At 39.7% G+C, this 52,324-nt stretch overlaps 1 protein-coding gene and 1 pseudogene across 4 annotated transcripts; one reads left to right on the top strand and one right to left on the bottom strand.

The window, feature by feature from the left end:
- The first annotated feature begins 3,941 nt into the window (after positions 1-3,941).
- LOC308664983 (S1 RNA-binding domain-containing protein 1-like) lies at positions 3,942-6,304 on the top strand (annotated as a pseudogene). The gene has a single exon. The product of its transcript is annotated as a S1 RNA-binding domain-containing protein 1-like (transcript).
- A 1,388-nt stretch (positions 6,305-7,692) lies between these two features.
- Positions 7,693-43,612, bottom strand: ODF2L (outer dense fiber of sperm tails 2 like). 3 transcript variants are annotated; one of them, XR_014025792.1, is made up of 19 exons: positions 43,500-43,612; positions 39,845-40,009; positions 38,086-38,249; positions 35,155-35,281; positions 34,530-34,661; positions 32,627-32,689; positions 29,784-29,855; positions 27,110-27,226; positions 23,562-23,747; positions 20,907-21,016; positions 18,676-18,814; positions 17,541-17,648; positions 16,130-16,234; positions 15,852-16,010; positions 12,401-12,486; positions 12,144-12,306; positions 10,182-10,307; positions 9,021-9,140; positions 7,810-7,875 (listed from the first exon to the last, which is right to left on the bottom strand). XR_014025792.1 is itself a non-coding variant. In XM_081322550.1 (18 exons), the coding sequence occupies exons 2-18, from the start codon at positions 40,004-40,006 to the stop codon at positions 7,747-7,749; spliced, it is 2,148 nt and encodes a 715-aa protein (XP_081178676.1). In that variant the 5' UTR covers positions 40,007-40,009; positions 43,500-43,612; the 3' UTR covers positions 7,693-7,746. The 3 variants fall into 3 exon arrangements, 2 of the variants coding, with proteins under 2 accessions (XP_081178676.1, XP_081178677.1); XM_081322550.1 differs by lacking the exon at positions 9,021-9,140 and having other exon boundaries at positions 7,693-7,875; XM_081322551.1 differs by lacking the exons at positions 9,021-9,140; positions 43,500-43,612 and having other exon boundaries at positions 7,693-7,875; positions 38,086-38,242.
- Positions 43,613-52,324: the final 8,712 nt, after the last annotated feature.

Genomic DNA, 52,324 nt, shown 5'->3' on the forward strand with positions numbered 1-52,324 from the left:
CAAGTTTAAACTTATTCAGATTTACTTATTATACATTTGTTGTTTGATTTACATCTCAGTATTAAAGTTCATCTTCCCTCTCCAAAATTTGTAGTAAAACACTTAAAATAAGAAAAACTGGAACATATACTAATGCTAAATGAAAAGTCATAGTTAGAAAATACAAAACTAGGCTTCTGTTCTTCAGCTGTTAGAAATTCACAAAGTGCATAATAGCAATAGCACTTATATACTGCTTCACGGTGCTTTACAGCCCTCTCTAAGCGGTTTACAGAGTCAGCATATGTCCCCCCCAACAATCTGGGCCCTCATTTTACCAGCCTCAGAAGGATGGCAGGCTGAGTCAACCTTGAGCCAGTGAAGATTGAATCCCTGGCAGTCGGCAGAATCTGTCGGGGGCAGATTACTACTCCCCTATCAGAGGAGGATGGACCGTGGCTCATTTGCATGGTGAACATCAAAGAAAGAAATCCGAGGCATATTCTACTGTAAAACTTTTAATGAGAAAACAAGAGACCTAAACTGACTACATTCTCTCATCAGGCAGAAGAGAAAGTAAACAGAAACTAAAGTGAGAAACTTTTTCTAGACATGCGCACAAAACAGTCTGAAACTATAACATAGCTGGACATGTGAGATTCACTATGGTTACATGATAATAACACAGGTGCAGAGAGCAGGGGGAAATGTACAGATAGAAATGAGCGAAGCTGGCAAAACTAAAAAACACGCAGTGACATCCCCTTCGTCAGCGACGCAGACCTCTGATAAGGCACATCTTGTTACGCAGATACTCGTGTTGGGCTGTAGGAAGTGGCTTGTTCAGCATATCAGCAACCTGATCATGTGTAGACACGTACTGCAATTTAACAAAACCTTGTTTAACTACTTGTCTTATATTTTGGTAATGGATGTCGATGTGTCTAGACCTGGAACCTGTAAAACGGTTCACAGATATGTAAACCACAGATTCGTTGTCTTCCATCACAGTGATCGGTCGAATCGGAGGTGTCCAGATATCTGTAACTAAAGCATCAAACCACATTAGAGAATTACATGCATCTGAAACACAAGCATATTCAGCTTCAGTAGAAGAACAGGAAACAAAATTCTGTTTACGCACATGCCAGTAATTTAATTTAATTTAATTTAATTATGGGACTTATATGCCACCCTATCTCCCGAAGGACTCAGGGCGGCTAACAACAAGAAAACAACAATAAAACAATAAATACAAATATTAAAAGAGATTAAATTTACAAAGCCCCACTAAAAACCAATAAAAATTAACACAAAATTAAAACCCCCGTCTTCAGTCCAGGTCGGCCAGTTGGAAAAGGTATGTCTTTAGGTCGCAATGAAAGGATCGGAGATCTGGGGCCATCCGAAGTTCTCGGGGGAGCTGATTCCAAAGGGCAGGTGCCCCAACAGAGAAGGCCCTCCCCCTGGGGGTCGCCAGCCGACATTGTCTGGCCGATGGCACCCTGAGGAGACCCTCTCTGTGTGAGCGCACAGGGCGATGGGAAGTTGTTCCTGGCAGCAGACGGTCCTGTAAATATCCCGGGCCTAAGCCATGTAGGGCTTTATAGGTAAGAACCAGCACCTTGAACCTCACCCGAAGGGCAACCGGCAACCAATGCAGCCCACGCAGGAGGGGTGTAATATGGGAGTATCAGGATGCTCCCATCACAACCCGCGCGGCCGCATTCTGCACCAGCTGAAGCCTCCGGGTGGTCTTCAAGGGCAGCCCCATATAGAGACCATTGCAGTAATCTATACGGGACAGGACAGTAAACAGGACATCCATTTAAAAACAGCATATAACCTGAAGTACATTTACGTGATTTCTTGTCACTCGCAGTGACAGAATCAGCCTGCAATACTGCATTCTAACTACTGCACCACCATGGCTCATAATAATAATAATAAGCCAGATCTTAGTTTATCTATATTTGTGCTTCCTTCTGGATGTGTGGCATTCTACTTCCAAGGTCTTCAAGCCAGCAAGCCCATAGTTGGGTGTTCAGGAAACTGAACTTTTATGTCTAGAAGCTGCCAAAATTTAGAAAAGCTGGCCTACATACATTAGAAAGTGTTTAATTGCTGAGCATCGAAACAATGCAAAATAAATATTCCACCACTGAATAAATAGCCCTTCTCCACAAATGATCTTTCAGGATTCAACTTTACTGAAACGGGTTTTTTTTATATATAATTTTTTTATTGATTTTCCAATATTACACTTATATCTTTGAAAAGCAACGTGTTGTCTGGGTTACAATAGTTCCATTTCATACAGGTACATGTTATAACAAATCTCCAATTTGTTGTAACCAATATTTCCTCTCTTTTTTCCTTTAATACATATTGTCTCTTATCTAAGTTAACATACTTTTTATTTTGTCTATCAGTTATTTAATGGTTTCCTTGCATTTATCAATACAATAAACGGTTTTATTCTACAGCGTAGAAAGCACTTGCGATTCCAAAGTATTCTCTATATTTCTTACATGCCCCAAACACTGTAAAATAACATTTTGCCTTCTCAGAATAACAGAACTACCAACCTACCATTTTGCTTCTGCCGAAGCATTTTTTCCTCTTAAACCCTGCCTGTAAAATTAAGGCTGCTAAAAATACATGGTTTATTTTTTGTAGTTTGTAATTCACAATGGCTTTCTTGGGAGGTGGAGCTGGTAAATTGGTATGTGGATAAGCACCTGGCATGTTTGCAAGGAAGGGCCTTCACCAGGAATAATTGTGTGGCTGCAGTGATAATTAAAAAGAGGAATTGGCATGACAAATGCTTTGGTGGGAAAGACTTCAAGTTGGGCAGGTGGTTGCTGGGTGTCTAAAAACTACTCTGCAAATTAGATGGTGCAGATGAGCCATGAAGGACTATGTGTAGCTTTTTCTTCTTTAAGTATACTGTACCGTATGCGTTTCCATAAGATTGTTTTAAAAGCTCTATTGGTGTTGGAAAGAAATTAAGACAGACATTAGGCAGATCATGATATGCTCAGCCATTATGGTTGGCTGCAGATCAGAATCAAGTTGTACAAATTTAGCCATTGTGGCTTATAAGCCATGGTTTGTAATTCAGTGTTCTATGCAAACGCAGTTACTAAGCTAGAAGGCAGCATCTAACCAACCATAGTTGATCTAGGAGCAGCTAAGCAGGGTTGATGGGAAGTTAGATGGGGGAACCAGAATGAGCAGGCAAACCATTTTGCAGTGCGGCTCAGAAAATGACACGTATTGTCCCTGTGGCCACTAGGAGTTGATCCCAAATCAAGAGACTTTATCTATCTTGTTATTTAAATGTCTTATGGAGACTAAACGCCTATGGCAGTTTATTTACTGCTGCACAGAATAAAGTTATGTGTAATCAGAATGGTAGTAATTTGTAGGAAAACATTTTATTTGGCAAGAAAAGATGACAATCCTGGGATTTGGCAAGAGACATGTCTGGACCAGTTCAGGAGACCTGGGATTGTAGAATAATCCAGACTGGAGAATAAATCAGGAAGTAATACAAGGAGACAAGCCAGGATGATTTACAGCAATAAATATTGGAAAACCAAGCAAGCCTTAAAAGAAAAAGATTGGCGTGTTATTCAAGCATTGCTCCTATGCAGTTGATGGCTTTTAATATTCCTTTCTGCCCAGCTGATCCAGCAGCCTCAACCTAAACCTGGAAGATGTTTTGCTAAGGAAATGCCCACGGGGGCATCAGGTCAGCTGCATCACATCTGAGGCTTCCTGGAGAAGCTGCAGTTTGCCCTTTGTCACTTCACGCAACAGCAATTCTTGCAGGAGGGAAGAAACCGTTTTTTAGATTGTGGCCGAACATGGAAACCTCTAGGCTGCTAGATGTCAGCATTCTCTAAACGGACAAGAACTGCAACAAAACCAGGCATTTCAAAAGATGAATTTATTTCCTTCCTTCCTTCCTTCCTTCCTTCCTTCCTTCCTTTCTTCCTTCCTTCCTTCCATCCATCATCTTCAGAATCAGAAGATGAATAATATGAAGAGGAATGGGACCCCAAAAAGGAAGCCTCACATAAGGCCAAAGTGCCAAAACCAAAAGTGGTTGAAGAAAAAAAATCATTGACCCAGAAGAAAGCCACTTGTAGCTAAGAAAGGTACTAAGAAGCTAGTGATAAAAGAGGAGCCGGACTTAACTTTGCCTATTGTCATACCTGGAGGAACATAAAAAATGACAGAGAAAGATGTCAGTGTGAGCTGTTCAACCAAAAAGATCCCAGTGAAGAAGGTTGGCAGCATTAAAGGTGAACTTGGCTCGGTAAATGCAGATAAACCATCCACAAGTTCTACAGTATTTAAAAAAAAAGGAAAAAAAGATGGAAGAGTCTGAAGATTTTACATTTGATGAACCACCCTTAAAATTTTTTAAAACAGGATGTCCTCAGGAGAAATGTGTAAAGTATGCCGCAGGTGGCAAACTGAACGGGGACCATAAAATGAACCGGGACATTGTACAGGTTTTGTCACAAAGGACTGATATTGAAGAATGGGTGTGCGCCAATGTAGTCAAGCTTTTCAGTGATGATAATACAATCCCTTTTATTGTTTGGTATCGGAAGGAACTTATCAATAATCTGGAAGCTGATGTGCTGCGTGAGGTGCAACAAATAATGGAAGAACTACAGGCTTCAGCAAAAAAAGGTTCATGTCTCAATACCAAAAACTTGAAAAAGAAGGAAAACTGTCAGAAAGTGTTTTAACTACATTATTAAACTGTTAAGACTTTGGAGGAACTGGATCATGTGTATGCACCATATAAAACTGGAAGCAAAGGAACTAAAGCACAAAGAGCTAAACAGTTGGGCTTGGAACAGGCAGCCAACTTGCTCCTTGAGAATCCAAAGGAACTCAACTTATTATTTTATGTCAAGTCCAACGTCGAAGGAGTTTCCACCAACGAGGAAGTAAAATCGGGAGTGAGCATATCCTGGCTGACATGGTTGCTAAAGAAACACTGGATTTTATCAGAAATTTATGTCAAAGAAAATACATTTGCATTCAGTCATCTCTAGCAAAAGTGACTTCTAAAGACATTAATGAAAAAAAAATGTCAACAAATTTCATCTGTACCAAAAGTTTTCTTGCTACATAAAAAGCATTCAACGTCACCAGATTCTGCCTATTAACCGAGGAGAGAATCTGAAAATCTTGAAAGTAAAGGTCAACATTCCTGATGGAGTGAAGAATGAATTTTCTAGGTGGTGTGTAAATGAAAGATGGAGACCAAAGCTACGCTAGTGCTGAATTAATGGAACTACTACGCTATTCAATAGAAGATTCATATAAACGTCTTGTTTATCCCCTTCTCTGCAGAGAGTTCAGATCAAAACTAACTTCAGATGCTGAAAAAGAATCAGTAATGTTGTTTGGAAGGAATTGTCAGTTGCTTCTAACAAGCCCTGTGAGAGGGTGAACATTGATGGGACTTGACCCTGGGCACACACATGGCTGCAAACTAGCAATTATTTCACCAATCAGTCAGATACTCCATACAGATATTTGCATTCTGGTAGAGGAATCTGTGAAGCTGAGAAGGTACGGAAACTTCTGTTGGATCACAACTGTGTCACTATTGTGATTGGCAATGGAACAGCTTGTAGGGAAACTGAAGCTTACTTTGCTGACTTAATTATGAAGAAATACTTTGCACCTTTGGATGTTACTTTCTGCATTACCAGTGAAGCAGGAGCTTCCATATATAATGTTAATCCAGAAGCTTGTAAAGAGATGCCTGATTTAGATCCTAACCTACAAAGTGCCGTTTCCATTGCAAGACATGATATTCCATGTGAATCACACCCCAACTTGATAAGCACCATTTGAGTGATATTTTCAAGCCAGATATTAGCTATTCAGTAGTCATTCCTTCAGCCTGTAAACAAGTAGTTTGGTAATATATCACAAGATGTTTCCTGAAATAGTTTGCTGCAATAAAAATGTATTACTCTACAGCAGACATGTCAAACTGTATTGGGACGGTTTTGCCATTGCCGGCAATGGGGTGGGCACGGCTTCCAGATGACACACCCGGCCTGCAGGCCGGCAGTTTTGACACCCCTACTCTACGGCAGGACTTTTCAACCTTTTCACCCATTGTACCACTTTTAGGATATGGCAACATCCGAGTACCACCAGTTGTCTAGGAAGGTGTCAAAAACTTGACCAAAAAAAAAAAAAAGGAAAAAAGTGATGAAGTACAGGTAGTCCTCGACTTACAACAGTTCGCTTAGTGACTGTTTGAAGTTACAACGGCACTGAAAAAGTGCCCTCCAAGCCACAGCCGAGCAAGACACCTGCCTGCCTGCGCTCTTCCTCCTGTCCGAGGTTTTCATTGTTTTGAGCATCTCTGTTGAGGATTGCCAGTGGGGGTGGGGTGGGTGTTTGGTTTTTATTCCTCCCATCTGCTGGGTGGTTGCAGGTTTTGGTCACTTCACATGACCCTGGGACACTGTGACCATCATAAATATGAATCAGTTGCCAAGCATTTGAATGTAAATCACAAGACCCTGGGGATGCTGCAACATTCCAGCTGATCGGCTCTTCTTCTGGGCTCAGCAGAAGTACCAGGATCAGTGCTGAGCTCCAGCTGGAGCCTGGTGCTGATCCTGGCGCTTCCGCTGAGCCCTGACAGCCCTGCAGCTCCAGCCAGGCTTGTGCGGTGCTGCCACCGGTTCAGCTCCTTCCCTTCCCCCACTACCACTTTTCTAGGATGGTCGCATACCACCTTCCAGGTGCCAATGTACCACAGGTGGTATCCGTACCACTGGTTGAAAAGCCCTGCGCTAGAATATTCTCAGACACTGAAGGTGTACTAAGAATTGTTTCTTAGAATCCCCTTTCCTTTTCTTTTGAAATATGTATAGATATTTTGTGATAATTTTGAATAATCTTAGTTTCAATGCTGCCTCTTCATTCTACCTTTCATAATTGTGTGAAAAAACACATATTCTCAAAGGGTGACCCAAAATAATTTTTTATAATTCTGGTTTTGCTTTGTTCCCTTTTGACATCTTCAATGTGCAGCAGATAAACTGATTCTTTTAATTCTGAATATACCTAAAGGATCCATCTTTGTTAAATAGCATCTCTTGCCAAAACTAAATTTGTCTAAATTTTGGCTTTCCTGTCACCAGCTGTTTAGTTCCAGGCTATCTGTATATATTCTTGTTCCCTGAAGTATTCCTTTCCCCATCTTTTATATGTATCCTCTTTGGTTTTCAGATGTCAATCAAATTCCTACTATAGCCACATGCTGCATCTGTGCTGCCATTTTTTTTCCTCATTGGACTTTTCAGCAATTATGACTCTGAGTTTATTAACGTTAGCTTTTTAAAAAACAACAAGAAGAGGATACTTGTTAGGTTATATTCAACTTTAGTTTCCTTAAAATCAAGAACTCCAGTATTATGAGATTACTTCTTTCCAATGTTCTTGCTATTTCAACTTAAGATTTCTATATCAGAGTTGGAATAGCTGGTCCTCTTAGCCCTCAAGAATTTTCTGGAAGAATTTTCTGGAACAACCGTGCTTGGTAGAGATTTTCTCAACAGATATTGGGTACTTTGCTAAAAATTGACAAAAAGGTATGAATTTCGGGGAACACAGTGGAAGAGATCCTTCCAATGCTATAAAAACAGACACAGATCTGTTCCAAAATATGTTTTAGTCTGTGAAAAAAACAACAACAACCAAGCAAATTCAGCCAAACATTGTTGCATATGAGGCTTTCAAAAACTTCACATAGTTTTGGATACTTTGGTTTCGGTTTTCTGATCTTTGAAGACTGTGTTCCAGTTCCTTTAAAGACAATTCATGATGTTTCTCTCGCTGAAAAAAGAAAAAGACAAACATTACTAAGACATTTACGTATTTTCAGCACCAAGTACTTGAAAAAGGAAGTTTTCAAGTAATGCGGGGTTTTTAACGTATTTTTTTTAATATATTCAAGTAGGGAACTATTTTCCCATCAGGTTAAGTAAATGTTCCTGCAATTTGTGAATGCTGGGTTAAAAGTGATTACACAAATGACTTTCTTGGGGTAGGGTTTTTTAAACATACAATAAAGAATAACAGAGTTGGAAAGAATCTTAGAGGTCTTCTAGTCCAACCCTCTGCTCAAGCAGGAGACTCTGTACCATTTCAGACAAATGGTCGTCCAATCTCTTCTTAAAAACTTCCAGTGTTGGAGCACTCACAACTTTTGGAGGCAAACCATTCTACTGATGAGTTGTTCTAAAAATTATGGTTCTAGAATGATAACCTATAACACGTATACACATAAAGAGTCCTGAGCTTTGTTTATAGGTATATACCAGGGGTAGGCAACCTCGGCTCTTTTATGACTCATGGACTTCAACTCCCAGAATTCCTGAGCCAGCCAGGCTGGCTCAGGAATTCTGGGAGTTGAAGTCCATGAGTCATAAAAGAGCCGAGGTTGCCTACCCCTGGTATATACCATTCACAATTATTTCCAGAAATACTTTACTTGAAGTGCAACAATCTGATATGTGCTTTCTTTTCAATAATGTATTTTCAGTGTATATGCATTGCACATGCATGTACTTGTGTATATATGCTTCGGTTTGTGTAAAAAAAGTGAACAAAGGATGTGTTCCATATTAAATCTACGACACTCTGCTGGTGCATGAATTAATATTAGTTTCATGTTTATTTTTAACTGTCAGTCTAAAACAAAAATGGAAAATGCTTAAAATGTAACTTAACGGCTCACAAAGAAGCACCCAGCCTTGGGGCTGGTTAGCAACCTGAAGGTCCTCCTTCCGCCTTTTAATTAATTTCCTAATATTAAACTTAAATATCTTTGCCTCTTGTATACAGTTTTTACATTTTAATATTTTACCTGCACATATTTTATTTCTACACATTTCTTCAGTGATTCTCTGTGAGGGAAATGGGTAGTTTCTAAATTTGATAAATAAATGAATAAAATAAAAACATACGTCTGTACTCACTAAAAAGTGTATTTTAGGATTGCAGTTAGGTTTGTTCGAATTTCTCTTCATCTGTCTTAATGAGCTTTGTTATTTGTTAAGGGATCTGATCCCAAATGCCCTTGGGTTTAATTCAATATCCTGACAAGATCAATGCAAGGGAGAAATATATCGTAAAATTACATGACGAAGTAAATACATAGTTTGTTAAGTCCTTGTTCATCTTATTTCCTCCAAATTATGGCAGGTATTCGAACCAGTCCGTGTGTGAGGAAAGGATATTTAATCCTTTCCTTTCAGGCACATCCTTTTCAAACTTCCCTCCTTTAATAATGATCACAGCCAGAAAAAATTAATAGAGAGAATTCTCAATGGATTCTTGGAAGTAAAAGGTAAAGGTAAAGGTTCCCCCGCACATGCGTGCTAGTCGTTTCCGACTCTAGGGGCCGGTGCTCATCTCCGTTTCAAAGCCGAAGAGCCAGCGCTTGTCCGAGGACGTCTCCGTGGTCATGTGGCTGGCATGACTAGCACGGAACGCTGTTACCTTCCCACTGTAGTGGTCCCTATTTTTCTACTTGCATTTTTACGTGCTTTCAAACTGCTAGGTGGGCAGAAGCTGGGACGAGTAACAGGCGCTCACTCTGCTACGCGGCACTCGGGATTTGATCCACCAAACTGCCGACCTTCTGATCGACAAGCTCAGTGTCCTAACCCACTGAGCCACCGCGTCCCTTCTTGGAAGTGGGGGCATATAATTTGGTACATAAAAACATGCACAGAAAAGGTTTTCTGTATCGTTGAGAATGAAAAGTCTGAGCTTTGAAAGGAAAAGGATAGACAGCAAACAGTAGAAAGTGAAGATTGTTTTATAAGTTCATACTTTTGTAGATAACGATTGACAGCACCTGCCACGATAACCATAGAATAAATTGGAAAATTGATGTGAACTAGAGAAACACATCTAATTAGCTTATTTATAAATAAAATATACTTCATTTGTTAGATACAATATGTTTGATCTTTTTAAGTTCCTATGGAAATCTAATGAGTTTAAAAAGTTCAAGGCAAATTAAAGTAGCACTGAAATAATAAATAGAATTATACTGAAATCAGTCTTAAGTTAGATGTGCTATTACAGTACACACATCTAGAATTTTGATATGGAAAAAAAAGTCTACTTACGCTGTCCAGTCTTTTGGATAGCTCTTTCTTTTCTTTTCTTTTCTCTCTTAATTCATTTTCTAGATCCAATATTTTCAACTGAAAAGATCGCTCCTTAGAATTAACTTTTTCTATTTCCTCTGTAAACTGTAAGAATTAAATATCTTAAGGTTCACTTGAATTGCATAGCTTTTCAACTTCAACAGTAAACTGTTGTTTCCATGAATAGTCATCAACAGGTCTGTTACAGAAACCCATATTTTTAATACAAAAGGTGTATAGAAAAAACAGGTTGAAATTATACATTATGATTTTTTTATGTTAACCTTCAAGTATATTCAAGTAACACCAGCTGCCTGCAATTAGTGCAGGTTCGCGTCCCACCAGGCTCAAGGTTGACTCAGCCTTCCATCCTTCCGAGGTAGGTAAAATGAGGACCCAGATTGTTGGGGGCAATTAAGCTGACTTTGTAATAATGCCGCTTGGGGGGGGCTCAAAAGCCCCAATAAGCAGGCATATACATAGAATGAAGGCTACTGCTAAGCTTGTAAGCCGCCCTGTCTTCGGAGAAGGGCGGGATATAAATGGGATTAAAATAAATAAATAAAAATATTATGAATATTTTTGAAAAAACTACCACCATTTTAAAATGATCACTCAACCAGAAATGATAGTATTTTTCTAATTTTGACTGCTGAGTTCTTGGCTCAGTCTAAAATATTAAGTTTCACTTTTGTTAACGTTATTATCTATCTTTGAAACCAAGTATTGGCTGAACCCCTTTCTTCCACTTAGAGAAACTAATTGAAGTTTTTTTTCCTAGTGAGGAAGGTTGTGATCCAGAAGTTTTTGAACCAAGGATTTTGGTTCAATCCTTGCTTTTGAGTATATTATCTGAGAAACAAAAGTTCCTGTTGTGGATATTCCAGCAAAATCCCTTTTATACAATTTGACTTTTTTACCCAATTAATTTCATCTTATGTCTCTCTGACTGCATTTTTGTATATTCTATTTGTTTATCAGGGTGATTTTTTTTTCAAAAAGAGGGTTTAAAATTGATATATATTGTTGTTAGCTGCGAAGTCGTGTCCAACCCATCGCAACCCCATGGACAACGTTTCTCCAGGCCTTCCTGTCCTCTACCATCTTCTGGAGTCCATTTAGGCTCACGACTACTGCTTCAATGACTCCATCCAGCCACCTCATTCTCTGTTGTCCCCTTCTTCTATTGCCCTCAATCTTTCCAAGCATTAGGCTCTTCTCCAGTGAGTCCTTCCTTCTCATTAGGTGGCCAAAGTATTTGAGTTTCAACTTCAGGATCTGGCCTTCTAAAGAGCAGTCAGGGTTGATTTTCTCTAGGACTGACTGGTTTGATCGCCTTGCAGTCCAAGGGACTCGCAGGAGTCTTCTCCAGCACCATAGTTCAAAGGCCTCAATTCTTTGGCACTCAGCCTTTCTTATGGTCCAACTTTCACTGCCATACATTGCAACTGGGAAGACCATAGCCTTGACTATACACACTTTTGTTGACAGGGTGATGTCTCTGCTTTTTAGTGTGCTGTCTAGATTTGCCATGGCTTTTCTCCCCAGGAGTGTCTTTTAATTTCTTGGCTACAATCCCCATCTGCAGTGATCTTGGAGCCCAGGAAAATAAAATCTGTCACTACCTCCATTTGCCAGAAACTGAGAGGGCCGGATGCCATGATCTTGGTTTTCTTAATGTTAAGTTTCAACCCAACCTTTGCACTCTTCTTCTTCACCCACAAGAGGCTCTTTAGTTCTTCTTCACTTTCTGCCATTAGAGTGGTATCATCTGCATATGTGTGTGTGTGTATGTGTGTGTGTGTGTGTGTGTGTGTACATATAATTCACCTCAAAAGGGTTTGAATTGGAAAGAATTATATATGTGATCTTTGCAGTTATGCATAGAGACATATTATTCTTAATTTCATTAAAACATTCAGCCATCAATATTAATTTTACCTGTTTCCTTCCATCTTCCAAAGCAGCTTCCAACTGTCTCGCTAAAGCATCATATTCAACAAGTTTCTGTTTGAAGTGCAGTTCAGTTTTCTGAAGGCTATCTTCTTGATTCACCAACTGTTTTTCCAGTTCTTTGTTTTGCAGTTCAATTTCTTCCAGCTTTCTTTTAAGTCAAATATGTAGACAGGAGTAAGAATACCACACAGAGAAATAAGTAGGAATAAATAGCTTTGAAGAAAAGCAAGTATCACGCTTACCTTTTAACTCCCTCATATTTTAGCTGAATGTTGTAATTTTCCTCTTCCAAAGAAAGCTGTTTCAAAAAGTCATCACTATGATTTATCTGTTTAAAAAAGGGGATGCAAATAGTTAGCATATCCAACAGCTATATAGAAATGAAGTGCTGTGAAACTAGCTCTGTTCTATCCTTCACTGCAATATTGGCAGATAAATCCACTGTTAAATACTAAGTGCTCCAATTGTATTTTGCAAGAATAATAATACAGCAATCCAAAATTGTGGAAGATCTGGCTCAGAGAGAATTCAAGAAGCACTTCGCCTTCTCCCAAGGGAGGTTCCGCAGAGGATGAGAAGCAATTTTTCCATGCTTCATCTGAAAAGCATCCTTCCACATGCAAGAGGAGGCAGCAAAGAGTTGTTCCCCATGTTTTCCAGTAGAATTGCTTTCCCATCTGCCCTTCAGACAAGAAGGAATGGACATCAGGATCAATTCATTAGATCCTACTCTGGTTCTTGTCACCTTCTGAATTAAGCTGAACAATGGCAGGAAATGGACCTGTTTTCTATCATTTCAGCAAGTGTCCACCTCAGCCCATCGTTCTTGGGGCTTGGGACTGTTAAGCAGACATCTTTACATTGTCCTTGTTTTAAAACACATATTATTGTGCTTTTATGATGCCATTTTATTTCACTGCTCTGCTGTGCGATACTCACTCTTCCAATGCTTTATTTACTATGCTGAATAGTTTTGCGACTGAGAGCATTTGCTGGAAAGGGACTTATAAATAAACCAAATAAACAAAAAAAACCCCAACCCTCTTTAATTTTAAAAGTTTTGTGTATTGCTATGCAGCGTGCAACTATTTACTTGGCAATATGATGTTTGTTTGAGTAGTGACTTCTTACTGAAACAGTTTCAATAAGAGAGAGAAAGATAATTTCAGGAAAACTGAGATTCTGTAATCACTGTACGTTGGGACTTTTTTCAGACTAATAGCTGTTGAAAAATTAATGGCTGCTTGAATTAGGTATCTGGACGGAGGCATCGCTTGCACTGAAGACTCTCAGCATAACTCACTTTGCAGGGTTGTTGGGGAGAAATAGGAGGGGGAAGAAGTATTAGATATGTCTGCCACCTTGAGTTAGTTGTAAAAAATTATAAAGGTGGGATAATAAAAATAATAATAAACCACTGCATTATTCTCCCACTTTATTACAGTTGCAAGAAAAAGTACGTGAACCCTTTGGGATTACATGGAGTTTTGCACGAATTGGCCATAAAATGCGCTGTAAACGTCATGTAAGTCACAACAATAGAAAAACACAGTCTGCTTAAAATAATACTACACAAACATTAGCTGTTGTCATGTTTTAATTGAACATAACATGTAAACGTTCACAGTGCAGGGTGGAAAAAGTATGTGAACCCCTAGCCTAATGACTTCTCCAAGAGCTAATTGGAGCCAGGAGTGAGCCAACCTTGACTCCAATCAGTGTGATATTGGATGTGTTGCTAACAGCTGTCCTGCCCTTTAAAAACACACACCTGTTTTGGGTTTACTGGTCTCAAGAAGCACTGTCTGATGCAAACCATGCCTCACAGAAAAGAGCTCTCAGAAGACCTACGATCAAGAATTGTTCACTTGCATGAAGCTGGAAAGGGTTACAAAAGTATCTCCAAAAGCCTTGATGTTCTTGTGTCCACGGTAAGACAGACTGTCTACAAATGGAGAAAGTTTAGCACTGTTGCTACTCTCCCTAGGCGTGGTCGTCCTGTAAAAATGACTGCAAGAGCATAGCGCATAATGCTTAATGAGGTAGAGAAGAATCCTAGAGTGTCAGCTAAAGACCTACAGAAATCTCTGGCACATGCTAACATTTTTGTTGACACATCTACAATAAGGAAAACATTAAACAAGAATGGAGTACATGGGAGGACACCACGGAGGAAGCCATTGCTGTCCAAAAAAAAATATCGCAGCACGTTTGAAGTTTGCAAAAGAGCACCTGGATGTTCCACAGCACTACTGGCAAAATATACTGTGGACAGATGAAACCAAAATTGAGTTGTCTGGGAAAAACACACAACACTATGTGTGGAGAAAAAAGGCACAGCACACCAACATCAAAACCTCATCCCCACTGTAAAACATGGCGGAGGGAGCATCATGGTTTGGGGCTGCTTTGCTGCCTCAGGGCCTAGATGGATTGTTGTCATTGATGGGAAAATGAATTCTAGAGTTTATCAGGACATTTTGCAGGAAAACGTACGACCATCTGTCCGCCAACTGAAGCTCCGCAGAGGATGGGTGATGCAACAGGACAATGACCCAAAGCATACAAGTAATTCAACAAAACAATGGCTTCAACAGAACAGAATACGCCTTCTGGAGTGGCCCAGTCAGAGTCCTGACCTCAACCCGATTGAAATGCTGTGGCATGACCTTAAGAGAGCGATTCACACCAGACATCCCAAGAATATTGCTACACTGAAACAGTTTTGTGCAGAGGAGTGGTCCAAAATTACTCCAGATCGTTGTGCAGGTCTGATCTGAAACTACAGGAAACGTTTGGTTGAGGTTATTGCTGCCAAAGGAGGGTCAACCAGTTATTAAGTCCAAAGGTTCACATACTTTTTCCACCCTGCACTGTGAATGTTTCCATCTTATGTTCAATTAAAACATGACAACAGCTAATGTTTGTGTAGTATTATTTTAAGCAGACTGTGTTTTTCTATTGTTGTGACTTACATGATGTTTAGAGCGCATTTTATGGCCAATTCATGCAAAACTCCACGTAATCCCAAAGGGTTCACATACTTTTTCTTGCAACTGTATATTGAGCTTTATTATTTCCCATCCCTCGTGCCTATACAGTTCTCAAAATAGATAGCAATTGTTTTGTGCACCTCCATGCCTCCCTCGCTTCCCTGTGACCCCTTCCTGACCCATGCCACATCCCCATAAACCCTCCAAGACACAGCCCTTCCCAATCCACGTTCCCAGCCCTCCCCAATTGCACATTAAAGCCTCATCATTTAGGAAGAGAAATTCCAATTCCAACTGCCATTATAAATGGAGGACTACCTGTGCAGTATATACTACTTTTGAAATGCCTAGCGGGATGCAAGGTTTTTGTTTTAATTGTTACTACTGAAAAGACACTCATTGGGGTCCCGAATACCTTTCCTACCTAGGAGAAACTAACTCCAGAATAATTCCTGTATGCCCAAGTGCCCACTTTGAAATGAATCTGATAATAGTTAAAAAACAACAGAAAAGAACAATCTGTAGCATTAATTCCTTGAAAAACTGGAGTTAGCTTAAAGGGGAAAAAAAACCCTCATTTTTTTTAAAGTTGATGATAGCTAACATTCATGATGATAGCCAAGTTGCCAATTTTTTTTTAAAATAGTTTTTTCTGGCGCTGGTTTAAATATCAAGCAGGAAAGTTTTATTCTCGAAGCACCTGAGCCTGCAGCTCCCTAATGGCTTTGGATTTTTCTACGCAGCTCTTTTGGCAGGAGAGGAGAATTTCCTGATCCTTCTGCAGTTTCTCTTCAGCTGCTTTCTGTAAGCCACGGGCATATTCTACCTCCTTCTGGCGAGCCTCCATTTGGCTCTTCATCTGTGTCATGGCATCGGGGGTGGAGGAAAAAAACACACAAGAGTTCAGTCACTTTGTTCACCTTCCTGCAGTCCAACCACAAACCACAGAACGGAACACAAAGAATATATATACCGTACCACATCTCGTTCTAAATCTTTGCCTTCAGTGGTAGTTCTGCTATCATGCATGACCATTTCGTGTCTTCTTCTCAGTTGCTCAGCTTCCATTTCTAGTTTTGCCACCTAGGACAATATTTTATTTATTGTATGTTATAGATAGATAGATAGATAGATAGATAGATAGATAGATAGATAGATAGATAGATAGATAGATAGATAGATAGATAGATAGATAGATAGATAGATAGATATAGATATAGACAGACAAACAGACAGACACAGACACACACAGCAATATTATTTGGACTGGATTTAGGACAGTGTCTGCCAGTCAACTAGCATACTCGACACCCAGAGCGGATCATTCTTTAGCATTCCCTTCTTTTGTTGTTAAAGCCTATTTGGTGTAGTGCAGGGTTCCCCAGCCCCCGGTCTGTGGACCAGTATGGGGCCAGCAACCAGTCCTCACAAACAAGCAAAGCCCCATCTGCAAGATGCAGGCAGCACACAAAACCACGCACCCTCCTGTCTGTGGAAAAAGCTTTCTCCACAGAACCGGTCCTGGTGCCCGAAAAGTTGGGGACCTCTGGTGTAGTGGATAAAGAATCAGACTAGAATACATGAGCCTCACCTTAGCCACCAAATCAGCTGAGTGATATTGGCTTGTCACTTTTCTCAACTACAGGAAGAAGGAATTGACAAGCTACTTCCAAAAAGTGATGTCTGTTGACTGCCAGGGGAGGAACAGTGAACTAAACTTCTCCAAAGTACTGTAGATGACAATGCAGCAAAGAACAATAAGCACGGTTCAACTGAACCTTTCTGGACACTGAGATTGTCCACTTGACAGGAGATGGCTGTTCTTAAGCACCAAGAGACGAGGGCAGCCATCAAAAGCTCTTTAAGGACACCAGGTTCGTCTAATCTCACTTTTAAAACCCTTTGGATTTACAATTATTTTAAACTTAAAAGAGCTCTTCCACACAACAAATTTAAAAAAACTACCTGGTGAGTAAATCTTCATCCCGGAACAGAAGAAAAGTTAACTAACAGCTTAAAGAGTTTAAAAATAAATGGCAAAAATCTACGTAAGAATTTAAGTGAAATAAAGTGTGTTTTCTATGTTATGCATATCTCCAATGGATGTAAGGGTCCAAGCCAGAAGCCCCTAAAGTGGTCAGTACTGATTCCCAAAGGTTACTGTTATTATTATTTTTCGTAGCGCTATTTGTGAAAGTCATATTTATTAAATAAAATGCATGTTTCGAGTTTGTTGAAAAATCTGAAACTTTATGAAGAAGTTTATGTGCTGAAGAATCCTGCTTTAAAACTGAAGCAGGATTGCTAGAATAATAAGGAAAGCATACCTTCAATTCATATTGTGTATAAGGAGAAAGTATTGTCCAAATTAGGCTCATGGCAAACTTACCTCAGTTTTATACTCTTCAACCAGTTCTTTTTGCTGATGCACTCGTTCATGTAAATTTTCAAGTTCAGCTTCTGCAGAATTAAAATTTTCTTCCAGATCAGCTAGGGATTTTAATTTAATTTAATTTAATAACATTTATATACCGCCCTTCTCCCTGAGGACTCAGGGCGGTTCACAGGGCAGAATAAAATAGCGAATACAAACATTAAAATAAGATTAAACAAATTGCCCTAGTTAAAAACAATATAAATACAACACTAAAAACCCCCAGAAAAGTTAAAAAACGAAAAATAAAATAACCCCAACACTCCCCCTCAGGCTAGGCCGGCTTGTACAAACAGAAATGTCTTGAGATCGCGACGAAAGGAGCGAAGATCGGGCGCCATCCGGAGCTCAACCGGTAGCTGATTCCACAGCTCCGGAGCGCCCACAGAGAAGGATCTCCCCCTGGGGGCCACCAATCGGCATTCTCTGATCGGTGGCACCCTGAGGAGGCCCTCTCTGTGGGAACGCACAGGGCGCAGGGAGCTTGATGCCGGCAGCAGATGTTCCCTGAGGTACTCCGGCCCCATGCCATGGAGTGCTTTAAATACCGTTACCAGTACCTTGAATCTCACCCGGAAGACAACTGGCAACCAATGCAGCTCACGGAGCAGAGGCGTAACGTGGGAGTATCGGGAGGCTCCCAACACCACTCTCGCGGCTGCATTCTGTACCAGTTGGGTACAGTATAATTTGTATAACCACTGGTCCAGAAACATGTAATGGCTGACAAAAACATTTGTAATGTTTAAATGTAGGATACATAACATTCAATATTATAAGCTTGAACCTTAGATTTATTTCTGAAAGTCCCCTATTAGACTGAGAATCCTTCTTAATATACATTTTGAGAACTAGAATGAACTTTGAAAGCTCTCCATCCAAAAGGAATATTATTCTGAATAAAGGCTTCACCTTCACAGAAGGATTAAGCAGAAAAAATCCTGCCTATTTCCATTACTGTAATTGCAGCAGATCAAAACAGCCCTCTAAAGTTAAAGACAAATTATTTAGGGGGGAAAAAAACTCCTGGAATTTCATCGAGGAAGTTGTTCTGAGTAAAGCTGAACTATAAATAAAACTTTAGATAACTTGCCTTTAGTTTTGAATTTTCTGTAGAAATCTTTTTATTTTCAGAAGCAGCAAAATTAATCTTTTGGATAATCTTGTTTGTTGACTTTCTTCCATCATCTTCTATTCTGTTTAGATCCATTACAAGGTCTGTGGTCTGCCTTTTAAGGATTGAAATACAACTTCTTTAGCAATTAATATGTGTAAAATACTATTTAATTATAAATGCACTGCGATAATTATAGCTTCTTTGGTTTAAGTATAATCTCTATTACCAACTTTTTAGATGTTTAAATATATATCTTTATATACAGAATACTGTGTTTCAGTAAGTAAAATCTACTTATTCTAATTATGACATTGAAAAGAAAGATATAATTAAATTAATTAATTGGTTCAGAATTTAAGGTCTATTCAAGAGTAGCAATTTCATCTTATTTCCATCTGTTTTGTGGTATGTTGTGCTGCATTTCATGGAGTTCCTTCTCCAATGTGCACACAAAAGCAGTCAAGTTAATAAAAACTGTTGTGCTGCCCAGTTTGTATGGCCCCCAAACACTGCAGTATAAAATTGCACTACAAAAAGAGGTGTATGATTTTATCTATGCTATTCCTGGTAACTAATCAGGTTAACTATGATATATTTGACTGTTTATCACACTCAGTAAGTTCCATACATGCCACTGTCCACTTACTGCAACAGTTGGAAATGTTTATAGCCGCCAGAAACTCAAGTGCTCTTTGTTATAGACATTATAGCAGAGACATGTTTGGACTGTGGTGGAAAAAAAGGTGTCTGGCAGTACCTTTTCTACTAAGAAGTTTAATAAGGTTTGAGCTGCGGCTGACTTCATCAGCGTTTGCAGTTTGATGGAAAAATAATTAATCCCTTGCAGATGAATTAACTCATTGCACTTAGTAGCTTTCCTCTCTGCAATTGCAAGGAAGTGGAAATGCTTTTCTCTACTACCAGCATGGAAATGCATGGAAATTATTTTCCGTGAAGCATTCTAACGATGGAAGGATTTGACAAACACCCTATTGCATTGGCTGTAGAAGAAATATAGAGCCTTGGTGGAGCAGTGGGCTAATGCCTCCTTAAGTAACACCAGCTGCCTGCAATTAGTGCAGGTTCGCATCCCACCAGGCTCAAGGTTGACTCAGCCTTCCATCCTTCCGAGGTAGGTAAAATGAGGACCCAGATTGTTGGGGGCAATTAAGCTGACTTTGTAATAATGCCGCTTGGGCCCCCCCGAAAGCCCTAATAAGCAGGTATATACATAGAACGAAGGCTACTGCTAAGCTTGTAAGCCGCCCTGAGTCTTCGGAGAAGGGCGGGATATAAATGGAATTAAAATAAATAAAATGCTGCAAAGAATCAGCTGAAAATAAGAAAACTATTCTGTCTCTCTTCACCAGCTTCTTTCAATATTGGCCACGGTCAAAGAGAAACCTCTTCTTTCAGCCACTGTGGAAACCAAGCAATCTGACAAAAGTCTGAGAGGTTCAACCTATCCTTCCTCTAAAGCAGAGGTCTCCAACCGTTTGGGCACTAGGGACCGGTTACACGGAGAAAGGGGTTTTTTGCGGACCGGAGGGGGCGTGGTTTTGTGTGCTGCCTGCATCCCGCAGATGGGGCTTTGCTTGTTTGTACGGCCCGGTTGCTGGCATGCCGCAGCCCAGTACTGGTCCATGGACCAGGGGTTAGGGACCCCTGCTCTAAAGGTCTGTTCATTTGCCTACCGTCACCAATGGTGACCAAATTAATATTTGTATCCCAAATGTATTTCTTGCAAACGAACCACAGTAGGAACAAATCTACACAACAGAAGCAGGATAGGAGGTAACTAAATGATAATGCTTTTGTATCTTCTCAGTTTCTTTTTTAAAAAAAACTAGTAGATAGGCAGTGTAATTGTTGCCCCACTAAAAAGACTAATACAGACATTCTCCAAACTGGTTGACTGCTTAGGAAAAATGACCGCAACTCAATGACCCAGAGTAAGTCTGTTTTATTGCTAAAGACCATAAAAAACACAAGAAAACGACTGAAATCCAAAAACCTCTCCATTGTAAAGTTGGGGCTTGTTATTTATTTAGTTCTTTTTATTTTATTGATTCCTATCAAATGTCCAAGTAAAATATCCTAAGCAGAATGGAAATTATAAACATGACACAAATGACATGAAAAATGAAAACAGGCTGTTATGTCTTTTAAAAATGAGAATTATTTAGCCACAGGCATTTACTTACTTTTTTAGACTTTCAACCTGGACCTCTAACTTGGTTTTTTCCTCTATTATAATCTTGTGATGACTTTTCCAGATATTAGAAGCTGAAAATGCCTCAGACAATTGGATTTCCTGGAGATAGTACAAAATTTAAACTTTGTATTACAAGGACCCCATTTTCAAAGTCTATAAGCTCGGGAGAATTTTTTTTCTTCAAAACAGTTTTTGAACATGTTGCAGTAGAACAAGAGTAACTTTTGAAACCTCATCATAAATACATCACTTAAAAAGTTAAAAAAAACCCAACCCTGTAAAACATTGTAACTGTAAAATAACCTAACAGTAGAATTTTCCAAAGTACTAGGAATGTTTTTCCTCAACGAACAATATTAATGTTTCGTTCAGAAACATATTATGGAAAGACAAAAAAAAATGACCACAACCTTTAACTGTTACTCCAGATAATTTCTCCTTCATTATCTACCAAACGTTTACGGGCAAGAGTAAGACAAGGTTGCTCAGAATACTTCTATTTCAACTGCCCTAAATGCCTGACTGGCAAATGCCAATGAGATTGCTATCAACAAGAAACCCAGTGAGATCACTATTGGAATTATAAGCTTTTTTTTTTTAAACCGATTGGAACCTGGAAAGCATTTTGCATTAGAACTGTGCTTCACCAGTTGCCATAGGTAACTGGAAGTTCCAGGTAGAGCAGGGGTGTCAAACTCAATTTCATTGAGGGCCGCATCAGCATTGCCGTTGCCCTCAGGGGGCCGGGTGGGTATGGCCTGGGTGGGCATGGCCTACTGAGTGGGCGTGGCTAGAGTGCGTATGGCCTACTGGGTGGGCGTGGCCAGCTCTACATCGTTCGCATCAAGGGTGCCTATGGGGGCCTGGGCAGGAGTGGGACAGATCTGAGGGTCTCTGGCAGGAGGAGGGTCTCTGGGCCAGGGCCAAGGCAGTGGGGGCCATTCCCTCACTGTTTCCAGGATGGCTTCGTGGGCCACATGAAACCACTTCGCGGGCCGGATCTGGCCCCCGGGCCTTGTGTTTGACATGTCTGATGTAGAGGAATGAATTGGCTCTACTCTTCCTCCTTTTCTAGAATCAAACTGAGCAGATTACCAAAAAAAACCGTTCTTTCTGGGTGAAGGGTAGAAATCCAGGGATTGCTAGTAGAACAAAGCTCCTAGGTTCCTTATCTTCCATGCTAGAAACTTTTGTATGCTTATTTACAACTTGCAGTAGAACACTGCTAGCAACAAACACACACGAACAAACCTATTCCAAATGATAGTTAAGGAAAGCCTGTGGTTAAAACACACACATAGAACAGCTACAATATTTACCTAGCACTGATGATGTTACCTAATCTGGATAATACAAGAAAACAGCCAAGCTCAAAGAGCACCAAGGGCCTCTTATTTCAACCCTGAGCTACAAATATTCTCCTTTATCAGTACCACAATATTCAATTACAGATGGCTTTATAAACGGTGTACAATGTTCAGCTATGTTAGCTACACTGAAAACAAGCAAATTTTTCAAGCCATAGATGGAAGAAACAAACACAAGCACTTTGAAACTTGTGCTAGCATAACATCTCTTTGCTACCAAACAAGTCTTCTTTCAGTGCCATTACACAAGCATGAAAAAAGTTGCATTAATATATGTGTTGCGTTAAATGTTTTAATTACGCAGTTCATTAAAGCAGCAGACTTCTTTCTGCCTCCCACGGAAGCCCGACAAAAATTAATTTTTTTTCTGAAAATCTTCCAAATCTTTTTCAAAATGTGGACGTCTTATAAAATAGTTCAGGGAAACCAAAAACAACAGGGGAGAAGGCAGTCCTGTGGACCAAACAGCACCATGGCATATATATAGTATCCACAGTCCAACTGTTTATTCAAAATTAGACTGAATTTATTTTTTTTCTAGCCATTTAGCTGAACATTACCTGAATGCATTTATGAATTTCTTTGAATAAAACCTGCTATTTTTTTTCAAACAATTCCCAATTATGTTTGTGCACCATATAAGTCAAGGTAAAGGTAAAGGTTCCCCCACACGTGTGCTAGTCATTTCCAACTCTAGGGGCCGGTGCTCATCTCTGTTTCAAAGCTGAAGAGCCAGCGTTTGTCCGAGGACATCTCCGTGGTCATGTGGCCGGCATGACTAGATGCCAAAGGCGCACGGAACGCCGTTACCTTCCCACCATAGTGGTCCCTATTTTTCTATTTGCATTTTTACGTGTTTTCGAACTGCTAGGTTGGCAGAAGCTGGGACGAGTAACAGGCGCTCACTCTGTTACGCGGCACTCGGGATTCGACCCGCCAAACTGCCGACCTTCTGATCGACAAGCTCAGTGTCCTAACCCACTGAGCCACCGCGTCCCTTTTATGCACCATATAAGTAAGGCACCTCAATACCCCTATTACGTATTTCATCATAAAATGTAAATATGCATGTTTGTATATGAAATTGAATTTTCTATCTATGAAATCATTACCAATTATTAGTTTCCTTTCAGGAAGGCGTCAGCAATATTTTTTAACCAGTGGGCATATCTGGAATTCTGGAGTATTGAGGGCACTCTCATAAAGTAGTTAATATGGAGCTATCGGCAGCCCTATCACCCTTCTATCCGCTCACCTCAACTTCTATTATTACTAACCTTCTCCTTAATTTCGGAAATCAAGTTTTTGACAGCCACTTTCATGTTTTCAGCTCTTTGTTTCTGAACAACAGCTGCTCTTTTCAGGGCGTTTCTCCTTTCCACTTTTCTTTTCTTTTCAGCCAAAATTTGCTGCTTGTATTCACCAGCTTGTCTCTTCCATTCAGCAATACTCTTCTCCACTGTCTGCAACATAATTTTTTAAATACATTCTGAGTACAGCAGAAAGTAATGTCAATTTTGGCTAGATGAAGGAATTGACTGAATTTTCTAAATATGCTCCCTTTATTATCTTTATAAATAACTGAAGACGATGAGCATATTTAACACTCCTTCCTTCTATTCCCCCCCCCCGCAAGAACCCTGTAAGATGAGTTGGGCTGAGAGAGTGACTAAATGTGAGTAAGTTCCATTACTGGATCAAGGCTATTGAAAATGTACAATATGTGATAAAAGTATTTTGAATATCTAGCTGACATAATAAGTGCCGAAAATCTGAACACTAATGAAGGCTACCTGACTCATGCATACATTGTCCACTCTATATTCAAGGATAAACAGCAAGCCTGAGAAAGGGAGGAAATATTCTGCTTCTGCTCTCTGGAAGAATATTATTTGTCTTGTACACAATCAAAAGTCATGCAATTTATTAACAGTGTAAAACCCATCCACGTCTACTCAGAAATAAAGTCTTTTTTTTGTATTCAAAGGGGATTACTTCCAAGTACTGCTATATAGAACTATTATCCTAATCTTTAATTTATCGATAACCCTGTAAACAAGGAAAATAGGGTTTTTGTATCCAGTAATAGAGAGGGAGTCGTGCTGATCAGCTCAAATCAGTTTGGTTTACGTTCTTTGTGGAACATAAAGACAGCACAAAAAAGTACTGAAAACTGTTTGAAGCACTGCGTGAGCTGCATTGGCTACCAGTTGCCCTCCGGGTGAGATTTAAGGTGCTGGTACTTACCTTTAAAGCCCTACATGGCTTAGGTCCGGGATACTTGCAGGACCATCTGCTGCCGGGAACAAACTCCCATCGTCCAGTACGCTCACACAGAGAAGGCCTCCTCAGGGTACCGTCAGCTAGGCAATGTCGGCTGGCGACCCCCAGGGGGAGGGCCTTCTCTGTGGGAGCGCCAGCCCTATGGAATCAGCTCCCCCCTGAGCTTCGGATGGCCCAAAACCTCCAATCCTTTCTCCGCGGCCTCAAAACACTCCTGTTCCACCAGGCTGACCTGGACTGACAGGCATTTTAATTAATTTATATTTAGTATTTTTAATTTATTTTTTAAATTCTCTAATTTTAATTTATTGCACAGATGTTCTCAATTTTATTTTTATCTTGATTTCTGTACTTATTATATGTTTTGTTGTTAGCCGCCCTGAGTCCTTCGGGAGATAGGGCGGGATATAAATCCCATCAATAAATAAATAAATAAATAAATATTTGATCCAAATTGTGAAATGAAACTGGGCAAGGGAAGAAGGAGAAAGTTTGAAACATGTGAGTAGGTCCAGTGTAATATGCCACACTGGTACAGTTGTGGTGGCAACGGAACGGAAGCAGGGGATAGAAGAAAGAGAAGGCGTTAGTAAGATCACAGCAGAGGAGAGGAGGCTGCAAATTTCATTTCTGCTGAACCCTGGCCTAACTGGAACACCACAGCTTGGTTCAGATTTTAAAAACCCTACCTAGTCTAGAAGGCTTTTTACACCTTTATCAAGTATAGAATCCACCAGGTGACCAGTAGTCATGGTATAATTCAATTAAAGTCGTGTTTCTATGTGATGGGGGTCTCCCGATACTCCCATGTAACACCTCTACTCCGCGAGCTGCATTGGCTCCCGGTTGCCCTCCGGGTGAGATTCAAGGTGCTGGTTACGACCTATAAAGCCCTAAATGGCTTGGGTCCGGGATATCTGAGGGAACACCTGCTGCCGGCATCAAGCTCCCTTCGTCCAGTGCGCTCCCACAGGGAGGGTCTTCTCAGGGTGCCAGCGGGTGATCCCCAGGGGGAGGGCATTCTCTGTGGGCACGCCTGCCCTTTGGAACCAGCTGCCAGTGGAGCTGAGGACTGCCCCCGACCTCCGTTCATTCTGCCGGGACCTGAAGACCTGGCTCTTCGAGCTCTCTGGCCCAGGCTGAGAATTTTAATTTTAGTTTTAATCTTAATTTTAACTGGGTTTTTACTTATGCAGGGATGAATATAATTGTTTTAAATCTGTTTTTAACTTTTGTATCTCTGTTTTTTAATCACCCTGTAAATCGCCCTGAGTCCTTCGGGAAAGGGCGGTATATAAATGTAATAAAATAAAATAAAAATAAATAAAAATAAATGTGCAGAGGACAACAACATTGTCTTTTAAAAGACAACATACAAGTATAATCATTTTATGCAACAGCATCAAGCAACAAATCAAGCGGAGGAGTGCAAAAATGTTACTTTCAGTAGATCAGACAGTCTAAAGAGGTTGCTTGGAGAAATATTTTAAGCTACTATTCCAGTATAAACTTTCCAATCCTACATTTTCATTTCTGTAGCCACCCAGGCAGGTTAGAGCAGATCTGTTTAAGTTGAAGCCTGCCAAGTCAAATGCAGTTCACCTGTAACGTATGATAACCTTCCCCCCAAAAAAAAGAAAAAAGAAAAAGTCTTGTTTTTGCGCCTGCCTGGAAATACATGGAAGGAAATTGTGAATGATTCATATGTTAAAATACAAGCAGGTTAGTTGGGCATAAATGGTTTTCCATTTGCCCAGTTTACTGACAAATGTCAGTAAGAAACCATCTATATCATTGTTCTTCTTCTTGCTACCACTAGGTGTCCCCACTACTGCTCTGTAATTTCAACAAAAAACCCCAACCTAGTCATAAAACAACTTTATGGCTAGAATGTTCACATTATTTACAACATCTGTCAATTATGGTTACATTTAAGAATACAATCTTTTATAATGTAAATTAAAAATAAACAATGTGGTTATTTTCTATTTTTCAAAAAAAATGCCTAAATGTAAATACAAAGAAGAAAAAATACAAATTTAAATGTAATTTTTAAACGAAATATGTCAGAGATCACAAAGAAATAAAATTTTCAGAATTTCTTCCACTGAGTTGGCAGATTTTTTTTTAATTTTAATTCCATTTATATCCCGCCCTTCTCCGAAGACTCAGGGCGGCTTACAAGTTAGTTAGATGGATTCTAACTTCTTTTTTTCTTCAGAAAATTCATTTAAATCCCTGGTTTGGAATCTGAACTTGATTACTGGCCTTCAGAAACAATGACATTTATCAATTTTCTGTCACCAAGACAAACATGCCTTTTCAAATCTTCGATTGAATTAAACAGATCTATTAGCAGATATTGGAAGATTTGTATGTGCCTGTCTAAATAGGCAAGTTTTTTTAAAAAAAGAGCAGCCCATTCATCTTTATCTTGGATAAATGTTTACCTAACTACAGTTTTTAATAACTATAACTACTTTCTCAACTCAAAGATGTTCACCTGTTTATTGAGGAACCAAAAATTATAAAAAAAGCAAACCTGAAATGTTGCTCTTAGTCGATTATTTTCTTCCTCTTTTTTATCTACCTGAGAATGTAGATGAGTTTGTACTGCTTGTATTACTTCAGAATGCCGGTATGTTTTTTGTACATTAGCCTAAAATATAAAAGAAAAGCCCAAATAAATTTCAAAAAGCTATATAAAAGTAAAAAAAAATTTTTTTAAAAAAAGTACTGAATTACTAATAGCCGCATGACATGATCATTACGAAATATGCTGAAATTTTAATTCACTGTATATGTGCTCCTAATCCTTGTACTAATCCACTTTAAATGTTTATACTGCATGCAGAACTATGAACAACAAAGCAAGTGCTTCCACTATTTGAAACTAGAAATGTTTTAATTTACAGACTATGTATATTTTTTAAAAGACAAAAAATTATAAGTTTTTAAAAATGTAGAAATAGATAATGCAGATTACAACCAAATATAGGCAAATATATAACAAATTAAAATATATGATTAATATATTGTAACACATCACTAATATTCTATATTGTGAGACTTCTTATCCATTCAAGCATGTCTCTATTAAACCTTAAAGTATTTGATTAACAGAAAGGGAGTTATTAAAAAGGGAGAGAGATTATGGATGATAATCAATGCCTTAAAAGAATCCTATGAATTATATGTAGATTATTATACAATATAACAAATCAATATATATGTCAAACTCCAAATTTTATGTATAAAATTGTAGTCTATAAATGGTTTCCTAATAGAATTAAAACATACTATACACTATTTAAAACATACCATACACAACATATGTATAGACTTACACCCTTACATATAGGTAACATATAAATATTAATCACTGTCTATCTTGAGTACGTAACGAAAGGAGGAAGCTTTAGAGTTCACAAGGTTTATACAGTATGGAACAAAACTGTGACTGAATCTGGATGTTCTGCTTCGGATACCACAGAGCTTCCTCCCAGAAGGTAACAAGGAAAACAGGTCATGAAGAGTGTGTAGTGTCCCAATTTTACGGACCCTACTCAAGCAATGCTTATGTGCTATGTCCTGGATGGAAGGGAGGGAACTGCCAATGATATTTTCAGCCATCCTCACCACTCTCTGCACCTCTGAAGCAGTGATGCTTCTAAACCAGACTGTGATGCTGTATGACAGGATGCTCTTGATCGTCCCTCTGTAGAGTGGTAAGGACAGGGGAAGGAAGATGTGCTTTTCTCATGCGACGTAGAAAATGCAGGCGTTGCTGTGCCCGCTTCACCAGTGTCTCACTGTTCACTGACCAAGCCAGCCTACTTGTTAACTGCACACCCAGGAATTTGATGCTGGTAACCATCTCCACAGGTGAATCATTAATGCACAGAAGAGTGTGGCTGTGTCTGCCTTTTCTGAAATCGACAATGATCTCTTTGGTTTTTCCAGTATTTAAAACTAGACTGTTTTCCTTACACCAGTTCACCAAAATCTCAACCTCCTCGCGGTAAGCACCCTAAACCTAACATAAAGTTATTCCAGACAATTTAGTTAGTTGCTCTTCCATAGAGGGCATGGAAGATCTTTTTCAACAAAAAACATAGAAATCCCTTGTAGCCATCAACACACACAATGCCAAATCAGTATGAATGAATCGGTGGGTTAATGAAATATAATACAATATCTCAGGATGAAACAGGATTATGAGTTTCAAAATGTGTTTCTGTGGTGATTTTCTAGTCTTGTTGAACTTTACTATGTTACCACCATATCTAGAAACAGGATGAAACCATTTCTAAATTACTATTTTATTTTCTCTGAATGCCCTACTTTTCCCAGCAATAAATGGCTTTATACTTTTTTCAGTCACTTTTGGTTGAAAGGTTTCATCTTCCATTGGTGCATCATTGGTGGAGGTTTTTCTTTCAGAAGGGAAAAAAATGCACAGGGAAAAGTATGGAGTTCAGGAAAAGAAAAATAATAATTAAGAAGGAAAGAAACCTTCCTTGTTTCAAGCTTTTTATTTGCCACACAGGAGTCATATCTGTTAGCAATTGTAGCGTTTATGATAAAGATGGCTTGAAAATGCATGGTAAACTTTTGCTCGACTGAAGAGGAATTTTTACTTCTTTGACGTAGTCAATCAACCACTTCACAACTAATGTGCACTTTCTGAAATGGACAGAAGCGCTAGACGTAACATAATGTGGAAAATTCCAGAAACTGTTGCTAAATAAAATAAAAAAATCATTTTATGAATTTACTCCATTTTTACTTCCAAATGAATTCTCAAAGCAGCTAGTAATCATATATGAAAATAAATGCAAGAGCAAAGAAATAAAGGGCTGTTTGAAACGGTAATAAAAACATCAGAAGAAATGAGTAAAAATGTAGAATAAAAGAAAAAAAATTATGTCAATTGTTTAAAAGAATTATTAAATCAGCATAAATTCTTACTCAATAAATTTTAAATGACGGACAGATAATAAAACTATGGCAGTATATTTATTCAAATATTCAGTTCAGTTTACTTTATTTCCAGATATGGGATTGAAATTTAAAACAGGCAAATACATCCTGAAGCCCAAAGATTCCAAAAGCAATGGGATTATCATACCACCTTATAGCCAGGCACATCTTGTTATGAATACAAAAGTTTTTTTTTAAAAAAAAAGATGCCTTGAAGAAAAATGCTCACTTACTTTTTCTTGCTGAAGCTGAGCTGAAAGCTCTAAAATATGCTTCTCTTTTTGAATCACTTCATTTCTGAGGCTCTTCAGACATAAGGAAGAAAGACAGTATCAGGAAACGTTTATGAGATTGTTCTTTTTAGATGAACTCTATCCTTACTAATACCGTATTTCCCGGCGTATAAGACGACTCGGCGTATAAGACGACCCCCCAACTTTTGGGAAATTTTCAAGATTTTTCGTCTTATACGCCAGAAAATACTTACATGCCAGTTGCCAAGTGTCCGACACAAGCCTGATTCAGCCCCGTCTGATGCAGATGGTGCAAAGCCTCCCTTTTGAAGCCCAAAGGGGCTTTTCCTTCCACCCACCCTTTGGAATAAATGCAAGAGCTGCGTTCACAAGACGCGCTCTTCCAGGCCAGACTCTGCAAACGGCACACCAGAAGCCGCAACCACCGCGGGAACTCCGAGTCCCCGCCTTTCAGCAACCTGCACAGCTGAGCGCAATCCGGCTTTGAGAGCGGATTTGCAGACGGAGCAGCCGCGTGTCTAGAGCCAAGCCCCGCCCAGGAGGTGGTCAGCCAGGCGGGCCCGGAAGATGCGCTGGAGAGCCGGGCTTGGGGCGGCCATGCCGAGGCCAGCTGGCGAGGGCTGCTGCGTGGTCTGCGGGCGAGAGGGGCGCCAGGCTGCCAAGTACCGCTGTCCAGACTGCCGGGAGAGATAGCGGGTAGCAGGGCGCGCTCTGCTTATGCTCAGATACCGCTTGGGTGAGGGGCTTCCTGCTGCTCCCGGGGTCTGGCGTTTGCAAGGGGGAGGGGAAGGGGCTTAGAGGCTTAGAGTCACATTGGAGGGGGGACTGGACTAAGGAGGCTTGAAGTTGCTTTGGAAAAACGGGGACACTCGATTGATTTATGTTTTTTTTTCCTGGCGTATAAGACGACTGGGCGTATAAGACCCCCCAACTTTTGAGAAGATTTTCATGGGTTAAAAAGTCGTCTTATACGCCGGAAAATACGGTAAGTATAATGTCCACAGCTCATTCGTATAGCAAACGGTCAATATAAATATTACGCAAGCAAGCTTGATTTCGCCTCTCCCCTCCCAAGTACTAAAATGAGCCAGTTTACTGTAGTGGTTTAGGCACCAGATTAGAAATCAGGAGACCATTAGGGATGAAGTCAGCTAAGTGACCTTGAGCCAACCACTCCTTCTCAGCCCTAGGAAGGAGGCAATGGCAAACCACTTCTAAAAAACCTGCAGGTATTTGTGCAGGCAGTTATCAGGACTCAAAAGTGACTCAAAAATATGTGCGCATGCCTGCGAGCGCACGTACACACACATTATTGAAAAGATAACAGATGTCAAGTGAACTCTATCAACGTCAGTCAAAAGAACAAAAGGTGGTGGCCACTATAATGCAGCTGAAGACCTATTTTCATGCACATACCCAAGAAGGGGTGGCGCTTCAAAGATACAGCTGCAGCTGCCAACTTGCCTCTTCTGTTATCTGGCACGCATGGATATTTTTGTTTAAAACATAATCTAATAATTTAACTGGTTCCCCATCCAACATTTTTCCTACATGCGATGACAGGTATTTTTCCAAAACCAATTTAGGTTTAAGCTATTAACACCCATTAGATATATGATTTATTCCATATTTATTTATGCTGTATTTCTTACTAAGGCTTTGGGATTCTGTGATCCAAAACATCTTAAAGCTGATATACAACCAGATGTCTACTACCAGATGTATACTTTACTTACAGAATGATGAATCTTTACATATGCTATTTTTGGTTATTGGTATAGTTAGTACAACTAAAGATATTGTTCACTTAAGAGAGAGCATAGCTGTTGCTATGAAAGTCAAAAAGCTTTCCCAAGTTCAAAGAAATATAATAGAAAATAAGACCTTTCTTAAATATAATTTTTTTCAGCTAATTAAAAAAATGAAGACACTTTCATGGCTTGATTCTTCCAAACACAACAATCTTTGTGAGCCAATCCAAACTTCAAATATGAGAAGCAGCTTTTATTGTCTGGTCACTTCAGCTACTTGATCTAGCATAAGGGTTCTCAAACTTGGCCCTTTTAAGACTTTTGGACTTCAATTCCCAGAATTCCCCAACCAGCATGGGGATCTGGCAAAAGAGCTGAGTGGGCATACATGCGCTACATGTCCCAAGATCTGGAGTTGTTGCATAGGACCTTTAAAGCTATTGAAAACAAATAGTATGATTCTTCATGTATTCCATCTATTTTTTTCCTTGTATTACTTTGAAAATACTTATTTAGCAACAAGTCTGACAAAGTTTTTAAAGAAATGCATATAGCCTTGGGGCGTGGACTATGCATCCCGCTTCAGGCTAATATTCCAACCTGCCTGCAGCCATTTCCTTATTCTGCTGGTGTCTAAGTAGGCAGGCAGTCTCTAGGATAACCTGGCTGCACAAGGTTTTTCTAAAAGCATCCCTGCTTCAGACTGTACATTTTGTTTCAAATTCTTCGTGTTCTGTTCATGTACTTTTTCTAAGTAACTTTGTACAATTATATGTAACAAAGAAATCGTAGAAGGAGAACAGCGTTAAGTCTGTGGTGGCAAAAAAACCCAGGAGTTTGGTAGTGCCTTTTCCAACTAGCCAAAACATGAGCTTTACATCTGGTAAACTGAGCCAAAGCTGACAAAAGCTGATGTCTTTTAATAAAATTAAGTTAGTTGGAAAATATACTATCAGAAGTAGCAATCAAAGCATGAAGTTGTTATCCTTTCTTCTTCTCTTAGCAGGGGCTGACTATATCTTCAAGAAATGGAGATGTTACTCTTGATGAGAGCAAGAAAAAAGAACTTACTTCAACATCCATTGCACTTTCTGATAAAGTCTGATCCAAATCTTTTGTCTCTTTAGTGATAATCTAAAAACAAGAGAAATTGAATCAGATTGCTTCACTGTCATTTGAAAACCCATACAGCATACTAGCTTGACCATGGTTCCTGCAGTATCAAATCTCCCCATCCTCCTAAAAGAATAAGGAAGATGCTCTGAATGTTACAATTCCCAGCCTAGCCAATGATAAAAGAACGCTGGATGTTGCAGTTTTGCTACATCTGGAAAGTGACTGATCACACCCATTCCTAGTAAATATCCAGTACAAATATGTGCTATATTTACGCATAATTTAGAGTTAAGAACAAAGCAAAACTTACTCTCATTACCAAATGCTAAATACAGCTACAGAACTAAGCCCTACATGGCCTGGGTCCGGGTTATTTGAGGGAACACCTGCTGCCGGCATCAAACGCCCTTCGCCCAGTGCGCTCCCACAGGGAGGGTCTGCTCAGGGTTCCGCCGGTGAGAGATTGCCGGCGGGTGACACCCAGGGATAGGGCCTTCTCAGTGGGAGCGCCTGCCCTCTGGAACCAGCTGCCAGTAGAGCTGAGGACTGCCCCCGACCTCCGATCATTCCGCCGGGGCCTGAAGACCTGGCTCTTTGAGCTCTCGGGCCCAGGCTGAGGGGAAAATTTTAACTGGGGTTTTAATGTACAGGGTGAATTTAATGCTTTTTAAATTGGTTTTAACTTTTGTATGTTTTGATTTTTAATTCCCTGTAAACCGCCCTGAGTCCTCAGGGAAAGGGCGGTATACAAATGCAAATATTAAATTAAATTAAATTAACTACCAAAAATGTCTATGGGCGATTCTCAGTTATTCAGGTCAAGGAAAAACGAAGTCCAGTTGCCTTTTGAAAAAGCACCTTTGGGAGAACTACCAAAATCTATCTTCTGTTAATAACTTCTGCATTCATTTTTGTTTACTCAGGCAATAAACGGTAATGTATTTATGAACTCTGAATTTGTGTTTTTTTTTACCTTAAGGGATTGGAAAAGTACACAATATTTAAAAGCAAAAATCTAATGCATGACGCAATAAACTACCCATTTTGTCTACAAACAGCTGTTTTGCTAGAAGAGGGACATCCAGGCAAACTTTTTTTTTCCTTCAGTGAATGGCATAACCTAAATAGATTTATTTCAAGAAAGCAAATACTTCAGTTTAATGTTCTTGATCATCTGGGAGAGCCATTTGACAGATCTGCCGGGATGGAATTTTTATTTGCAAATGGATCTAATCAGCCATTCCTAAGTTACTCTGGGGACGCGGTGGCTCAGTGGGTTACGACGCTGAGCTTGTCGATCAGAAGATCGGCAATTTGGCGGGTCGAATCCCGAGTGTCGCGTAGCAGAGTGAGTGCGTTACTCGTCCCAGCTTCTGCCAACCTAGCAGTTTGAAAGCACATAAAAATGCAAGTAGAAAAATAGGGACCACTACGGTGGGAAGGTAACAGCGTTCCGTGCACCTTTGGCGTCTAGTCATGCCGGCCACATGACCACGGAGACGTCCTCGGACAAGCGCTGGCTCTTCGGCTTTGAAACGGAGATGAGCACCGCCCCCTAGAGTTGGAAACTAGCACGCATGTGAGGGGGAACCTTTACCTTTAAGTTACTCTGTCATCGAGCGGCTTCTTCACATATGCAAAGCAACAGAAATTTAGGGACAGAGTACTAAACCTAAAAGCATGTGACTCGTTGCTCTGGTAAGTAATAAGACAGATACCGAAAACTTCTGTGAATGCACAACCTCCCTTTGAAATCCTAAATCAAATGAGTTACAAATATTTAATTCCCTTTTAATTCATGCTATACTTGGTCACAATAATTTACATCCTTCTTACTTCTTACTTACTTCTTACTTACTTCTTTTTCCTTGCTTGACTCTAGTAGCCAGCTTAACAATTCCTTTATCTTTTGGATAGCTTCTAGCTCCTTTGCCAGTAAGTCCTCTTGCATAGAAATTGTTATTTCGTCTGAAGCAGAAATACAACAAGCCTAAAAAATAAATGGTTAAATAGATCTCCAAAAACTCTAGTTTTTTAATGTCAGTTTTACTGTTAACATTATTATTTTAAAACAAACCATCTTGAAATACAGGTAATATCGTCCAAATACAGGAACAGCTTGCTACAACGAATATGACCCTTGGAGTATTAAAAAAACAAAAACTTTAGCAAAATTAATCTTCAAATCAGATATGGACTGCTGATCCGAAGCAATGTTAATAATGTTCAATATTTGTATTGACTTATCAGAAATGAATCATAAACTTACCCAAATATTTTTTAAACCTAACCCAAGCTTCATTTTTTTTGCAGTCTCTTTGTGCTGAACTGAACATTGAAAGCTCTTGCCTTTCTGAATTTAGTCAGAGGATAGCAGACAAAGGGAAGAAAGCCTGTTTCCGCGATTACAATTCTGCTCATAATTCTTATGATCTGTAGTTCACCTGATTTAGCAGAATTTATGGATAACTAACTGAACTTACTTTTGTAATTCTAACAAGACTTTCTTTAAATGATGGCAAAAAGTTTTCTGCAGAGTCAACTGCCAGCTCTGCTTCATGAAGCATTTCCTGAAAAGCAACTTTATCTTTCATGGCATCTTCCCAAGACCTAAACATAAAAACAATGCAAACAGAAATGTATTCTGTACTATAAAATACACAAAACCTGTTCACCCAACCCTTTATTTATACTAATTAAAAACATCCATGCTCAACCATGGTTTATTGAATAAACTGCAGCATATTAAATGGTGAATCAGGAGTAAAGCATTGAGGAAGAGCTAAAAGCACACACAGAATAAAGTCTGTCAAACTTTAAAAAGAAGCAAGCCAGGGAATGGTTGGGGAGCATAACTTTATTCTTCTCCAGACACCCCCCTTGACTGCATGAATACATAAGCACTACTGTTTATAAGCACCGTGACTGGATTCATACAGAACACAAAGCCAAAAGTAAATCATACTGTGATGCTTAAATCCATTCAAAGTGTATAAGATTACTTAATCCTTTGGACCTGCACATAATTCATTTAAAAATAAAGATACCGGTTTATCCCCAGCATTTTAACCAAATATTTTAATTAGATAATTCCACTATACACTCTTTTACAAATCTTCCAACCTAGATGGATACCTAAAAAATAGGAATTTTTTTTTGGGATTCTTGATTCTCTCTGAATTAATGTTCTTCTTGAAGACTTTTCATTATCAGATTACATAGCATCACCAATGCTCTAACACAGGGATGTGAGCTTTAATATCATGCATGCAACTTTCATTTTGTTATTTTTCGAGATGTCACATAGGACGATGTGGTATATTTATTTAATTTATTTAATTTAATTTAATTTGTATACCGCCCTTCTCCCGAAGGACTCAGGGCGGTGAACAGGGCAATAAATACTAAAATACCAAAATACAAAAATTAAATAAAGATTAAACCATAATGCCCAAATACAATAAATAAATTACATAAAAACAGTAATAAAACCCAAACCCATCAGACCAGGCCGGCTTGTTCAAACAAATAGGTTTTTAGATCACGTCGGAAGGAGCGAAGGTCGGGAGCCATCCGGAGATCAACCGATAAACGGTTCCACAGATCAGGCGCACCCACAGAGAACGCCCTCCCCCTGGGGGCCACCAGTCGGCACTCTCTGACCGGTGGCACCCTGAGGAGGCCCTCTCTGTGGGAGCGCACTGGGCGGAGGGAAGTTGATGCCGGCCGCAGGTGCTCCCTAAGGTACTCCGGACCCATGCCATATGTATATGTTACGTAGAGGAGCCCTTTTAGGCTGCCTCTACTTTCTGAAATAAAAGCATTTGGTTATTTATAGCCTGCCTTTATTCTTTTCATAAATAACTCAAGGTGACAAACATACTTAATATTTCTTCCTCCTATTTCCTATTTTTACAACCACCACCACCACCCGGTGAGGCGAGTTGGACTGAAAAAAGAAATGATTGCTTCCATGCCTAAAACTAAAATTCACAGGCTCCTAACTTCTAGCGTGGCGCCTTAACTACCACGCCAAGCTGGCTTTTAATGTTTTACAATAATAGTTATTTTGAGGTTATTTGAAGGACCGCCTCTTCCAAGTCCCTTCTATACATCCCAATAGGTCCACCAGAAGGGGCATGTTGCAGGTTCTGTCCACTATATAACGTCATCTGACAGGACGCAGGAAGAGGGCCTTTTGTGCTGCTGTACCTGCCCTATGGAACATCATTCCCATTCCCACCACCCAAGTCAAGATGAGCCCAGCCCCGACAGCCTGCAGAAAGGGCCTGAAGACATGGTTAGGAATCTAGCCTGGGAATCAGATAGTGATGTGGAGCCCGTAAAATGATTGCACTGCTCTTGAATCAATTGTGTTCTTCTATCTAGTGACTTAATGTTGGAACAATGATGTAATGTTTTCATGTAATGTTTTGTCCAGCTTGTACAGGTATTTTACCTTTTGGCTTTTTGATATTATATTTTAATTGGAAGCCATAAATGTAAAATGGATGGCTATAATCTTAATAAATTATGTTTCCAAAGTTATTCTGCATATAATGTTCTTTTTAAGAGAGTCATCTTCAAATCATTCGGTCAGCCTAGGTAGGAAAACTCAAGCTTTGTATCTTGATTATATATCAAGTATTAGCCCATTTGTGTGTGTGTGTGTGTGTGTCTAAATCTGTAGATGGTAATCTACTATTTAGGAAACCACACATTTTCAAGCTCTGTAGAACTGTTCAAATAAGGAATGGGATAAAAAAAAGAAAAAAGAAAAATATCCTAAATTGTCATTTATTTCAGATTTTTGTGTACATTTCAAGTCAGTCTCATACTGCAGTTTCTAGATTGTTTGCTAATAATAAATGACACTGAGATTTGCACATTTATGTATTTTTCCCCATGGATCAATATGATTTTAAAATACATCGCAGTGGTATAAAAAAGGAAATCCTGTATCTGTACACCTATACAGTAATTAACCAGCCACATATTGTACTGCCAGTAGATACTGAATCTTCAAGCTCTTCTCTCACAAATATGAGCTAAGTGGTAATCTTTCCAATATTTCTTTTAATATTTAAGAGAAAGTGTCAAAATGAGTTTTAAGACCTAGGAATGTTCAACTAGTTTGTTTTAAAATCCAAAGATATTTTTTATGTCATCATAAATATATGTACGCTTTATTGCTTTCAAGATAATTCTGGAGGAAAAAAAATTACCTGCAAGATTTTCTAAAGTGCTGGCTCGAACTTTTAATCCAGCTTTCCACAATCTACATATAAGCAGGAAATTCTTGGCAAGACAGATGTAATAATAACGATAAAAACCAAATACATTCTGAAGGAAAATATCTGAGTTATAGGATGTGCTCTAAAACCCCTCTTTTTTCCACCCAACTCAAAGCATACCATTTTGGCTCACTTGCGCTCAAGCTTTCTTCCAAGGTGCCATCCTGGAATGTCCCTTTAAGGGACGGCAATAGTTTTTTCATCCTGCTCCGATGTTTATTCATAAATCCGTTGTATGAGACCCAGTTCTCCTTCACCGATTCGACCTCTTCACTTTCTGGGGGCTTACAAAATATTCATTTTGCTTCACTCTTTATTTTTTCCACCAACCCCCCACACCCAATTTCCTAAAGCAAACTTTACATCAAAATTGTGAGATTCTGAGATGCTAATATTTCCCTCTCTTCCTCCTTACATTATTATTAAGTAATGATGTTTAACCAAGACCAATATTTAATGAGAGTATTTAACCAAGACCAGCATATCACTAAAGCCATATAGATTTACTGAAAATTTATCTTAAGTCGTAATAGTTGGCTTGTTGTAAAATTGCTAGAGCTATAAACAATTACATCAAGATTCAAGACAGCAACAGAAGAAAACTGCTACATTTTTGTATAATATCTGTACTGACAGGATAAAAGGAAGGAAGCACGTATCTTCTATATCTTACCTGGATTTTAATAAAATAAATAAATAAATCTTCAGACTTGGAAGATGGATGTCAGCCCTTTCGGGTAAGCCAGATAGGAAACACAACTAGATGACCTAAATCTACTTTATTATAAGGCTATATTAACAAAATTTTACAAGTCTGAAGGTACAAGCCTCCTTGCTATCATTTTTAGCTATCTGATCAGATTCTTTCTATGCTACTTTCTCTAATCATCAAGTGACTGCGGGCTCCTCCCTCTCGTCTGATCATCCTGTAGGTGGCTTTTTTTTTCCTTGTCCCTTGATGTCGTCCACAGATTACATTACACATGTCTGTCCTTATCTTTGACAGTAAATTCAATTTTTCTACCATTGCCATATCCTCTTTGATCCTCTTTCTACGTAATCTAATGGCACTGGATAGTTTATTGCTTCAAACACATTTTAAAAAAATTAAAAAAAAAAACTTCATATCTTTTTAGATTTTTTTTGCCATATTGTCCTAAAACTAGCTTACAGTTTTGCTGTTCTTTATTATCACATTATCATTTTCTTTTCCCTTCCCCCCCCCTTTCTTATGATGCATTTTCCATTTCTAGAAGGAACGCATCTTAATTTTCAAGCTTCCTAGACCAGGGCTTTTCAACGTTTTCACCCATTGTACCACTTTTAGGATATGGCAACATCCGAGTACCACCTGTCGCCTAGCAAGGTGTCAAAAACATGATGACACCCCCCCAAAAAGGAAAAAAGTGATGAAGTACAGGTAGTCCTCCTTGTGCGGTGCTGCCACCGGTTCAGCTCATTTCCCTCCCCCACTACTTTTCTAGGATGGTCGTGTACCAGCTGCCAGGTGCCAATGTACCACAGGTGGTACCCGTACCACTGGTTGAAAAGCCCTGTCCTAGACAGTCATGCTAACTTCTTCCTGAATTGTCCCAGGATCTGATTAAACAGGTTCCTTTTTGTTTATTTCACAGACTCCTGACAATATTTTTTATCTTTTTTTAAAGTGTACACAGACAGATCTGTGAAAAATGAAGACAATGAGGCAGGATAGAGTATCTATATGGTCACACAACAGTCTTCTCCAGGACCTCTTAAATATAGTAAAACCACTTGATTTGTTGGTGCACATGCATTCAGTTCTATAAATATAAAGCAATACTATTTGTAACAGCCAGATAGCCAGTTTTCAAGTTAACACTGCAATAACATTACTTACATGTGTATCTGATCTGTCTATTGATTTATTTAATAAATAGTTTCCAAGTTGGCTGGGTGATTCTGTTCCAAGATGATCTTTTACAAAGTTTGAATCACGTGACTGAATAACACAGCAAATTTTTTCTGCTTCCCCAGAAGTAAGATAGGACATATGGTTCATTTCCTAAAATAAATCACATAAGATAATGTTTCTAGATAAATATGCTTGCTAGCTTAGCAATATATAATAACACATAACAGTCAAAATGTAGTTTTAAATAAAATCCTATTAAATCAGACACTCTGAAAAATGCATCAAAGTTAGATGCACAATCCCATTTTCAGGAACTGTGGACAAGATCCAGAGATCTAGCCAGACAGTAGAATGCTTTTAAAATAAAGGCCATTTCACAAGATGGCTGTGATATAGCATGAAAATCAACTGTTCAAAGTAAAAGTCTTGTAAAATTACTTAAGTGAGAAATAGCAACCTGTTGCACTGTACCATATTTGAAAAAAATACATTGAGTTTATATTATTTTTGAGTTTATAAATATTACACTTGTAGAGAATACATGAAATGGAAAACTGTATTTTTCAATAGCTTACTGCATAAGTACTAGAAGAAGAGTTTCCTTTACACATTGTAAATAGATTGCTCTCCTGGCTATTCAAGTTGGACAGACACACTTCATTATCTTTCTAACAAATAAGTATAGATTTCTATTTCAATCTTAATTAAAAAGAACTCTTGTCTAATCGTGAATTACACATGAATGCTAAAATTGATACTTGCAGTTAATTTATTCTCATTATATTCCTTTGTCATTATTTACTTTATTGTTCTATTCTGTTTACATGCCTTTTCAGATTTCTTTCTATTACTGTAAGCCACCTAGAGTAGCCCCAGACATAAGTGGCAAATAAATTTAACAAATAAATATTCTACGCTGATTCAGTTTTAAGAAGAGAAAAACAACCCCCTTTAGTTTTCTTACTCTAAGGCTAATGATTGTGTTGCTGTTCTAGCCAAGTGCTATAATTTCAATTAGTGTACTGTCTAATAAAGCTATTTCAGGATTTGCACAATCCCATTCCACTGCTCAATCAGCAGCACTCTTTAGTTTACATTTTTCCCCAGATTATATTTGAAACTGTAGGCCTTAGGTTCATCACCAAGTGCACTAGATGATTCATTAATATAAAACAAAAAAGCAGGAAAATAAATGGAGAGTGATATTAAAAGGCAGGGTTATCCTACTTTGAATTATCAGGTATAGAATTACTGTACAAATTATTTATTTATATTTATTTATTAATCAGATTTATATCCCACAATTAAAAAAATTTCTCAGTGGCTTACAAACATAAACAAACATCCTGATTATATCTAAGGATATCTTACAAATAAAATTAAAGAACAAATTACAAATAAGGGAAAGTAAAAAAAAGACAAATAAAAGTATTCATATACACATAACTCTAGAGAGGGGAACTTCTTAGCACACGGGTCCCCAACCCCTAACAGGCCGCAGCATGCCAGCAATCGGGCCACACAAACAAGCAAAGTCCCATCCGCGAGATGCAGGCAGCACACAAAACCACACACCCTCCAGTCCCATGGAAAAAAACTCCACGGAACCAGTTCCTGGTGGCCAAAAGGTCGGGGATCTCTGTCTTAGCAGATAGTATTTTTCCTTTCACTTTTCATATGGCATGCTTTAATCGCAGGGTACAAAGTGTAGATTCCACAGAATTATGAAAGCTCTCACACCAAAGAGCTTTCTTTCCTACTAGATGCAATTACATATTCTTAAAATTTAGATGATGAACAAGAACTTAGGGTCCAAAAGGCTGTAAAGTAGCAGAACGTGAAAACGACATGGGATTGGCATCTCAGATACAGGTAATCCTTGACTTATGACCAGTTAGGCCCAGAATTTGCATAGCTAAGCAAAGCAGCTGTTAAGTAACTAATGTTCTATTTTACCATCTTTTTTGTCATCATTTATTATTTATTACATTTTTATGCCCCTCCCATCTCACTGATATGGCAAGTTTGGGCGGCTTGCAATATGATAAGCAAATCACTGCAGCTGTTAAGTGCAGTTAGTAATCACTGAGCAAATCTTGGCTTCTCCCATTGACTTTACTGATCGGAAGGTTTGGGTAGGTCACAAATGGTGATCGCAACCCAGGTACTGCGATTGTCATAAACACATGCTGGTTGCCAAATGCCTGAATTTTGATCATAAGACTGTGGGGATGCTGCAATGGTCTTAAGTGCGAGGACTGGCTGTAAGTCACTTTTTAAACTGTCATTTTAATTTTGAATGGTAGTAAATCAAGGATTACCTGTAATGGGATGTTAGGTGAAAAATGCCAGCACCATGTGAATTAGCCCATTGCCTCCACATATAGTAGAAGATGCTATATTGTTATTCAAGATGCTGCTGACTTAAGATTCAATACCTGGGTAATGAATTGAAGATGGCATCATCTTCTCCTTTAACTTTAGCTGCAAAGTATCTTGGGCCTGTCCTAATCCAACACCCTTCTTTCAGGAAGAGAAATGTTTCTAGATCCTATGCTATAAGCATGTCCCTTATATCAGAATTCTATGGCAATTCACAGAATACTCTTTTCACTTCCAGTATTGAGTACGGAAATTGATCCTGAAGTATAATAGTGATCTTAACAAGTTGAGCGGTGCACCACACATCTTCCACCCCTAATTAATATCCCTTTGTTAACTGGTAATTATTCACAGGGCTCAGAACTATTATTTTTACATTGCAATTCTTCTCATCAACGTGCCATAAGGTCAAGAACATATCTAAAAAAATCAAGTAATTTGGAAGCTGCATTTTCTGTTTCTGACCTCTCAATGAAGACTGAAATTAATACCTGTAGTGAGGGAAGCATACACTATACAGGCTCAGCCATTCTTTTCATCTATTGCAAGTCTAAGCCTTTCTACTCCCAGTTTACATATTGGTGGACCCCAGTTCAAACAGCTCTTGCTACTACTACTACAAAAAAAACAACAACAACTTTCCATATCACAGTCCTCACAGGCTTCTTTCTACCAGGGTTATAAGCAAACAAATATTCCTACCCAAAAACTAAAATCAGCTAAAAAGTGCTTTCCTTGAATCCCATATTAACATGCCTTATACCAGGGGTCTTCAAACTTGGCCCTTTTATGACTCGTGGACTTCAACTCCCAGAATTCCTCAGCCAGCATCGCTGGCTGAGGAATTCTGGGAGTTGAAGTCCACGAGTCATAAAAGAGCCAAGTTTGAAGACCCCTGCCTTATACCAACAAGCAATAAGAGACAAAGAGATGTCAGTTCGTGGGAAGAGGCGTGCGGGATGCCGCACCGTGGCAAAGGAAAGGCGCTCTAGACATGCTCAGAGGCATTCTGCTTTTCAGACTGCAAATTAGCCTTGTTCCTTCACCGCCGTCAATTGCGACCACTCATGTAACCATCGTATAGAAAAGTGCAAGCTGTTTCGTGGGGGAGCGGGGGGGGGAGCAGCTAGGCAGAGAATATAATTGCGGGGGGAGGGTTTTAAAAACCAAAAAAATGAACCCCAAGATACCGCAGAGCCACGAATCTCCACCTTTGGCCCTGACCCAGCCTTCTCCCGTACCCGGTTAGTGACATTACCCCATTGCTTTCTATTGCCGCCGCGGTCTCGGGCGGGAAAACCGAGCTCCGCTTCCTTTTCACCCTGGCAACAACCCTAGGAGGGCCTTTCGGGAATCGCCGAGCATGCTCGGCTCAACTCCGGGCATGCTCAGGAGGGGCAACTGACGCCTTGCCTTGCCCTTACTCGGCGCTCTCTTAAGCGATGGGCTCTGTGTTTCTCTGCCCATCCTTAAAAACGTACCACTTTTCTTTCGGTAAAATGTATACGGGGGTGGGTCGGGGGTGGGTCGGGGGTGGGTGGGTGGTGGGTGGGAAGGAAACAACAATATTTTGATTTTGAAAAAATCAAGAATTATCCTTGTTGAAACAAGCAGCCAAGCCTAATATTGAACAGAGCATGCTCAGTGGCTCCCTCCGAAACCGCTGCTATTTTCCCCGGCTCGAGACTCGAGGTCAGTCCGAAACGGGGCTCAATTTTCTATCCCAGCGGAAAACACCTACGGCTCTATCGCTCCGCCAGCAAAATCCAGAATGAAGCAAAACCCAAAGCGAATCAGCTTTACGCTTTTAAACGAGGCTTTGGCGACGCAGGGCTCTGCAGGAACATTGCATTAAGAGAACGAGAGAAAGGGTGCGAAGTTTAGCTATAAAGCGCAGCTAATTCTACTAGAGATCTAAGAACGGGCTCTTCGGCTAATATACAGTACCACCCTGGGGTTTCTTTTTTTAAAAAAAATCATCATAAACGCTTTTATTTATGTACGCACATTTATTCAGAAATAAACCCGGTTAAGTTCAATGCAGCTAAATAAATGCCAGGATTGCAGCTGTGAAAAAAGCGAATCCGGACGCACCAAATCCTGTGCGGACCGGAGTTTAGTGCCAAATTAAGCGCGGGGGGGGGGGGGGAATTAACAGCTGTACATAATACAACGCCGCGATCTGCTGCTTTTTGTACCTGTGTAAGCCTTTTGTCCCCTTCATGGATTACTGCCTTGTCGTGGCGAAGGGGCTTGCGTAATTCAATGAAGCTATGAGCTATGCCGTGCAGGGCCACCCAAGACGGAAAGGTCATAGCAGAGAGTTCTGACAAAACGTGATCCACTGGAGAAGGAAATGGCAAACCACTCCAGTATCTTTGCCATGAAAACCCTATGGACAGTACCAAAAGGCAAAACGATATGACGCTGGAAGATGAGCCCCTCAGGTTGGAAGGCGTCCAATATGCTACTGGGGAAGAGCAGAGGGCTAGTACTAGTAGCGCCAGAAAGAATGAAGCGACTGGGCCAAAGCCGAAAGGACGCTCAGCTGTGGATATGTCTGGTGGTGAAAGGAAAGTCCGATGCTGTAAAGATTTTTTCTCCATAGGAACCTGGAATGTAAGATCCATGAATCAAGGAAAGCTGGACGTGGTCAAACAAGAGATGACAAGACTAAACATTGACATCTTAGGTATTAGCGAACTAAAATGGACAGGAATGGGTGAATTTAATTCAGATGACCATCAGGTATACTACTGCGGGCAAGAATCCCTCAGAAGAAATGGAGTAGCCTTCATAGTCAATAAAAAAATAGGAAAAGCAATACTGGGATACAATCCTCAAAATGACAGAATGATCTCAGTTCGAATCCAAGGCAAACCATTCAATATCACAGTAGTCCAAGTCTATGCCCCAACCACCGGTGCTGAAGAGGATGAAATTGACCGGTTCTATGAAGCCCTACAGCACCTTATAGAACTAACACCCAAAAATGATGTCCTTATCATCATGGGGGATTGGAATGCTAAAGTAGGAAGCCAAAAGATAACTGGAATAACAGGCAAGTTTGGTCTTGGAGTACAAAATGAAGCAGGGCACAGGCTGATAGAATTTTGTCAAGAGAATACGATGGTCATAGCAAACACCCTTTTCCAACAACCCAAGAGACGGCTCTACACATGGACATCACCAGACGGTCAACACAGAAATCAGATTGACTATATGCTCTGCAGCCAAAGATGGAGAAGCTCTATACAGTCAGTAAAAACAAGACCAGGAGCTGACTGTGGCTCAGACCATGAGCTTCTTGTTGCAAAGTTTAGGCTTAAATTAAAGAAAGTAGGGAAAAGCGCTAGGCCAGTCAGGTATGAATTAAATCATATCCCTGTTGAATATACAGTAGAGGTGACAAATAGATTTAAGGAATTAGATCTGATAGACAGAGTGCCTGAAGAACTATGGACAGAGGTTCGCAACATTGTACAACGGGTAGCAACCAAAACCATCCCAAAGAAAAAGAAATGCAAGAAAGCAAAATGGCTGTCTGAGGAAGCTTTGCAAATAGCTGAGGAAAGGAGGGAAGCGAAAGGCAAGGGAGAAAAAGAAAGATATTCCCAATTAAATGCAGAATTCCAAAGAATAGCTAGAAGAGATAAGAATGCCTTCTTAAATGAACAATGCAAAGAAATAGAAGAAAACAATAGAATAGGGAGGACCAGAGATCTTTTCAAGAAAATTGGAGAGATGAAAGGAACGTTTCATGCAAAAATGGGCATGATAAAGGACCAAAATGGCAGGGACCTAACAGAGGCAGAAGAGATTAAGAAGAGGTGGCAAAATTACACAGAAGAACTATACAAGAATGAGCTTAACGTCCCTGATAATCACAATGAGGTGGTCACTGACCTCGAGCCAGACATCCTAGAATGTGAAGTAAAGTGGGCCTTAGAAAAGCTGAGCAACAACAAAGCTAGTGGAGGTGACAGTATTCCAGCTGAGCTATTCAAAATCTTAAAAGACGATGCAGTAAAAGTGCTACACTCAATTTGCCAGCAAATTTGGAAAACTCAACAGTGGCCACAGGATTGGAAAAGATCAGTTTACATTCCAATTCCAAAGAAAGGCAGTGCCAAAGAATGTTCAAACTATCGCACCATTGCACTCATTTCTCATGCTAGTAAAGTTATGCTTAAAATTCTACAAGCTAGACTCCAGCAGTATGTGGATCGAGAACTACCAGAAGTACAGGCAGGATTTCGAAGAGGCAGAGGAACTAGAGATCAAATTGCTAACATACGCTGGATCATGGAGAAAGCTAGAGAGTTCCAGAAAAACATCTACTTCTGCTTCATTGACTATGCTAAAGCCTTTGATTGTGTGGATCATAACAAACTCTGGCAAGTCCTTAAAGAGATGGGCATACCAGACCATCTTATTTGTCTCTTGAGAAATCTATATGCGGGCCAAGAAGCAACAGTGAGAACTGGACACGGAACCACTGATTGGTTCAAAATTGGGAAAGGAGTCCGGCAAGGCTGTATACTGTCGCCTTGCCTATTTAACTTATATGCAGAGCACATCATGAGAAAGGCAGGGCTAGATGAATCAAAAGTTGGAATTAAGATTGCCGGAAGAAACATCAACAACCTAAGATATGCAGATGATACCACTCTAATGGCAGAAAGTGAAGAAGAACTAAAGAGCCTCTTGTTGCGGGTGAAGAAGGAGAGTGCAAAACTTGGGTTGAAACTAAACATTAAGAAAACCAAGATCATGGCATCTGGCCCTCTCAATTCCTGGCAAATAGATGGGGAAGAAATGGAGGTAGTGACAGATTTTATTTTCCTGGGCTCCAAGATCACCGCAGATGGGGACTGTAGCCAAGAAATTAAAAGACGCTTGCTCCTTGGGAGGAGAGCCATGGCAAATCTAGACAGCACACTAAAAAGCAGAGACATCACCCTGTCAACAAAAGTGCGTATAGTCAAGGCTATGGTCTTCCCAGTTGCAATGTATGGCAGTGAAAGCTGGACCATAAGAAAGGCTGAGCGCCAAAGAATTGAAGCCTTTGAACTATGGTGCTGGAGAAGACTCCTGCGAGTCCCTTGGACTGCAAGGCGATCAAACCGGTCAGTCCTAGAGGAGATCAACCCTGACTGCTCTTTAGAAGGCCAGATCCTTAAGCTAAAACTCAAATACTTTGGCCACCTAATGAGAAGGAAGGACTCACTGGAGAAGAGCCTAATGCTGGGAAAGATTGAGGGCAAGAGAAGAAGGGGACGACAGAGGATGAGGTGGCTGGATGGAGTCACTGAAGCAGTAGGCGTGAGCCTAGATGGACTCCAGAGGATGGCAGAGGACAGGAAGGCCTGGAGGAACATTGTCCATAGGGTCGCGATGGGTCGGACACGACTTTGCAACTAACAACAACAAGCCTTTTGTTGTGTATGCTGGGGACTGTCAATCACAGCAAGCCACTAGGACCAACAGGTGGCGCCAGTCAAGACTCGGATTGGCTGGCCAGCATTCGGCGGGAATTCCAGATGTGGGGATTGGTTTTGGGAATGTACCTGGCTAGGTATTTAAGGGGGCTCCAGAGGCTCCATTGTCCCTTTGTTCCTGCCTACCGGCAATAAAGACTGTTGCTGTGAATCCTGTCTGTTACTTCCATGTGGTCCTGATAATATTTGTTGTTGTTGTTAGCTGCGAAGTCGTGTCCGACCCATTGCGACCCTATGGACAATGTTCCTCCAGGCCTTCCTGTCCTTTACTATCTGCTGGAGTCCATTTAAGCTCACGCCTACTGCTTCAGTGACTCCATCCAGCCACCTCATTCTCTGTCGTCCCTTTCTTCTCTTGCCCTCAATCTTTCCCAGCATTAGGCTCTTTTCCAGTGAGTCCTTCCTTCTCATTAGGTGGCCGAAGTATTTGACTTTCAACTTCAGGACCTGGCCTTCTAAAGAGCAGTCAGGAAGTCTTCTCTCGCAGGAGTCTTCTCCAGCACCATAGTTCAAAGGCCTCAATTCTTTGGTGCTCAGCCTTTCTTATGGTCCAGCTTTCACAGCCATACATTGCAACTGGGAAGACCATAGCCTTGACTATACGCACTTTTGTTGACAGGGTGATGTCTCTGCTTTTTAGTGTGCTGTCTAGATTTGCCATGGCTTTCCTCCCCAGGAGCAAGCGCCTTTTAATTTCTTGGCTACAGTCCCCATCTGCAGTGATCTTGGAGCCCAGGAAAATAAAATCTGTCACTACCTCCATTTCTTCCCCATCTATTTGCCAGGAATTGAGAGGGCCGGATGCCATGATCTTGGTTTTCTTAATGTTAAGTTTCAACCCAAGTTTTGCACTTTCCTTCTTCACATGTAACATGAGGCTCTTTAGTTCTTCTTCACTTTCTGCCTTTAGAGTGGTATCATCTGCATATCTTAGGTTGTTGATATTTCTTCCGGCAATCTTAATTCCAACTTTTGATTCATCTAGCCCTGCCTTTCTCATGATGTGCTCTGCATATAAGTTAAATAGGTAATATACAACACCTTTTGTACCCATAAGCCACGCAAGGAGCTTTTTTTGGTGGAAGGGGCACTGAAACATCAACGCGTGAGATGCACGTAACTTACCTGTCAAGTGCAGGACTTGGCCAGCTGCCAGGGAACTTTCCAAACGCCGCTTCTCTGGGGAAAGGGCAGGAGGTGATGAGGAAGCCCCTTACTGCCTTCCTTTAATAAATCAGAGACGATCCGCTCCATTTTTGCAATCTATAAAACTGCACCCTTCAGGTCACCTGCTCTTTTTCCTGCCCAAACAGATTCCCCAGCTGAGATTGAGCGGGCTTCCCGGCTTGGAAAAGTCCAGTTATGCTGCCTATCTTGATGGACACATTTACAAATGCAAACTAGATACGATAAAGATGTTAAAATGTATGAATTTTATAAGGAACAAACTGTATTTGATAAGACATTGTTAACTTCGGATGAGAACTTAATTAAGAAAATGCATAATATTTTATTAACTTTGGAAATGGAAAGCGAAAGAATAAGATGGGTGAAAAACTTTGGATATATAGAATTAGAAAAATGGCAAAGTTTATGGGAAAGAAACTATAAATTGACAATGTCAACTTCCTATAGAGAAAACTTATATAAAATGTTTTATAGATGGCACATACCACCAGCAAGGTTAGCAAAAAATATTTTAAAATATGTCAGATGTTGTAAATGTAAACACAAGTCAGGCACGTATTATCATGTTTGGTGGACATGTGATAAAATAAAGAATTATTGGGAAAAGATACATACTTGGCTAGAAAAGATGTTAGGAGAACATGTTGATTTTAAACCTGAACTTTTTTTATTAGGTACCGTATAATGCCAAAAAAGACTAATAAACAAAGCTTATACTTGACTTTGCATGTCACAACAGCGGCAAGAGTTATATTTGCGCATCACTGACAGAGGCTGACATGCAAATTTGTCTTGGAGGCAGCACAGCTGATTAGGTAACAGTATACCAGATTAGGCAACAACAGTTGCCTAACGAAGCAAAAAGGTGTCTTTTCCTATGGTTGAGAGAAAATGGCTTGCCTAAAGTCATCCAGACAGCTTTCATGACTAAGGTAATATTTGAACTCATATTCTTCTGCTTTCTAGCTTGGTGCCTCAGACCACTACACCACATTGGCTGTCATCACAAATTTGTTTACCTTCTTGTTGTGTTTTGTTTTTGCTTTAAGAGAAAGGAAAGCAACTTTAGCACATATTTAGCAACAACTAGTCTCCTCAAATGCACTATTAAGGATACCTCCATTAGAATGCAAAAATCACCTAAATTTTGCTACACAACATATGCTAGCTTCAGATCTTCTGAATCCCATTTCTTAAACTTTCTTTTCCCCCCATATATTTTATTGATTTTTTAAAACATAAAACGCTTAATAGTTGGTAAACAGTGTGTTTGCTGGGTTTACAAAAAAATCATTAACAATTGGTTTCTATAATCCATAATTCACATAGTACATTTAGTTGATTTCCCCTTTTTCCCCAAAATGTCTTATTTGCAAACCTTGAAATAATACAGTTATTATTTTGATAAATAACAGTTACATATATGATTTTTCCCAATATTCCTAGAAATAATGATCACATCAATATAATATTTCTTTTCTATCTAATCATTCTGGTTGCCTCATCTTATATCCTGCTTCAGTCCTTATTTAGATTTGTTTCTCCCATAAAGTTCAAAGTATTCTTGCTGGTTAATATTTTCTCAACAGTCAATTACATTCATTCATTCATTCATTCATTCATTCATTCATTCATTCATTCATTTATTTAGATTTATATACCGCCCTTTCCCAAAGGACTCAGGGCGGTTTACAGGGTATTTAAAACAAGAACTACAAAAGTTAAAAACAATTTAAAAAATTACATCAATCCCTGAAAAAAAAAGTAAAAACCCCAATTAAAATTAAAATTAAAATTCTCAGCCTGGGCCAGAGAGCTCTAAGAGCCAGGTCTTCAGGTCCCGGTGGAATGAACGGAGGTCGGGGGCAGTCCCGAGCTCCACGGGCAGCTGGTTCCAGAGGGCAGGTGCACCCACTGAGAAGGCTCTCCCCCTGGGTGTTATCCACCGGCAATCTTTTACTGGGGGCACTCTAAGCAGACCCTCGCTGTGGGAGCGCACTGGACGAAGGGAGCTTGATGCTGGCAGCAGGTGTTCCCTCAGATATCCCGGACCCAAGCCATTTAGGGCTTTATAGGTCATCACCAGCACCTTAAATCTCACCCGGAGGGCAACCGGGAGCCAATGCAGCTCGTGGAGTAGAGGTGTTACATGGGAGTATCGGGAAACCCCCATCACAACTCGCGCGGCCGCATTCTGCACCAGCTGAAGCCTCCGAGTGGTCCTCAAGGGCAGCCCCATGTAGAGAGCGTTGCAGTAGTCTAAACGGGAGGTCACGAGCGCATGAGTGACTGTGCGTAGGGCATCTTGGTCCAGGTAGGGTCGCAACTGGCGCACCAGGCGAACCTGGGCAACCCCCCCCCCGGTCACGGCTCCTATTTGGTCTTCAAAATTGAGCCGGGAGTCAAGGAGGACGCCCAAGTTGCGAGCCCTATCAACGGGGGGGTAACACCTCACCCCCCCATCGTTAAAGGTGGATTTAAAGATTTAAATCCATTTTTCCCATATAAACCATCTCAACACTTTTACATTTCTTAAAGAATAGGTAAAAACAGTAAAGAAAAGGAAAAGAGAGCAAGAGTAAAGAAACATAAAAAGTAATATAGTACTTAAAATGTATACTCCTCCTAAGCTAATATATATTCATTCCCAAAATTTCTTATTCTTCTTAACCATGATTAAAAATATATTTAATCTTTAAATATTCCATTTAATGTACCTAGTCATCTAATCCTTAAACTCTTATTCAAAACAATTCTTTTCTTTTTATACATTATAATTTCCCTAAATTCAGACATAGTTAATTATCTAAAACATTTCCTTCATCTAGGCCAGGGGTAGGCAACCTAAAACACTCAAAGAGTTCCCACCGAAAAGAAAACACTGGGAGATGCAAAACCCTTTTGACATCTAAAATGAAGATAACACTGCATATATTGTTTTTTACCTTTATGTTATGTATAAAAAAAACTATACTGTGCTGCATTTATGAAATCAATGAACAGCTACAAAGAAAACAATTTTTTTATTTCTGCATGCAAAAAAAGCATTTTGAACTCCAAAAAAAAAAAAGACGCTGGGTGGAAGGTTACTTTCAAATAAAATGCCCAATTGTCTATTTGAGTCCTCCTTGTATTTATGGAATATGCCTATTCCTTTAACAGATATGCAAAATTACAACATGTACATTTCTTGTGTACCTCACACACTCTATGCTGCCCCTCCACATGCCTTCCCCATCCTTGCATTGTTCTTATAAAATTACAGCATTTTCAGTCTTTGAGTGAGAATTGTTGTGAGCAACTTATAGTCATTCAATTCAACACCCAGAGTTCTTATGGTAGATGGACATCTATATAGATTTATTTTAAATAAATAAAAATATTTAAATAAATA

Source organism: Vipera berus (genome assembly GCF_964194415.1).
Source record: "Vipera berus genome assembly, chromosome: 3".
Taxonomy (NCBI): Eukaryota; Metazoa; Chordata; class Lepidosauria; order Squamata; family Viperidae; genus Vipera; species Vipera berus.

Excerpts from the sequence above, each read along its gene's own strand:
- ODF2L (XM_081322550.1), bottom strand. The coding sequence starts at position 40,006 with ATGAACCATATGTCCTATCTTACTTCTGGGGAAGCAGAAAAAATTTGC. Across the intron at positions 34,662-35,154 it reads GTCTTGTTAGAATTACAAAA|GCTTGTTGTATTTCTGCTTC; the intron begins GTAAGTTCAGTT and ends TTTATTTTTTAG. Across the intron at positions 23,748-27,109 it reads GACTAAGAGCAACATTTCAG|ACAGTGGAGAAGAGTATTGC; the intron begins GTTTGCTTTTTT and ends ATTATGTTGCAG.